Source organism: Pectinophora gossypiella, chromosome 4, assembly GCF_024362695.1.
Source record: "Pectinophora gossypiella chromosome 4, ilPecGoss1.1, whole genome shotgun sequence".
NCBI classification, from domain to species: domain Eukaryota; kingdom Metazoa; phylum Arthropoda; class Insecta; order Lepidoptera; family Gelechiidae; genus Pectinophora; species Pectinophora gossypiella.
This window is the reverse complement of record NC_065407.1, coordinates 17,778,156-17,849,737: the sequence shown is the minus strand read 5'-3', so window position 1 is coordinate 17,849,737 and position 71,582 is coordinate 17,778,156. Positions and strand designations below refer to the sequence as shown.

The window sequence follows — 71,582 nt, the reverse complement described above, 5'->3', positions numbered from 1 at the left end:
GGCAATTATTGGTCAGCAAAAATTTAGCTTCGATCGTCATCGACTCGCAAAGAAGAAGAAGCCCATTAACGTCCCCTGGGGCGTTGCTGGGGCACGGGCCTTCCCTATGGATGGATAGGGAGATCGGGCCTTAAACCATCGCGCGGGCCCCGTGGGGATTGATGGTTATTAACGACTGCTAATGGAGCCGGGACCAACGGCTTAACGTGCCTTCCGGAGCACGGAGGAGCTCGAGATGATTTTTTTTACCTTACTTATCAGTGAATATTTTTAATCTGTAAAACAGCATTTTTCTGTATGTCCTTGATGTATGATGTAGGTAACATTTTTAATTAAATGGGTTTTAACTGTAACATTATGCATAGTGGGTGTATATAAATACATCTCTGCCTATCCCTTCGGGGACAAAGGCGTGACTTAACAAAGTAAACTACAATAAAATTGACATGACTTTGCTGTATTCTGACAGATTTCATTCTAATAAGACATTATATAGCCTAGCTTTGCTATAGTGTGGTCACTGCCAATGGCAAAAGATTGAGAAAGAGTCACTGTGTAATAGGAAATAGGTGTTATCTTATGTTTCTTCTTATCTTATATGTATGTATGAATTGGTTAGGACATGTTCATCGCATGGCCCCCCGTCATTTGCCACGTGAAGTCTTGCTCGGATAAATTGCTAACACCAAGAGGCCAGAGGGAAGCCCCTTGTTGAGATTTACACACTCGTGTAAGCGGTATGTGGAGATTTTTGGCATAGACACTAGCAGTTGGGAGACTCGCGCTGATATGAGACCAGAATGGCGCCACGATTTGTCTACTGGAGTGTCAAGACATGACGAAGCCTGGCTGGACAAGCTGACGCAGAAAAGGCTTCGCCTTCACACCACTGTTACTCATGTTTTATTTGTGGGAAATGCGGCAAAAGATGCCGTGCTGCTATTGGCTTGACAAGAGATCCTGCAGAAAAACGTGACAGCTACACAGACACTGTTACCATCATCTGTCAAGATGTTGTGGCCAATGATGATGTATGAATGTATTGTATCGAAAAGGGGGTGGCCCAAAGAGACCTAGCGAGGCTCGGTTGACCGAGAGTTGAAGTGGCAATCAGTTATTCAAGCCCTACAGGGGATATAAGGATTAGAAGAAGAGTATGAATGTATAATTATTGTATCCTATGATGAATAAAAATAAAATAAATTTAAAGCTCATGTGAAGGTTACTTTATGTAAAAAAGCTTATTATAAGATTAATGATTACCTAAATGATAAAAATGTCTAGCATTAAATGTGTTCTTCTAGTTATTAAATAACTTGTAATGTATAATACCCTCATTGATTTAAAAGATGTGTTGCTGTTGCAGTTTCTTGTTATTTCTTCTCAGCTATGACACCTTGTGAAATGACATAATTTCAAAACTGTTACATTGACCTTCAACAAGTTTAACCATGATGATTACATTGAATAAATGATTCTGATTTCTGATGTTGAGTTGAAAGACAATCCCTTATTTATTTTGTCTACATGCACAGGACACAGAGCAGCTGAACACATTGCTCAGCAGGGTAGGGTTGTTACTACAATACAGGAATCACAAATACCTACCTACTACAAAAGTTTAACATTATTTGCTTAACCTGTTGTATAAGTTGAAAGATTTTCCTTTATATAGCAAAGGATCTAATTATAGACCTATTGTTTGATACTGTTGTTAAACAAAGTGGTTTAATTATTTGTTATTGAGTGGCATTTCTGCAGGAAAATTTTTAAGATAATAATTCTAAACAAGCTAATGAGTAATGAGGTAGTTAGAATTGATCATACTGAGGAATATGGTCTTTATTTATATGATAATTGGAAAAAACAACTAAAGTATCATCAATTGGATCCTTGAGGCATTTTGGTTGACAATCTGTTTTGGTGATGGGCTCCCTACAGGTTGTTATTGGAACAGCTGATGTAGTAAAGTGTAGGCATATATTAACTATGAATAAATATTAACAATGAAAACAAGTTCATATTACACACAGTATAAGGTAATGACTATATTCCAATTGGGGTAGTCAGAGGTACACCATTGCAAGATTGACAGATTCCTGTTAGACCAATACTTTAGTTGGTGAGATGTAACACCATCTATGAAAATGATAATATGTAATGGTCGAGCCAAGTGTGTTAGTGAAAATTGCACTTAAGAGAAACAAATTAACTCATTGATGCAAGTCCAGTACCGGGGATGCCACCGGTGCTTCCCGTTTAAGATGCAAGCGAGTGACACACTGGACCACAGTGACTATATTGAGTGAGTTGATATTACAGTCAGTTATTATATGGCGCCAATTGCTTGTTAGATAGTAATGATTACAATTCCTAACCTATATTAGTGGCCTAATATGTAATAAAACTATTGGAAGAGAATGCAAGATTTATAAAGGTGATACTGTGATGGTAAGGTGGTATTCTACATTTACATTGTAAAGACACTTGTATTATATCTATCTACAATTATATTATATAGTTATATGAATGTAATTATACACAAAGGTATAGTAGAGCAGATTGTCAAACCAGTCTACAATAATGTTATTTAATTAAAACAGCGCACTTACCTCATAAAGGCACCCGTGCACCGTAAAGAACACAATATTCCTCACAATAGGAATTTTATGGATCGAAAAGCTGTTGCTATGCTGACTTTAGATTTTTTTGTAGTGAGATTTTCAAGGGCGTATTCGGTTTTATACACTGCAGTTCTTATAAAACTTATTGTTTGAATAGATTAAATGTAAAGTTAATCAAAATTATCAAATTAAAAATGTGCAAATCAAAAGTATTTTACACAAAAACCCGCAAAAACCTGAAAAATAATTTTGTCTGCCTGCGGAAATGTCACTATCGCGAGTTTTTGTCTTACTTTTTTTTCCACTTTATCCCATATGGAACAGGCAAGGGACTAGAGTCCATACAGCCTTATTGTAGAGTTTTGATACAAGAATTACATGTATATACCAGGTAAATTACGTTTATAAAAAAAATATATATATTCAGGGATTGAACGCTTACTTATAAATTACGTATGTATAATATTCTACTTGTAAATTCTTAAATCAAAAACGTATGCTGCATTCTTTCCCTGCAAAGACCAAATAGTTGGTCCTTGTTTCCCTGCTACTTTTGTTATCAGACTGTTATGAAAGATGAAGCAGTGGGCGCGTATCTAGGTGTATGTGGATTTCTTTATAATGTCGTAACATCCCGACGGCTGGGTGGATATACCTATGGGATATACGCAGTACCTATCGCTTGTTAACTTGTAAGACGGTATGGTTACTTGTGGAGACACAGGATTTGTAATTATTTTCTACATGGTTTAAGTGTAAAACATTTCGGACTCACGATACCCCTGGTGGTATCGTAGGTCTTTTAAAATTAAGCGATACCCCGATTAATATATTTGTGAAATAAATTACGACACTTGTAATAATTTACATAATATTATGTAGTTTTGATGAACACATTCTTGTAACAACTTTTTTTAACGAGAAAATTGATTGTAATATACAGTAAGTTTTGATAAACAGGGCACAGTGCCATTACAAGTGGGTATCAATAGGTTAACGCTTAGGGTTAATATTGCCGCGGCGTAGACTTCCTAAGTTATGGGAAAATAAATAATAACGTCAAGTTAAAATATAATTAAAATTTATTAAGTATTACTTCTCATCTGGTAACGGCGCAGATTTCTGACTTTTGCCAAAATAACTTGACAAAACTTTTTTTACTGCAAGGCCCTTCTTCGGAGAAGATTCTTCTTGATTAGTAGTTTTATTCCAATTTTCAACAAAGTTTTGGCGTCTAAACATTTTCCCTAAAGATTGCCATTTTTGCTCTGGACTAATGTCTTTTTCGACAAAATGTTCGTTGCTGCCCGAGGGTCGGTCTCCCTGAGAAAAGAAATTTATTAAGTAGGTAAGTAAATAATAAAATACTGATGTACCTACCTACTTACCTATATGCTGGACTGGGAGCGAATAAAATTATAGAACACGTTTGTCTTCCCGCGTAACTATGTCGTACAATAATCGACAGAGGGGTTGTGTCCTTTCTAGCATACTTAATGGTTAATTGTTATGGGCTGATCCCCTATCACCATAAAAATCCTCATGTCCATCTTAGGATTTCGTATCAAAAGTGGCTGAAATTGTCTTTGATATGGCTCTGCCCATCCCGTTAGGGATTACGGGCGTAAGTTTGTAGTTAATACTTATTAATGGATTGATAATTTGTTATGCCTACTGCTACTTACATCGTTAGATCTGGTAGAACGTAGTTGATTTCGAAAAAATCTTGATAAAGACTTTTTCCATGTCTTTGGGTTTTTATAGGAATTAAGTTCTAGGCTACCAGAACCATCTGCCGGTACTTTCCTATTTTTCTTCTTGCAGACTTTTTCCTCTTCTTTTTCGTTTGGAATTCCTTCGCCTTGAATGTTTTCAGGACATAACTTTTCGCGAACAGTCTCGCCTTCAATATTCTCAGGACATAACATTTCGATTTATATCAAAATACTATATTTATGAACTTTTCACATACATAAACGTATCAAAATTATTTCAAACAAGTCTCAAACATGTATTTTGACATTTCATAAACAAGTCAATTGTTCTAATTTAGGCGTATTATAATTTAAAATAAGAATTTATTATTTTTAATGGAAATGGAGGTTTTTGCAAAAATAAATGTTATAGCAATTAACTACTTATTTTTTTTAAAGTGTACTTTCCCGCGCATTTTACAAAAGTAGCGGGAAGAGAAGAGTTTTGTTAGGTCTTCGGAAAACAACCTGATTCTCGTAACAATTCGTTCGATTAGATTTAATAAAAGCAAAGGCTTAGAACTTCAGAGTGTTATTTTGTAACGATTAATTCAATGACTACCACACTTACGAGGACGTCACAGGTAAATAAATACCTATTAATTTAGACATAACTGAAATAACCTTAAATACTATTATTGAATTATTAAATACGTGGCCCGCCGCCAGTTGGTAAGCACCTATGTAATGTAACCTCCTTGACGACCCCTGAATAATGTACACGCCTACTTAGATAACTAGGTACATACTAGGTATACGGTCACGAGCATTAATATGTATACACTTTGGTACCATGTCACATTAACTTTTTTGACAAATTGAACTGTAAGTCTCATTAAATGTCAAATATGTTAGTGCGACAGAGTCCTAAAGTGGGTACATTATACTGCTCATGACTGTACATTATTATATGCCAGCTATGTAAATAATTTTTAGTAAGTAGTAGGTACTACTTTACCAGTCTTCAGGCGACTGACCCTATGAGATATTGGGACCCCGCATAGCTTATTATTATTTTTATCTGCAGTTTATAATGAGGAACTTTCCAGGCTACGTTCCCAGATAGAGCATACAGATAGAGCTGTACAGATTTGCTTTCGTATAACCTTCTAATTTCATGCAAGTTTTATTTTTAAATAATATAGGCTCGCGTTTGGCCACTATCTCACCTAATGGTAAGTGACGATGTGGTTTAGGGCGGATCACGCTTACCTACCAAATGCCTATTCACTCTAGCCTTGAAGGCTCTCAGATTATAACGATTTGAAAAAACTGACGAAGGCAGACAGTTCCAGTCCTTTGCTGTTCGCATCAAAGAAGGAAGAGGTAAGACGTTTAGTGCGGTTTGGTGGTATATCCACAACATAAGGATGAAATGCCTGCCGACGTTTAGTTGTCCGTAGATATAATGGAGTGGGTGGAATTAACTCGTGAAGTTCCTGCGCACACTCGCGAAGTGTATCCTATAAAAATGGCCTGTTTCATATTTGGTTTTGGGTATAAGTTTGGGTTTGGTTGGGATGACCCTTGTTATTACACCCAGGCTCAACACATCTTCCAAATTTCCAACCATTACTATTCTGAACAAAATAAAGAGAAACAATATAGGTACGTAGCAACATAATCTGATCCAAATATCAAGAAATACCCAATTAATTTTATATAAGCTTCTACATTATTTTTGAATAATTATGCTGAGTAATGAGAAAATAGGTAATTATCACGTATTTGTACAACGCCATCTGTATGTATATTGTTTTTGGTGAACGTATAGCATGGAAAGACCCTCATTATTAGTTATCTGTCTTCTTTTTTAATAAATAAATAAACTGTCTTCTGCCTGCGACTCTGCTCGCTTCCTTCTACGTTCGTGGGATTTGAGGTTAGGTACTTATTAAAAATGTATATAAGGCCGGAAAATGAAAACTGATATTAAAACTGTGTTTTTTATTAACGTACATTAATTATAAATCTTATTATGTAGGTAGGTAATCTGTTGTAGGTATAGATAACATTCTTATCTAAATTAAAAAGCCCCATTTGTTTGCTGTGCCCTAGCAGGGCGTCACATGTACGCATATTTTCTACAACACCTTGTAAAACTTTGTGACTTGCAATAAACTTCTATTCTAATATACAGGGTGGCCCAGAAGTTAACGTTCAGAATGAAAAAATAGAGGGACTCATTAGCTACCAGAAACACCCCTATGTATGTTCAGCGATTATTTACGGTTTAGGAGATGTGACCCATTTTGTGCCTTTTTCTAGATTTTCTACCTTACTTCAGAAATCATCATTTTGTCGCTATATCTTTCTTAATAATGTTTTTATTTAACTTCAAAACTATGCCTATTTTTTCATTTTGAACGTGAACTTCGGGCCACCCTTTATAAACGGTGAAACTGACTGACTGACATATCAACGCACACTTGAAATTTGGAAGGGACGTAGCTTAGGTTCCGTAGAGATGCACTAAGAAAGGAATTCCCGAAATTCCCACGGGAACGGGAATTAGCGGGAAAATGCTTTTGTATGAAAAATCTAAACCGCGTAAGATAGATGTTTTCAAATTAAGCATTTTTTAACCTTTCTCCCACACACACAAAGATATCTCGTTTATAACACGCCACGCGGACGGAGTCGCGGGCAATAGCGTATTTTATAATCTGACGTGAGCATAGACGATGCGATGGTCGCAGCTAAGTGCTTCACCTAAGTTCATTAGTACCTATTTTTACTTGTTTCTCCCACAGGCGCTGGCGGAGTGGACTAAAGTTTTCCCTCTACAAGTGACTGAAACTTATACGAGTTCTGTCACTTTTATAAAACAACTAACCACCGTCGCCGTGAGTACCATAACGTACTTGAAGAATGCGTTTCCCGAAGAAAACTACACCATCGATCAGTTCGGGGGGCTTAAAATTAGGGTTTTAAAGAACAAATGCGAAGATGAGCTAGCTCAGTTCCTCATCACGGCACTGACGCAAGCCTTCGAGGCGTTCGACAAAAAATATGTAAGTTTTAAAGGGGACAAGTACCTAGGTATGTAAGTAATTATAAAGTAGGTACCCACGTAATAATAAGTTATAATTTCTTTTTTCGATAAATTATACATACATAAAGGGACATGCGACAGCTTTCCGCTCGCTCGTATCGAGTGGGCGGGCCACAAGTCCACAACTCATTCGAAGAGGGTTTGCAGGTACACTTCATATTTCAGTCCGTCAGCTGCGGTCAAAAAGATTTTTTCGCTGTTTTTGTAAAAAAATGCAACGGAAGTAAGAGATTCCTCTTTTTGAGATTATGTATTTACTCCCAATAAATTGCACGTGCTATAAGAAACCACATAATTAGCTTTAGTAGGTAAATCAAAAACATCGGGAAATATTTTTTGGATTATTTTTCAAATCTAATTGGTAACTTTGGTTACCAATTAGATTTGCAATTAGATTTGCAATTAGGCAAAACGGTAAAAGGGTCGGGGAAAATAGTCATTTTGTAAGATGAGAAGGGAGATATCCACCTTGCTACCCAGCTTATTTCTAGGTTATGTGGTAAGTCGCCCTTTTAATATTTTTTGTACTTAGCTCGCCTGAATGGTTTCATGAGACTAGTCCAGTTTACTCCGATTTTTATTAAGAGGTGATTCGGTCCTAAAACGTTGTAAATGATATACTCTGACACCAAATTACCCTTTTTATTCTGCGTTTGGAGTAAACTGGCCCTAACTCATGCATGACAACACCATTCACAGGCGAGTAGACTCGCTCAAAAAATATAAAAAGAGGAAACTCGCCCGCAGCATATAATAAGGAATAATACTACGGGCCAGATATTCAGTAGGCTATTTGCCACCTAAGCTATGTTTTTATGAACTGGATATTTACTTTTTCCATTTTGACTTTTTTCACTTATTTTATCTACTGGACCACTGCGTCGCGTTTGTGGTCTACTCGAAATTATGTAGATCATGAAAATAAATGACATGCTTGCAAAAAATCAATCACCCCACCGCCAGAAAAACTACACATCCTTTATCTAAATGAAGATGTCGTTTTTTACCTCTTAGGTAATTGGTACTGGCTATAACTTTGTTTTTTATCCTAATTTCATAAATTTAACAGAAAAGACTTATCAGTATTTTAGTAATTACGCGTTTTAGGCCCTCTGTTCTTCTTGCCCTCAGCACCTACTCATTTTAGGCCTCCCGTTCGGGCAAAGCGGGTTTTTGGAACACCATTACTATGTAGGTACTCATTATACTTAATCTAAGTTCGCTGTAAAAATATAATTTCAGTACATGTTTATTTTTAAAGAAGTAAAATCATTACTTTTCGTCAAGGTACCCGTGTTAGACTTACTTCCCCTAGGCGTAAAACCGGCTAAGTGTGAGTTGTACACGCACTGTTCCGCATTGGATTCCGAACCGAATGACAAAAACTCACGGTACGGAACCCTCGTTGAGCACGTTCGACGCCCACTTAGACGCCGACACGTTGAAATTTTTTTTTGGCAGCTGCACCAGATCGCGCTGTGCTTCTACGCGGACAGCTGCGCGCTGGAGAACCTGCTGGAGTGCCACGTGTTCGAGTACGAGTACGGCGCGGCCGGCGCGGCGCTGCGCCTGCGCTCCAGCGGCGCCGGCCCCGCCCCCGCCGCCCCCGGCCCCGCCCCCGCCGGCCTCGACGAAGTGCGCGACCGCACGCTGCAGCTCATCAGGTCACCGACACTTGGCGCATAGGATCGCAGAATTACATAGGGTATCTACTGCAGTAAGTAGTAAAACGAGATGTGTCTTCCAGGGCGTGCATGGTGATGTTGTCGCACACGCAACTGCCGGAGACGTACGACGTCAGCCTGCGCCTGTACTACAATGATGGTAACTATAATAAATGAACTTGCGTGTCTAAAACTATTTAGCAAATAAATATTCTCAATTTTTAGACGGTTGTTTCACCTTACGATCACAGAGGACATGGAACCAAATCCTAATAAGTGCTTATACCTAATAATATAGCACAAATAGGTAGGTACTTAGGTAGGTAATCGGTGACGGGAGTCTAGTAGTGGTTTATTTTCTGAATTAACTCGAATTTATGTTTGGACCAAAAGTAAGTAACTGACAACATCATGATGAGGCAACCGACATATCATGAGAAATGTGTTTTCGGACGTTGTATCGCTCCTCCCTTACAGCGGCGCCGGCGGGCTACCAGGCGCCGGGCTTCGTGCCGGCGGGCGGCGCCGACCCCTCGCCGGGCGGCGCCGTGCGGCTGGGCTCGGTGCTCACGCCCTACCACCGGCTCACGCTGCGCGCCTACTGCCGCCAGCCCGACGACGCGCCGGACAGCGGAGCTGACAGCAGGGAGGCCATCGTGAGTACCTCCATCTACTTACGTATTCATTCCGTCAAGTACCTACTTAAACTTCCGACCGAGCAGCATTTCAGCAGCAGCAGTAGCAGCGAGCAGTTTATCTGGCCAATAATAGTTAATGTCATCTGACGCTAATCAACAATAAGGCACGTCAAAAAAAAAACAACATTTTATAGTTAGGTTCTTCCTCAGCCTCAGGTCATATATCATATCATTGGCCACAACATCTTGACAGATGATGGTAACAGTGTCTGTGTAGCTGTCACGTTTTTCTGCAGGATCTCTTGTCAAGCCAATAGCAGCACGGCACCTTTTGCCGCATTTCCCACAAATAAAACATGAGTAACAGTGGTGTGAAGGCGAAGCCTTTTCTGCTTCAGCTTGTCCAGCCAGGCTTCATCATGTCTTGACACTCCAGTAGACAAATCGTGGCGCCATTCTGATCACTTTATAGTTACTACGTACTCTACTCAGGTCTTTACGTCAGGACGTCCGAGTGGGTAGGATCATGAGTCGTAGTAAGTATGACAATTTAACTGGTGCTCGATCCTCAAGATGACACTTAATAAAAGTGTAGTAAAGCAATTAGGTCAAATTCATAGTACAATATATTTACCAATCATTACCATAGTTTGTCGTTGCATCGGAGTAATGGCGATCTTGACTTAAATTTTGACTAATTTTCAGGCCTCACAAAATCCACCGATAATAACACAAGCGCCGGATGATTGTCACGGTGAGCGATGAGTGAATATTTTTTTTAAACTTAAAAAGGTGTTCCTTATCTAGACAACAATACTAATATCTACGTTTATCGTGGCCGCAGAGCGCGCGGAGGAGGCGGGCCGCATCGAGTGCCCGTGCCGCCTGCGGGACGAGGACCCTAGCACGGCGCTGCTCACGTGTCGGTCAGTGCTCCCTGCGGCTAGAACGGAACCTACTTTCGTTCATCTAGTGAAATTGTGATCACAGAATTTTTATGGCGTGATTTTTCATGCTAAGTAGATCGAACATATTAAGACTGTTCCAATTTTAAATAACCTACACGGAACGCACGAGGTACCTAGCTAATGTTTTGTGTCGCGCAGGTTTTGCGGCACCCGCCAGCACGCGGCCTGCTACGGCGTGCTGCGGGCGGCGGGGGCGGGGGCGGCGGGGCTGGGGGCGGGGGCGGGGGCGGCGGGGGCGCACTGCTGCGTGCGCTGCGCGGGCGCGGGGCGCGGGGGCACGGACGCGGCGCTGGCCGCCGCCGACAACCAGGCCGTGCGTACGGGCCGCGGCCGCGGACCCATACATATAATGAACACGTTTATTTCCTTTCGGGTAGACAGGGACCGAGGAATTCCACTTACCCGCTACGATTCTGATTATTCGCTTCTTCCATTCTAATCAAAGTCTTCCTCTTGCAACTCTACCACTTTGTAAACGTTTCACACTTGTATTTTATCAGTCCGAATAGTGACGCTTTATCATGCACACGTGTACCGTTCCGTAAGCGGCGTGTTGTGTTGCAGTGCTACGCGGTGTTCCGTCGCGCGCTGGCGTGGCTGCACGGGCGGCGCCAGCCCGCCTCGGGCCGCGAGCTGGCCGCCCGCCTGCGGCTGGCGCCCGCCAGCGCGCGCAAGCTGCTGGCCGTGCTGCGCTCGCAGCGCGTGCTGCCCGCCGACCCGCCGCACGAGTGAGCGGCCGCTGGGACACATGCGCCCACCACATGCACTCACCACACGCGCCCACCACACGCCCCCACCACATGCACTCACCACACGCCCCCACCACATGCACTCACCACACGCGCCCACCACACGCCCCCACCACATGCACTCACCACACGCCCCCACCACATGCACTCACCACACGCGCCCACCACACGCCCCCACCACATGCACTCACCACACGCGCCCACCACACGCCCCCACCACATGCACTCACCACACGCCCCCACCACATGCACTCACCACACGCGCCCACCACACGCCCCCACCACATGCACTCACCACACGCGCCCACCACACGCCCCCACCACATGCACTCACCACACGCGCCCACCACACGCACTCTACCACACCTATAATTTACATCCGTAACACTTACCAATTATATATGTAATTGGCATTTACTTATTATATAAGCCTATTTTGTTCCCTAATAAAATGGAATAAAACAGTTAATACTTACATACATGCTTACTGTTACTTACACCCATAACGCATGCTATAACTTACATCCATAACACTCACTGTTATTTACATCCATAACATTATAACAGTGTTACGGATGTGAGTAGCATTAAGTGTTATGGGTATAAGCAACAGTAAGTATTATGGATGTAAGTAACAGTAAGTGTTATGTATATCTTTACCAGCCTCGACACACCCATCGAAATCAGCACGGAACACCTGATGTCGGTGATAAAGATATACTTCCGCTGGAGCGAGGAGGACGACATTCTGGAGCGACTGGTGGAGGAGTCTATCGCGTCACAAGAGGCCGTCAGTCAGCACGACCCCATCGGGGACGTGCTCAGTCCGCTAGAGAAAGTATCCTTGCAACACACGTCACAACTCGGTCGGGTTATACCGGCCGAGGTGAACAACAACGTCGTGGACGACGAGACGTTGCAGCAGTACCGCGCCGCCATGGAGCTGGCGGACGCCGCGCAGCGCCCGCCCGCCCGCAGGCGCCGGCCCGGGGACGCCGGCGTCAGGACCAAGAGGGTTAAAACCGCTCGCAAATAATCGACTATATGATTGGCGAACACTGTACAACTAGAAACGACGTATACCTACTTACTGTTAAATATAATTGTATATTGCAATGTCTAAACCTATCTAAGTCACTTATACTTACTACATAAGTGACTGCAATAGATTTTGGTAATTCTGTAAATAGTGGTGCACGTTGTATGTAACCTGAGGCATGAACGGTTTTAGACTCTGCTTTATCGGCAAATTAGTTACATTTATAGTTGTTAGAATATTATACTAGACTACCTGTCCTTCACAGTTCGGCAACACAAGAGTGATACGCCTCGCCCCGTTCGCTAGCATTTGCATAAAATAACATTTAAATTCCATTGTTTTAGTTCCGCTAATTCAGCTGTCGATTGCGTGAATGTTATTTTCGCTTAGTTAGTATAGTGGACTATATAATTCTTCTCGATTAATAAAAGTAATAATTGTAGTTAAGAAGTATTTTTATTTTCCTTCCGCTATGTGTAGTTCTTACATTACTTAATACTACCGCCAGAGGACCCGTAGTCCCCGAAGTTGGTGTAGACGCGGCCCCAGAGGCGCGGGTCCCCGCGCGGGTCGTCGGCCGCGTTGTTGGGCGCCAGCGCCGAGGCCCGCGCGCGCCGCAGCGCCGCCAGCAGCCGGCCCGCCGCCGCCGGCTGCCTGCGGGGGGAGGGGCTTAGTTGGGGCCAGCAACCGGCTGCCTGCGGGGGGAGGGGCTTAGTTGGGGCCAGCAGCCGGCTGCCTGCGGGGGGAGGGGCTTAGTTGGGGCCAGCAGCCGGCTGCCTGCGGGGGGAGGGGCTTAGTTGGGGCCAGCAGCCGGCTGCCTGTGGGGGGAGGGGCTTAGTTGGGGCCAGCAGCTGGCTGCCTGTGGGGGGAGGGGCTTAGTTGGGGCCAGCAGCCGGCTGCCTGCGGGGGGAGGGGCTTAGTTGGGGCCAGCAGCTGGCTGCCTGTGGGGGGAGGGGCTTAGTTGGGGCCAGCAGCCGGCTGCCTGCGGGGGGAGGGGCTTAGTTGGGGCCAGCAGCTGGCTGCCTGCGGGGGGAGGGGCTTAGTTGGGGCCAGCAGCCGGCTGCCTACGGGGGGAGGGGCTTAGTTGGGGCCAGCAGCTGCCTGCGGGGGGAGGGGCTTAGTTAGGGCCAGCAGCCGGCTGCCTGCGGGGGGAGGGGCTTAGTTGGGGCCAGCAGCTGGCTGCCTGTGGGGGGAGGGGCTTAGTTGGGGCCAGCAGCCGGCTGCCTGCGGGGGGAGGGGCTTAGTTAGGGCCAGCAGCCGGCTGCCTGCGGGGGGAGGGGCTTAGTTGGGGCCAGCAGCCTGCTGCCTGCGGGGGGAGGGGCTTAGTTCGGGCCAGCAGCCGGCTGCCTACGGGGGGAGGGGCTTAGTTGGGGCCAGCAGCCGGCTGCCTGCGGGGGGAGGGGCTTAGTTAGGGCCAGCAGCCGGCTGCCTGCGGGGGGAGGGGCTTAGTTGGGGCCAGCAGCTGGCTGCCTGTGGGGGGAGGGGCTTAGTTGGGGCCAGCAGCCGGCTGCCTGCGGGGGGAGGGGCTTAGTTGGGGCCAGCAGCCGGCTGCCTGCGGGGGGAGGGGCTTAGTTAGGGCCAGCAGCCGGCTGCCTGCGGGGGGAGGGGCTTAGTTGGGGCCAGCAGCCGGCCCGCCGCCGCCGCACATTATTATGTGCCATTATTATTACCTACATGGTAAGACGGTAAGAACTTAAACATACAAAATTAGTGTGATCAACTTACTCGTCAGCCAGATTCCTGAGTTCGCACGGATCTTCTTTGATATTGAATAGACATGGCGCACTCGAGGGCTGGCATTTTATTGGGGGTAAATCACTTTTACACGTTAATGTTGCTGCGTCTCTGTAAACATGGGTAACTTGAATGTTGGCGAACAGACTGATCAAGAATCTTTGTACGGAAACTTAAAAATGAGTTATAACTCGCACTACGCTGTTGCGGTCAACTATATAATAACCTTATCTTCGCTTCGTTAGATTGAGTGAGTTGAATGAGTTTTAGAGTACCTACATTTGTAGAGTTACCTATTTCAATAGCGTCCAATAATAAATAGGAACTTAATTTTGACAACAAGTACGTAGAAAATTCATCAGCATTTCGTCTCCATTATTATTGGACTATCGTGGTCTTGATTTTACAATGCCGTCTTCGTTGTAAATAATATTCATCTCACCGCATCTCGAGGTAGTGTTCCTGCGCCGGCATGAGCCCCAGGGCGGCGGCGGCGCGCGCGGCCTCGCTGTCGTACACAAGACTCACGTTGTAGGGCCGCTCGCGGCCCGCGGGCCCGTACCACCCGTCCCACGTGCCATTGTACGTCGTGCCTGTAGTGTGTTCGACACTCAGTTAACTCAGCTGTGGCTCAGTTGTGTTGGGATCAAATCGTCTACTTAGATTATATTTACCGTTGAGTAGTTTCCAATCGTCAACAGTGATTGCTGCGTTGCCGTAGTCATCGTCGATGTTGTGCAGCAGGCTGTGCCGCGCGGCCGGCCCGTCCTGCGCCAGCGCCGCCCACTGGTCCACGCCGTCTATATCTGCCAGCGCACTGAACAAAGGCACATTATCATTTTTTATTGGCTAGGCGAGAGGACAGAACGCCAACAAAAGCCGTCTCAGAATGGTAACCACGGAACGCGATAACGTCCGTGGGCACACCAGCGGCCCGGTGGTAATATGCGGTTGTCGCAACGGACCGGAAAGTTACGGATAAAGTGAAAGGTGAGGACCTGAAAGGATGGTGCAAAAAAGTTATATTTTGTGTAAATTTTAAGTCTGATGTCTTGAGTTGTTATTGTCTGTTCTTTTATAATAATTTGTTTCAAAACAGAAGTGGCCCATACCACACCCTGGACACTTCATACTTAAACAACCTCATTTACACAGACACTACACATTGACATTATCAACGCGCGCGAAGTTGGAGGGCTGCCAATTACAATACTTAATTTAACCGTCATTAGGTACTTACTTAGCTAGGTAGTACTACTCGCGCGCGAAAGATGTTTTTATAATAATCAGTTAATATTCATTTATTTACCACAAAAATCACGAACAAGAAATTTTGAATAATGAAGGTTCACAATATAAATAAACAGATTTTACGTTTGACTTAAAAATTCACTGAACTAATTGATTGCATTCGTAATATTTTTAGCACCAAGCCTAGGTTACATTTTATTGCAAGTTATTAGTTTTGATGTAAGTACAATCACAATGAAAATAAATATTTATAGGCGAGCCAGCGCGGGAATTTTTTGTAAGATTAAATATTCGAATCAGACAAAAGAACATCACATATAAACTAAAAGCAACAGTCCGCGCGCAGCCTTCACGATTCAAGTTTAAACTGTGTTCGAGGGGGGTGGAAAACCTATCTCAGACGCTGGTGGGGAGCGGAGAGTTGCCGTTCTATACGTAATATTATTCCTTATTCTATGCCTTACCCAAAAGCAGGGTGGCGCAGGCTAATTGGATCTTTAGATGGATTCTTATGAGATTATGAGAACAGATGGACAAATAGAATAGAAAATAAATTATTTTAGATATAATTAGGTATAGGTACATAGTTGGAGTGAACATAATAATTAAACCTTATTTCTATAACATGTGCCTACCTAACGTTTCCTCCAGCAAAGCTCAACATGGTCGGCAGCCAGTCCACTATGTGCATCTTCTGCATGGCGAGACGAGACCTGCTCTCTATCAGCGGACTCCAAACGAACGCGGCCCCTCGCACACCTCCTTCCCAGAGTGTGTTTTTAGTCTGAAATTGTAAAACAATAGGACCTGTGCTCAGTAGTGGGAAATGGTAGAATCCTTGGACGAGGTAGACACAGTAGCAATACAATAATAACATTAGACCAACATCACACTTAAATCTTAAACAAAATGCAAATTAAAAATAAAACAAAGTTGGTGACAAAATGGATGTATGATGGTTGTGGACGACCCCAATAAATGGACCTCACTCAGCACAAGCCGCGGCGTGAGTCGCTGAGAGTGGGTATAATGTAAGGTAGCGCACCCCCCTGAGCGGGTAGTTGGAGCCGGCGTTGTCGTTGAAGCCCTGCGGCACGCCGCCGTTGTCGGTGGTGAACACGACGAGCGCCCGGCGCAGCAGCCCCCGCCGCTGCAGCGCCGCCGTCACCCGCCCCACTGACTCGTCCAGCTTCGCCAACACGCCTACACATATATCACATCTATTTGTTACAATCGGTTCTACGGTAACCAAACAACTTTTTACCCACGACGGAACGGAGCAGGTATATGCGTTTAGGGTGAGAGATGTTTGTTTGTGTGTGCGTTTGTGCAAAAGTAATGTTCCCACCTATCTTCTAAACTAATGATCCGATTTTGATGCGGTTTTCAATAACGGGTTTGTGTTTGATGAGTTCATGTTATAGGACAGGTGTCATGGCTGTAACTCACTAGGGGGCGCCACAATATTAGTGCAAAACAATGTTGCAATACCTATAATCAAAACGAAATGTCCGATTACAATTCTGTTTTCAGCAATATGTACGTGGTAGCTTAATGCATGTTCCCAAATAATAAAAATTACGTCTTTAACTCACTAGAGGGCGCTACAATATTAGTGAAAAATAGTATTGCAATAATATTAAAACGAATTGTCCAATTTCAATGCGGTTTTCAGCAATGGGTTCGTAGTTGATTGGTGCATGGTCTAAGATAAGTCTTATGATATTAACTCACTATGGGGAGCTGCTGTATTAGTATGAAATGTTTATATTGCAATATTATTAAAATTAAAACGTATTGTCTGATAGTGTTTTAGGGAGTTTTAGCCAGAATTACTTAGGAACTGTTTCCGCCTTCACCGCATGGAGGTACTCCCAGCTTATATCATCATTGAATTCAGAGTTCAAACACAAATATTATGGTCTCAAGAGTATTGACACCAATTCTGAACAAAAACCAACAGAAAGCAACTGTATAATATTTAATAAGGAACTTAATGTTATGTGGTAAGATGAATCACACTTACTGTTTTGCGAGATCTTACCTACACATTGGCCCCGATTCCTGGAGACACCGTCTAATTTTATTTTAAGTTATATCTGTCATTTTCATATCCGTCGAAAAGGAAAGGGACGGATGATTCACAGCTAGTGTTGGGTTCTTACCCGGAAAATTCCCGCGATTTGGGAATTTTCCCAATTCTGAGGGAAAAAACCCGAAAAATTCCCATTTCAAGGGAAAATATTTTTTATCGCATATATTTGTATTAAAAGTAAGGATTTCCAACAAAGACCATTTAAATATAATGTATGCCTACTTATGCCCAATTTATCTTCTGTCGTAGTGTCGTATGAACTCTTAAAAAACTTAAAAGAGATCATCGGATTTCGGCCCAGAAGTCAAAGTGCCGGCCAAAAAATAATTTTGCTTTATTCCGTTAGATCTTATCCATATGAGCATTTATTACTATGGCACCAAAGCTGTAGGGTCAATATCTTCGGTTTTATTCGATTTTAAAAAACTGTATTTTTCATACATTTTTGGTGAAAATGTAAAGTGCCGGCCATGAAACAATATTTGTATATCCCGTTAAAACTTATCCATTTGGCCATTTATTATTAGGGTACCAAACGTCTATGACCATTATTTTGACTTTTGTTGGACTTTACGTTATAGTTTCTGTGTGAAAAGTGCCGGTCAGCAAAAAACACATGTCAAAGCTATCGAGAAGATACCTGTAAACATTATTCACTATGACAAAAACGTGTATGACCATTAATTAGTTTGGCTTTTGTTGGATTTAAAAAAAACTTGATTTTTGATTCATTTTGTATAAAAATAAAATATAACAGGCGCGTTATTTAAAGGATCGTCAGAATGTTTATTACTATGGCATTAAACGACTATGACCAATATTTTGAACTTAATTCGATTTTTCAAAAATCAAAAAAAAGTTTTATCTAGTGATAATGGAACTATATTGCTAAAGGCGTAATATGGTGGTCGTCTTTTGAAAAATAGGTTTGCGTTTGACCACTACTTTACCTGATGGTGATACACGCTTAAGAAACTACTTTTTTAAAGAAAAGTGTATACAAGGAATAAACAGTGGGGTGATAGAGGTACCTACTATGTTATCGGCCGAGTAGCACCAGGATATTGTGATAGGCATACTTGCAAAGTACAACTACCCGACTCCTGTTTTCCCTAACAGATACTTCAGACGTCATGCCAATATACGAGTTTCGTCACTAGATGGCAAGCTTATCTTTGGAGGGTGGTAACCATTTACGGTCAAGGTGAATCAATACCATAATTCAACCTAAACTTAGGCCGTAACGTTGAGTCGAATGCAAAAACTACAGCCAACGTCATATCTAAAATCAGATAGTATTAATATAGAAGTTCACCTAACAACACACAAAACAAAAACACAAAGTATTTATCTGACTAATAACTAGCCATTGGGAAAGCTCTACTTGTTGTCATTGTTAAAATGTATAAAAAAAAGTTTTTTTAAAAAGTCCAATAAAAGCCAAAGTCGACATTTGGTAGTATAGTAAAAATACGTCGTTCAAGTCGTTTACCAAAAGATTTGACTTATTTTGTTTCGCTGGCTGACATTTTCCCATTTGAACCAAAACGGAAAGAGAGACGAATAAAAAGTCAAGATAACGGTCAAAAATGTTTTGCGCCAGATTATTAAATGTTCTAAAGGTCCTTTGTAATCCGCCGTACCGCATTTTTTACCCAAAGCACTTTATTTTCATACAAAATAAATAAGAAACAAAATTTTTAAAATACACTAAAAGCCAAACTAATGGTCATACAAGTTTGGCGCTATAGAAAAAAATGTTAACAGACATCTACTCGATACTCTCAACATGATATTTTTGCTGGTCGGCATTTTTCATATTTAAACTAAAACGTAAATTCCAAAAATAATGTCAAAATAATGGTCATAGATGTTTGGTGTTATTAAAAAATATTGAGAAGCAACTATTAGACAGATTCGACGTATTTTTTTCGATGGCCGGCATTTTAACATATTAACCAAAACTGAAAGTCCAAATAATGGTCATAGAAGTTTGGCGCCATACTAATAAATGTTCTAATGGTCCTTTGTAATACGCCTGTATACCTTTTTTTCCCAACGGACATAATATTATTTTTTACAAAATGTATGAAAAGTCGAGATTTTTAAAAACCAATTAAAGCCAAACTAATGGTCATACACGTCTGGTGTTATAGTAAAAAATGTTCAGAACAATCTACTCGAAAGGTTTGACACATTTTTTTTCTCTGACCGGCACTTTCAAATTTGGGCCGGCCAAAGTATGGAAAGCCGATGATCTCCTTTGTAATATATTTTGAATGAAATGTTCGATTTTAATAATTCCATGCAAAGATATCTACATATTATAGGATATATAGAATGCTTTTGGCACGAGAGAATGTCATCATTGAGGAGCAACATGGTTTTGTGCAAGAAATTGGGAGGCACGAATACCTACAGATATTATTTACTTGGACTATGAAAAAGCTTTTAATCGAGTTCCTGTCACACGATTGATTGCTAAATTAGAGCCCTTTGGAATCAGAGGCAATGTCGTGAAGTGGATTGAAGACTTCCTGTCAAATCGCACATTCTCTGTGCGCATCGGAGAATCATACTCTGTTCCCAGAAAAGTCCTCAGCGGTGTGCCGCAGGGATCGGTGTTAGGACCTATTTTATTCAGTATCTACCTTACATATCTTAAACATGGTATCATGTCTGATATATCACTCTTTGCAGATGACACGAAAATAACGGGGAATCCACTTATTAGCCATAATATAATCCAAGATGATCTTGATAGAGTAATTGCTTGGACCCGAGATTGGCTAATCACATTAAACGTAGACAAATGCACTGTGTTGCATGTTGGCAGTAACCACCCCACGTTGAATTACACCATTGACTCAAAACCTCTCGAGTGTGTTAAAAAACAAAAGGACCTTGGCATAACGATAACACATAATCTAAAGTGGGACGAACACATTATTGGAATCACTAAGAAGGATAACTCGCTTTTATACATAATTAGAAAAGCTTTTTATCATATAGATACGGAATTGTTTCTTAGGCTTTACAAAACTTACTTACGTCAGACCGCTGTTAGAACATGGGTTTCAAATATGGAGACTTTACTATCGGAAGGACATTGCACTACTAGAGAGAGTCCAAAGAAGAGCAACAAAGATGGTGACAGTACTGGCTGGCCGGAGTGGACCTTAGCGGGGGCCGCAGGACTCTCACCTCTGGCTTGCCTTCATTGGCCAGCCAGAGTGGGGCGTTAGAGCTATACGCTCGCAGGGTGGAAGTGAAAGATGCATAAGTCGCGAGTTGGTAAGGCGGATAAACCGCCTCGCAGAAAGCGGTGTACACCTCTTGACACCCTGAGATGCTCACAACCATGTTGCTGTCTTGCCGTCCAGTCGCGTCGGCTAGATAGGTGGCCCAACCAGTGAGTGACGAGTCACCGCCTGCCCAATGTATCTCTGTTATTAACATTGGTCGAGCAGGCGCAGTAGCCCCAGTATATAGGTTCACTAACCCCCAACCCAATAGCCCAATTCCTTTTGTTCCCATAATCTGCAATAGTCCTACACGAACCAGGGATTGTCTTTGGGTGCACTCCCAAAGTGCATACAGGGATAATCGCCGGTTGGTGTCACAACACATTTAGAGTAAATTGTCTTAAGGGGCCTCTACGTGTTGGCTTCGGCCCCACGCACGCCTTCCAAAAGTCCAGGACTCCATGACAGACCCGACCCGAGACATGGAAACGACATACAAATAATAATAAGATTAAAAATAATTAAATAAAAAATATTTTCCCATGATTCGGGAATTTTTCAGGTGTTTATTTTATTTTCCCATATTTTCCCGATATTTTTTCTTTCCCACCCAATTTTTTCTTTCCCTGCCCATCACTATTCACAGCTCTTAATTTTAGGAAGAATGAGTAAATGAACGTGTCGGGTTATTGACTGATGTAAAATTTTTAGACGGTTGGTTTAGATTTGTGCTTAAAATTGACGTGTGTTCCATAAATTTTATGCTTGTCGATTACCCGTCCCTTTCCTTTTCGGCGGATAAGAAAATGACAGATATAACTTAAAATAAAATTAGATGGTATTTACAGGAATTAGCACCATTATATGTATAGATTATTATAATTCGTATATGATCTCTAAAAAGTCTGAAATAAAATTAAGCAAAATTAAACATTTTGAAAAAAACCCACGACGGTAAAAATCTCATCGAAAAAGAATAAAATAACTCAAAACCCCCGACTTAACCCAATTATTATGTAACGAAATATTATAATAGACTTAAAATACTTTCTAAAAAAGATTTGATATCTCGAGAAATCAGTAATAGATATAATTTTACCATAATACATAACCGAGGAATATCCGTCGGGGGCTGCCATTAACCCAGCTAAAGTTTTTCTAGTGACGTGAATACAACTATTGAAGTAAGTATTGTATTGTAGATGTTTAACGACGACATAAAATACCTACACTTATGAGTATGATTAAATTTTTGTTGAAATTTCATATAGAAAAGGCAGCCCCCGATGGATATTCCTCGGTTATGTATTATGGTAAAATTATATCTATTACTGATTTCTCGAGATATCAAATCTTTTTAGAAAGTATTTTTAAGTCTATTATAATATTTCTTTACATAATAATTGGGTTAAGTCGGGGGTTTTGAGTTATTTTATTCTTTTTCGATGAGATTTTTACCGTCGTGGGTTTTTTCAAAATTTTTAATTTTGCTTAATTTTTTTTCTGTATTTAATGATAAACACTCTGACCGCAGCAATAGTTAGCGTCTCTTTATTTAAGAGAATACCAGTTGACCCCGCTATTTCGAAAGTTTCGCAGAGTAAACGCAATTTTGAAGAGTGTGTCGCTGATAAGTAGAACCGTAAGTAAAATGTAACAGTTAATTACTTGTAACTTTCGAAAGGACGACACCTGCAAAGATGATTTGGAACGTGGCCAAAATCGGAACTAACGCAATGGTTTCATAGTCGGTCGAAGGGAACACGATGTTTTCCTAGGAAACGTCATTTTATGGCTATTTTTGAGGTTGAGCACCCCAGCGCCCTGCGGTCCAATTTATCCAAATGCCACAAGACCCTTGTCTTTTTATAGGTAAGATTGACAATGAGCAAAGAGGCTGTGTACCGGCAAACCGCTGCCGTCGAGGGTCGCTGATGTTCCGGAAGGAGTCTACGGTGTCGTCGGGCGCGCGGATGGGCTGGTTGGGGTTGCCCGAGTGCACGGCCGAGTGTGCCACCATCAGGAACAGCGGGCAGCTCGCGTTGTGAGCCTCGATCACCTGCCAATACCACGCCACTCACAGTTTACGTAACGAATCCTCGGTACAAATTGAAAGATCGATTTGAATTTTCAGCCTTCGCATAGGTAACTAGTTACGTTATAAAATATTAGGTAAGTACTTACCAAGTAGCTACTTACAAAAAACACTCGTAGTGTATCTACCTACCTAAAAGTATAATACATAGATACTAGGTATATCGGGTCATACCTTAATGGCTTCATCGGTGTAGACATCGGTAACGTATCTTCCAAATAAATCGTAGGCATTAGAGAATCCTGCCAAGATAATACAGTACAAGTATAGTTAGGTACTCACAAATAAGCTTCAAAAACCAAAGCAACAAAGATAATTTAGAAAAAAGATTTTACATGTTGCAATAAATTAAAACATAATCGCATAGGTAACATAATATACTTAAAATATGATATAATCTTGTACCCAGTGGATATATAAACTAGTGTGCACCTCGCCTGAAGTCGTGCCCCCACGTGTCGTGCTCCATGTTGGTGTGGTCGTACATGTCGATCTTGCCCGTCCAGAACCCTAGGTGCGAGTCGAACCTACAACAAGGACGCAACTACACTTGTTGCATTTCTGTCAGCTGGTTAAAATCCAGAACCTAAACAAATTCCGGAAAACTAGTGCTTGCAAAAACTTACCCTCTGTTCAAGGGTAAATATTCCCTCTTGAAATGTCCGAGATGCCACTTGCCGACTAGGTGCGTCTTGTAGCCCAGCTCCTTCAGATATTGCGGCAGGATTTTCTCAGACAGCGGCAGACCGCGGGGTTCCATACCGTATATTACACTATGCTGCATACCTGACAGACAAGATTAGAAGTAGGTAGGTACCTACCGGTAATTAGAAGTATTTTTGTGTGACACGTGTGTATGGGAGTATAGTTACCGGTGTGTATGGGGTATTTGCCGGTCATGAGCGCGGCCCGCGAGGGCGTGCACACGGGGGCCACGTAGTAGCGCTGCAGCGGCCGGCCCGACGCCGCCAGGGCGTCCAAGTTGGGGGTCGGGATGTGGCTCATGCCGTGGAAGCCCACGTCGTTCCATCCCTGTACATTTACAACATTACGTTTTCTGATTAGACACGTAGACAGTTTGTGAGCTGTCAGCAAAATGTTTGCCAAGCTACTTTAGTGAAAGAGTGGAGACGTGTACCCAACTGTGGGTATGAGTTGATAGACCTACTTTACTTAGAAATTCAAATGGCTTGTTGTGGCAAAAATGTAGATATCAACATTCGGAAATATACAGGGTGGCCCAGAAGTTCACGTTCAAAATGAAAAATTGGATAGAGGGACTCATTAGCTACCAGAAACACCCCCATGTATGTTCAGCGATTATTTATGGTTTAGGAGATATGTCCCATTTTGTATTTTTTTCTAGATTTTCTACTTTACTTAAAAAATAATATTTTTGTCGCTATCCCTTTCTTAATAATTATTTTATTTTACTTTATAACTATGCCTAAGGATGTGTACCGCTAGGTGAAAAAAGAAAAACAGTTAAATCAAATATAAAAAAAAGTTATTGGAAGTCAAACTGAGAATTCGACCAAAATTATTACACTTGTTAAAATTTCGTCGAAGAATAATAAACACATGAGATTGTCATGGACCCTGAAAGTATTTCTAAAAACTGCTCCATTTAATAGGCTTTTAGAAACATCCAAAAAACGTACCCTTAATACGGGCAAAAAACTAAGTAATTAGCTCTCTAAGATTGCAAGACAGACAGATTTTATATTAGCACCAACAGTGTTTGGGGATAACTTTTTCCTTGAAATCATCCATCACCTTCATTAAAATACGTATACCAAAAGTGACTGCAAGTTTGTCTTCGGATTGTTGCTATGTGTACCATGTTAGCTTTTCTTAGTTTTTCTTTTTTCACCTAGCGGTACATATCTTTAGCCATAGTTATGAAGTAAAATAAAAGAATTATTAAATATTTCTGTATTTTGTTAATTTATTACACGGGCATCAATATATATTTAGGTATCGTGATGAGAGTAAAGTATACAGACATACATAAGTAAACAAAATGTAAGTCCGGCTCGAGTCACGAATACAATTAGTTATTCCAAATACTTTTTTATACCAATTGTATAGATACCTACTTTTGTGTTAATTTATTACCTACTTACTTATGTTATTAATGGGCGGTCCAACATTGATTACCCTGCCTTGTGATTTTTCAAGATTATGTTAGTTACTTTTTCAATATGTACACTTCGATCAATCTAGTATCTTTATAGAATTGTAGATTCAAATAATTAATCTATGTTTTAATTCCATATTAATTTACTTTCCATATAAGTATCCTACCTACTAACTTACAAAATGTAACGACAGGTCGATCAGGACATGAAGCAATGCATGCAACCTGTGTGTGAAACAGTTTATTACTCGTCTGGTTTATGATTTGCTTGTTTTGTTGACATATATTGACTCATGATTTTATTTAATTTATACCTACTTTGTTGTGAGACCAGATAACGAAAATAACAGCAGTGGTGATAGTGCCAACTACCTACCTACTCATTACTAGGTACTTGTGCATTTAAATATATTGTTATTCATCAATCAGCCCGCAGCATCCCACTGCTGTGTATACGCCTCTTCCATTATGTTTAATCAATCATTTCCAATCGTGCGCTAACCTCATCCACAATTTTCCGGTCTTCTGTAACGATGGTAAACAAGGAGTTACGTCAACAGGTACCAAAAGTCACTGTGTGTTATTGGTGTTAGCGGTTGTCTATCATAGAAAATATTACACAGGTGTTTAAGAATACATCAAGCTGCAGCTTATATTATGTAGGTAGGTACCTACTTAGTATGAAATAAATCTTAGTCACATAACTCACGTAGATGGTTCAATGAGTTTATATATCAAGTATATTCGCAAACAACGATGTCATTTGTATAGGTAAATACTTAAGTACCTAATTTTTTTTAATCAATTTATTATTGACTCGTTTTCAAATGAGTTACTGCACTTCTGACTATCCCAGTTTGGGATACAGTCGAGAGCTTATAGGTATTATTATCCACATCCATATCTCGGCACTATTATTAATAGTAACATAATTATAAAAGTATATTAAATAAAATAACAAGGAAAATAAAACTTTTCACTCTCACTGGTACCTACAACTTTTACGTACTTATAATTAGTTACTCCATGGTACTTAGGTACTACGAATTCCATTTACGGGAATTCATAATGGTGTTCCAGAGGTATGATTTAGTATATTAGATTGGATGTTGCTAGTCCTACATGATTGACTCACCAGGTCGTCGGCCACGATGAGCACGATGTGCGGCCGGGTCACCGCCACCGCCACCTCCACCACCATCACCACCACCGCCGCGCGCCACATCTCACGTAGTAGTGCGCCTCACGCGGCGGTCACACACGGGCGCGGGTCACCATTGGAACCACTACAATTACACTTGCCTACTATAATAAAAATACTCAACGCTGCGCACGCAATATATTAACACAGAAACGCGGGTTATCGCCCGCAAGCGGTCGCACGCGTCAACCGGTTGGATCTCTAACAGTATGCAGATAAGATTCATATTGGAGGCGTTAGACAAACCACCGTCAGCAGTTAGTGTTTATCGTGTGTGTGTCACACAATTTGCTCCGGGCCGATCGGCGCGTTCGGGATATGGCAACAACAATCAGTCAGACAACCACTAGATGTTCTGATAACGTGTTTATTATGAATCGTACTGAAACAAAAGATTTTTCCTTCCTATAGGAAGGTAGGTGAAACGGAAAGGTGTTATGTTTCAGAAATTTATAAAGTGGTGATTACCTGAAGAGCACAGCTAGATATTATAGACCGGTGAGCATGAGACAAAGAAAACTCCCTTGGAATTTGTACAATGTATATTTACATATATAAATTTAATTGACATGTACAACCATAGGTAGGTGAACACCCTATGGAGGGAGACAGGTCGCGCTTTGGTCCGTCAGGTTAATTGTCACTCCGTAACATCCATGAGATATCACTATGTTTAAAACTGTCCGTACACCTGTAGGCACCTCACTTACTCGAGGACCTCCGACTATCAGGCCTACCCGAGGCGTTCCGGAATACCGTACAGGTGATGCGTTGAGGCCGGCTCAGGCCAGGGCGTGCTGAACGATGGCGGCGCAGCGGGCCAACTGTTACGCAGCTGGCGGGCTGCACGTCCACCGGTCAACCTCGCAGACCTTCACTGGGCCTTATACGGGGTGTTGGCAAAAGCAGAGGCGCGGCACATCCACATGCGCGCCGCACAAAGAAAAGCTTCGACGTGCAACAACCAAGGCAAGCTCCGCCGTAATGAAGCTTGAAATAACTTGCAAACGCAGAAGAAAACAGTAGCAATCTTCATTCACAAAACATTGTTGAAATCATCTGATCAAATCATAAACTTCTTCTTTTAAACATTGACTTTAAAACCTTGATATTAATCGTAATTATTTTTTTAATTTATTGCGACTTTGGTTACAAGACTATTGGCCGAAAAGTGGAACTTAAATAATATGAAAATAACAAAATTGAGTATCCTAAACTTAAAAAAGTTACAGATCAACTTAAAAGCTATATAAAAAACAACAAATAAGACATTCATCTTAATAAAAAACAACCCATCTGCAACAAGGAATGGCACGGATTAGCATGTGGTTCAGCCGACAGCGTGGCAAGGCAACTCACGAGAGCAATACAAAGAAAATACAGGTTCATCCGGGATAGCTGGGCATCGCTCGGATGAAACCTAAACCCACCCACTGGACCTTCGGCAATGGGATTTCAGTGATGTTGCTGAAAACAAAGGACCTCGAGGTTATCACCAAGTTGGTGCAAAAATAGGTATGCACGAAGAATTGCGAGGACTTACCATCTCGGTTAAGTTATTTATATTTTTAGAGACATCGGCTCGTGATGCCGCCGATAAATTGTGGCTTTAATTTTTCCCACATTCGGGTTTCGGCAGTGGAGTCTCCGGCGCTCTCGCGACGTCCCCACTTTCCACAACCTGTCTCAGCTGTCAGTCTGACACACGAACCACGAACAAAGTTGCCAAAATAGAAATCTATCAAATCATAGATTAGCCGAATCAAAGATCGAACTGTTTGATCCAAAACTAAACCAAATTTAAAATTCTATTTTAAATGAATGTTGCAGATAAATAAAAATACTTAATTTTGAAGAAAATAAAATTATTAAAAATATTCGGGCCCATCGATAACCCTGCAGCGCCATCTGTGATGTCCTGCGGTTAAAATATAAAAACAACGTTATAATATCGTCAGAAACCACTAGATGTGAAAACAACTTAAGTCAATACAATCCTTCCTCTTTTAATACTACCGCGTGAAAGACGTTCATTGCATAAATAACATTAGTCAGTGACTTAAGAGGTTTTTGCATGCATCACTAGATGGCAGGAGTAGTTTATGACTGAGTTTGACGTTTTAAATTTGCTTTGTTTTGATTGGTTCAACAATAGTAAAATTTTTGTAAACCATCGCCATTAATGTCATTTGAACTTCACTTGTCTTTTACTATTTTAAGTGAAAAGTAATTTGAGCTTTAAAAAATGTCTTCAAGTGAAACTGAGAGTGATGGTGAGCCAAAAAAGAAGAGAACGTGTAATCCTGCAACATATAAAAGGAATGTTATAAAAAATGCTAAAGTTAAAGGTCAGGCACATACTAATTATCGAGGAAAACAAATAGCTCCAAGATCTACTGGTGAAAATTGCAGGCAAGTTTACCATAAACCTTTATTCAGTTTACGTTTTTTTACGGGGTCTATATAAATCTAATATATCGCTTGTGTATTGCAGATGTAAGAAGGAATGTTTTGCGAATTTCAACCAAGATGACATGGACTTTTGCATTTCAAAAATTAACTTTTTTTCAACAAAAAATGAGCAGGATATATTTCTTCAAACACTTATTGATAAGTTAGATATAAAACAGAGGCGTCCTCGAAAAGAAAATGCTACACAGAGGCAAAATGCTTTTCAATTCTATGTTTTAAAACAAACTCATAAAGTTAAAGTCTGCAAGAAAGCATTTATCAGCCTATACGGAATTACTGAAGCCAGAGTTCGCAGACTTTGTGATTTACTTAATGAAGGGAAGAGTCCAATAGATAAGAGAGGATGCCACCCGAAAGCAAATACAGTGCCTTCTGAAATATGCCAAAAAATACACGAACACATCCTCTGTTTTCCTAGGAAAAAGACACATTATGCAGGAAAAGACATAGATAATCTTGATGCACGATTGGATGTCAAAAAAATGCATTCAATGTTTAATGAAAAATATCCAGATCTCGATGTAAAGTACAAATTTTACTTACAATACTTTAATGAAAACTTTTCCCTCAGATTTGGTCGACCACAAGTCGACACATGTATAACTTGCGAAGAACTATCAACAAAAACAAAACAATCAAATTTTATAACAAAATTTCATCAGTTCAAGATTTTTCTTTGTAAGGAACGAGATGATGTTGCAGTTGCAGCGATAACATTCGATTTTATGCAAAATCTACCATTGCCACACATACCTATACAAAACATTATTTATTTACGGTGTGCACTAGACCACGAAGCTTTAAATTTTCTTTGACCGCAATTGCTATGATAGCTCGAATCGTGCTAAGGCGAGCTACGGGACTAAATGTTTTATCATAGTCAACGCCTTGTTGTTGGGAGTAGCCTATAACCACTATCCTTGCTTTGTATTTATCTATGGATCCATCTGGATTAGTTTTCAATTTAAAGACCCATTTGCAAGGCAGTGCTTTTCTTCCTTTAGGTAGATCTACTAAATCCCAAGTCTGATTTTTATGTAATGAGTTTATCTCACTCAACATGGCCTTCAGCCATTCGTCTTTGTAAGGGGATTCCATTGCTTGTTTATAAGTTATTGGATCCTTCGGAAAGTTTTCAACTTCAGCTACGGCTTCCAGTACAAAGTCATCAAACCTTTGTGGTCGCCCTATTGTTGATCTGTCTCTCAAATTATAATGTCCCAGCTCAGGTTCAGGTGAAATTTCGTCTTCAGTATCATGTTCGTTCGATTCGGATTCAGTATCGTGAACAACGGGTTCAGAATCGTGAAATTCTAGTTGATCATCATCAGTGTATTGATCAACATCACCTATTTCTTGAGTGGAATCTGGAGCGACTGGCATTTGAATTGAAGTTGGTTTATCAGGAATGTCTTCAACGTTCAGTTGAATTTTTGACATAGTCGAAACGGAGTGAGTAAGATTGTCGAAATTATCCGCGATTGTATTTGAGTAGAAGTTTGTCTGGACAATTCTTACATCTTTAGAAATCAAAGTCATGCGTTTATTAGGAATAAATACCCTGTAGGCTTTGCTGGTGTCTGAATATCCAACGAATACTCCTGTAATTGCTTTAGCGGCAAACTTAGAACCTTTATTTGGACCTTTTAGAAGCACAAATGCCTTAGCTCCAAAAGTATGAAGATGGTTGACGCAGGGTTTTCTTAGAACCCATTTCTCAAATGGCGTTCCGTTTTCTATAGCACTGTTTATGCTTCTGTTTGATAAGTAATTTGCCGTATTGATGGCTTCTCCCCATAGAAACATAGGTGCTTTGGCGTCAATTAGCATTGCTCTAGTAGAGTGCGATTTTTGCGTTCCGCGATTCCATTTTGGTGTGGAGTGTAGGGCGCGGATAAGCGTCTTGCTATCCCACTCTCTTGTAGATAGGCTTGAAATTTACTGTTAATGTATTCAGTCCCGTTATCAGTTTGTAAGTGCTTGATTTTATTTCCAGTAAATGTTTCCATTTCGTGTTTATAAGATTTGAAGTGTTTTAGGACTTCGGATTTGTTTTTCATTAAGTATACGCGCCCATATCTGCTGTAATCGTCTATAAAAGTGACGAAGTAGCGGTTCTTTCCGTTGGAAGGAGTAATAGGGCCACACACGTCGCTATGAACGATCTCCAAACGTTCAGTTGTTCGAGGAGTTGTTCTTTGTGGAGGGCTTGGAATGCGCGTCATTTTTGCTTGAATACATGCATCGCAGTCAGACAGTGACTCTTTTTTTTTCAAAGTTTAATTCTACCAATGTCTCGTTGTTGAGCGCTAGACGGAGGTCTTTGTCGTTCATATGTCCAAGCTTTTTGTGCCATTCCAGTAAGGAGTTTTTCTTCCCATTGTTTGCAGTTGTTTCAGACGTAGCTGCGTAATTTCGTTCAATGCTTTGCGACTTGACATAGTTTTGACATTTGTCTGCAGTCATAACAAGATCTCCAGTCTTATTGCGTACGAACGCTTTCTCTTTTTCAAAGGTTACAGAAGCTCCATGTTTTGTCATCTTGGTCACTGAGAGTAGATTTTTGCTAAGTGACGGTACATATAGAGTGTTTTCAAGATTGATCGTACTGTGTTTGGTTTTCAGTGTTACTCTGCCCTGACCTTTAATTTCAGTAGAGTGCTCATCTGAGGCAAAGTTAAGTTTTCTTGAAACTGTAGTTAAGTTTTCGAAGTACCCGTGTTGAAATGTCATGTGAGAGGTACAGCCACTGTCAAGTACCCAGTCGTTCTGGTCGCTATTGTTTGAAGTGAGGAAGCACTCTTCGGCGTAGTAGGAGCTTTTAGATTTAGGGTCTGTTTCTTTATTTATCTTCCAGCAGTTAGAGCAGATCTTGTGCGTCTTTTTCTGGAAGATGTGGCGTCCCTTTTTCTTACAGATTTTGCAAGACGCATAGAGTGAGTCTTCTTCATGTAGTGAGGACTCAGGTGCATTGGTCGTTTGGCAACGGCGGGCTTCGCCTTCTTCAATTATTTTGATTTTAAGCAATTCGGGCTTAGGGAGATCGTCGCGTGACTCAATAGCAATCCTAAAGTTCTCATAGTCTGGAGAGAGGCTGTAAAACAACATTATCGACAATAGGTCTTCGTGTATGTTGATGTCCATGTCGGCAAGTTTACCAACAATGTCCATAAATTTGTTGACATGAGATCGCACATCCTGATCTTCGAGTTTTGTCAAAATCAACTGTTTAAGCAAGGATGCTTTTCTTGCGGGTCCCTCGCTTGCGTATATATACTTTTTAGTTTATCCCAGAGTTCTTTCACAGTTTTACAATTTTTAATTTGCTTTAGTTCAGAGGGAGCGATCATTAGGATAAGTTCGGATTTAGCCTGTTTGTCTCCCGTCTGATCTGCAGCGGCGGAACTCTCAGTTAAGGACGTTTCAACATATTTCCACGATTTGTTGCGAACCAGTACTGCTTCAGCTTGAATAACCCAGGTGTCGTAGTTGTCCTTGTTCAAAGGCTTAATTTTTATGACCGACATTTTGGTAGGTATACTTTTTGCTTTTAGCACTGTTCACTGTTCAAGTGGATTTTTAGAACCACGCTCTGCTACCATATTAAATTTTTATAATGTGAATAAGTAATATGCAAGCATTATAAAATAGGACAATTTTAATAGAAGCACATGTCAAAGTACAAACAACACCATAGCAACCACAGTAATAAACTAAACTAGAGAAGCGAGATGGTATACGATCTCTTCACAGAAAGCATGATCGTATTTACGTCCCAGGAGAATACATTGATTTGGTTTCGAACTCCAGCTCAACATTTACAGTCATAGAACTTATTATATCTAAGAACCCATTAAGTTGAAGAAGACAAATTCAAGATAATTAGTCAGCTAATTATGGGTGGAATAAGGGCAACGTCTACGTCTACGTCTGAACGTATTGCGGGAAATGCTCTGAAGAATTGTTTGCCCTTATTCCACCCTTCCTCTTCCGTCACTGGACCACACGAGCCGGCCAACGATGCCACTGCTTTACCGTGGAAGAATTCTATCACGCACAAAAAAAATCGGCAACTCCTATCTCTGCCGCACCATTAAAAATTGGAACGGGTTGCCGGCCTCAGGTGTTCTCTCCTTCTTACAACATGGGATCCTTTAAGCGAAGCGTGAAGAAGCACCTAGTACAACCTAGTAGTAAGCAATTAGGGCTTCTCTATGTTTACCATCAGGCATAGTTGAGCCAACATATTTCGCCAATATAAAAGAATAAAATATCTATAAAATTTATGAAGAATAAGATTATGGAATATGTAGTGTGTCGCGCGACAGTGACCACAACGCAGAGAAAGTGTCCTTTATATCTCGCCGTCGCCTCTAGAGATGCGCCGAATAGTGAAAAGTCGTCATTGGCACCGCATACCGCCCAAAATGGGTGACAGTAGAGTTGATTGTGGGGGTGCTGTTCGAGTCTGTGTCTACATTTTCGTGGAGTGGGACTTCAATATCGTTACTATGCTGTACGTTGCTGATCGAGACGGCTCTATCAAGAAGTTAAACACTTTCCTAACCTGTCAAGATTTAAATCAACTTGTTACCGAGTCAACACTCTTCGGCCGAACTATTCGGTTTCGCGCTACGTCTAACTATACTACCTGAGGAAGGTTACTTCCTTTTTAGGTTACTTTATTTTGGTTACAAAATAACAGGTTCTATCTATTGATTTATACGGGTCTATATTAGAATCTATAATTTAAAATACCGAAATTGATTAAACCTCATCACTAAAATCCATAAGCATTGAAATCTATGATATTAAAATGTATATTGAATAAGTATAGTTATCTTTAATACAAATAATTTAAATCCGCATAAAGATTGAAAAGCATAATCTAATCACATCATACACACACTTACCTTTAAATGAGTCACCTGTTTGTCATAGTGGTTTTTCATAACAATTTCATTATCACTAACAATCAATTCATCTAATTTTTATATCGTCCGATCCCACGCCAGACAGCCTTTGTAACCGTGCTGGGGTGCCACGGAGTTCTGTGCTCGCTTCGGTCGCACTCGCACCTGTTACCGCCACGCGCCATCGTTAGCTTTATGGAACTTGTGACACGGTGTCTGTGTCGGTAGAGTTCGGGATTCGGTGCGTGAACTTCCTCACGGTCTCTCCTCTCCAGGGTGGCAGAATGAAACAGTCCAGGTGGTGGTACGAAAGGTCCGCGTTTATTAGGTATCAAACGAGAGGCACACTTTACAATATCACAGTAAACACAAGTGATTCTAAGGTAGGAGCAACAAACAATATTATTTAACAGTCTCTCACATAAAATTAGGAAAAATACGCGTGAACCATCTCAAGCACGCTCAAACACGGAATCTAGCGGGAGCCGAATCTCGCGCCGTCCAATCAGCGTGCCGGACGCGGGCCGCGCGGCCGGCGCGCGTGCGCGTTGCGGTTAGTGCTGCCGATCGATAGGCCACTATCGATTAATAATCGATAATATCGATAGCTCAGAATTGACAATACTATCGATTGAGAGCAATACTATCGATAGTATTGTTGTTCGAAAACAACAAACTATCGATACTATTGATGTTCTAAGCAACAATATTATCGATACTATCAATTGTTTCAGCCTATCGATAGTTTACCAATTAGGCAATTAGCAATAGTATTGTTTACAATTTTGAGTTAGAATCAAGTCACTAGTACACTACATACATTAAGGTTATTAAATAAGGTGTATGTTGGCGTCAGATCTGGCAACCCCCGTTGCCTAGGTATTGTTGGATGTATGTCGCTTAGCAACCGGGGGGTAAGTTAGGTTTTTTACATTATTATAATTTTGTGATCTTTTACTCTTTATTATACGTTAATACTGAGTTGATCATCTTTCATTTCGCTCGCTAATAGTGTACGTGCGGGCACATGCAGCTTTGTCCATTAAAATTTTAATTACTGCTACAATCATACCCAATATTATTGCAAAATTGCATACTATCGATAGTATCGATACTATTGTTGCTAAGAACATCAACAGTATCGATTCTATTCATAGTATTGTTGCTAAGAACATCGATAGTATCGATACTATTGACCTTCATCGATATTATTGTTACGTTCAGTCGATAGTATCGATAGACATACTATTATGGCTGTTTTCAGATCGATAGTTCGGCAACACTAGTTGCGGTAGAGTCGGTTTAGACGCGACGCGATTGGAGGGTGCGACCTCAGGGGGTGAAGTGTGTGGCGGAGGGGAATTTAAAGATCGGCGCGCTACAAACAATATTCAAATTATTGGCTTTTCTTGTTATGGTCTTTAAATTAATGGATTTTCATAATTATGACAAGTAATGGTATACGATTTCATATTATACTTACTTTCTAATCATTAGGTGAATTGACGTTATGGCAAGTTTGTTATGAATTTTCAAAAAAGGGGTTTTAGTTGTATGGAATGTAAGGAATTCCCATTCATACACTTCTAAAGTGATTTTTTTATTAAAAAGAATATGTTTGTATTTGACCAAAAATATATCTTACTCAAATGAAGAAATGATATCGTATATTTGTTTAGATGGTCAATTATTGGTCGCCAAAGGTACAATTCTATAAAAACAAGTAGTGCAGCACATTTATTCAATGTTACCTTCTGCGTCAGTTCCGGTCGTTACTCTTTTCCCCTCTCTAACTTGCGATCGATTTTCCAACCATTAGCAAATTTTTGCTAAGCAGTATATTGGCGTGTAAGGCATGCCGCCCATTGTTGGGAAGCCTGCATGTACTGTAGATTGCTACGGGTTATCCCAAATGGGGGTCAACTCAGGGTCTCTTCAGACGTCTTGTTTGTAGTGGCTCACTTAAGACTTGGGCAAGTCGGTTTTGGTGAGGTTCGATCCTGTCCCTGTTAGTTGCAGTCATCGCTTATCTCCTCTGGTACTGTAGGAATGTTTAAGTACTGGTGGATTTCATCCATCTTTGTGAACCAAGGGGCATTTAATATGGCTTTTAGTACACAATTCTGATATCTTTGTAATATCTCTGTGTTGGAGGTTTTTGCGGTTCCCTATAACTGGATACTATAGGTCCAGACTGGCTTTAGTATTATTTTATAAATCAATAGCTTGTTATTGACGGATAGTCGAGATCTTCTTCCCATGAGCCATTCTAGTGATCTGTAGCGGTGATTTAGTTCATCTCGCTTATTTTGGATATGTGTCTTCCATGTTTGTTTGCGATCTAAGCTTAGTGGAACCCAAGATACTTAACACATGTATTTTGGGATAGTTCTTCATGTCCTAGCTTCACAGTTGGACAGTTTTCATTTCGCAAGGTGAAGGTTACTTGATGGGATTTGGTTGCACTGGCCTTTATCCTCCATTTCTTCATCCAGTTATGTATCTATCAAGATGTTTCTGGATTATGTTCGGAGCTGTGGCTGGGCTGGAGTTAGATGCCAGTATTGCCGTATCGTCAGCGAATGTTGCGGTCGTGACGTCTTTCGAGTCAGGCACATCGCTTGTGTACATTAAGTACAACGAAGGGCCCAAGAACTGATCCCCGAGGGACTCCAGCCTTGATGTCGTAGTAGTTTGACATCGCATCGTTAATTTTGATAAAGACGCGGTCTTTGATGTAGGACTTCAGAGGCATGGACATGTTATGCGGGAGACATCTTTTTAGTTTGAATAGTAGTCCTTCGTGTCAGACTTTGTCAAACGCTTGTTATACATCTAGAAAGACACCACAGCAGTATTCTTTTGTTTCCAAAGTGTTTCTTACGTCATTGCAAACTCTATGAACTTGTTCCACTGTTGAATGTTTACTTCGAAATCCAAGTTGATGTTCGGGTATGACGATGCTTTCATTTAGGTATTTAAGCGAGTGGATATAATTTTTTCTAGAATTTTGGATACTACCGGTAGCAAACTTATAGGTCTAATTATGATGAAGTGAAAATGTTGTGGTTTTCCTGGTTTGGGGACCATTTTTATTTGTGACACCTTCCAGACGCTGGGGTAGTAACCGGATCTTAGGATAGCATTAAATAACTGTGTGATAAAGACTTGGAAGTTCTCGCAATACTTCAATCGTAATAAGGTCAAATCCCAGTTTTTTCAGTTCTGATTTTTGGATAGTGCGGCATACTTCTCCAGGAGTAGGTGGCATCGAATAGGTGGGCTTAGATGAAGGTCGCTATCAAGGAACGATTGTACATCGGCGCAAGTTTCCATCATGCCCACATCGTCGTTCGGTGTGGACTTAGAAACTTTGCATAAGCTTCCGCGCGGTCCTCATCTCGGTTGTTACTTAGATGGATATTATTAAGTTTTCAATGAAGATTTATCGTCGAGAAAAATCGCCGGCCCTCACCTTTGCTCTGTGCTCCAGCTCCTTTTGTAACTTCCATGGTACCATAAGGTTTATCAGCGAGTTTATCCTCCACTATTATGTAATATACAGGGTGTTAGTGACATCGTAACGAATACTCAGGGGGATGATTCAGACCATGATTCTGAGTTAATATCAGGTGGAATTTTTCGTCGCAAAAATCATGATTTTTTTTTTGTTTTTTAAAATTATTTTCAATTCTATACTTTTGCGATGGAAAATTCCACTTGATATTAACTCGGAATAATCAGCTGAATCATCCCTCTCAGTATTCGTTACGATGTCACTTACACCCCGCACAAGTACATACGGTAGCCATACAAGTAGGTATAGGTGTTAGTGACACCGTAACGAATACTGAGGGGGATGGGTCAGACCATGATTCTGAGTTGATATCAAGTGGAATTTTCAGTCTGAATATTCATGAAAATTTTTGTGTTTTTTTAAATTATTTTCAGTTCCATACTTTTGCGACGGAAAATTCCACTTGATATCATTTCAGAATCATGGCCTCAATCACCCCTCAAAGTTTTTGTTACGATGTCACTAACACCCTGTATTTAAATAACATAATAAAACACAATGATACAAATTATTACTTTATTACAGTCCATGAATTCGTACCTATCACACACAAGTCGCGCTTACGAAGAAACAAAATGCATGTAGTGACGTGAAAGCTGCGAGCGTGCTCCCGGAGTGCTTCGCGGCACAGCGGCCGGGTGTAGCCGGCCCGCAAGGAATTGCTGTACTGCGCGCTACCAACAACGGTGCGCAACGATTGCCAAGGGTGAAGTCTTAATTAGTACAAACGATTTACACTTCTTGACATTCAATTACATATGTTTTCATATAATTATCGTTAATTTGCTATATTTTTGTACTCATCGCAACACGACTCTACTCGATAAAATAACTTCCTAAATACTTTCGTAAAGGAGCACGCTCGATATGAAAAGCATTAAAATTATGACCACACATTATCTATCTACATACTATTAAAATATAATATTGTAAGTTTAATACATCGTTAGCAGTAACAAATGAAAATAAAAGTTTACATCTGTGGGGTGTTCAACAACATAAATTTACATCGGACGAAAAGAAACATATCTTACAACCGCTCGACAATACAATACATATCGTACATCTTAAAAGTAAAAAACAAAACAACGCTCGGGAGACATTTGTTCAAATGCGACAGAACTAAAACGTGCAGGTTCTTTGGCAGAAAATAGAAATGCAAGAAAGAGACGGCACAGAGATAGAGCTGCACAGAAACGACACAACCGGCATACACTGTATACCAGACTATACGGTACTACTGGTACTGCACCGCGGAGCGGGGCCCACTTATCTCTCGGCTGCTTCATAAAACGCTCCTAATATTTTAACTAGATCGTGAAAGATCCGGGAGATCGACAGACAGGATGAAGGCAGAAAGATGAACGTCTATCGAAGCAACGGAGGGCGCGGGGGGCGCGGGGCGCGGGGCGGGGCGGGGCGCTACTCGCGGCGCGGCTTCCGCTTGCGGTGGCCGTCGCCGCCGCCGTCCGCGTCCAGCAGCGGCCGCGCCTGCGCGGGCTGGCGGCACAAATGTATTTGTTTACAGACAGCTCGCTCACCTTTGACTACCCCAATTCCGTATGTAAGGGAAAAAGTTACGCCACTTCTAAAACCATTTCGGGATTTCGTCTTAATGAAATAACTTCAATAATAATGAGTATTACTGACCATACGCAGTATAAACTATACAAACTTAATTAAAGAAAAAATACCGAAATGTTATTTGTATCTATCATATTAAGTGTACTGTAGTACGGTTACGGTTTGGGCGCATTACCCCAACAAAATATTGACAAATATTAGGTAATCGAAAAAAATTGTAAAAAAAATAAAACTGCATGAAAAGCAAAAATATTCAAATTAGATTTTTATAATAGCATAACGTTTCATTTAAAAATATAAAAAAATACCTTACATACCCAATTGGGATATAGTTGCGAGCTTATGTTGTGTAATGTTATATATTTTAAAATTCCCGATAGGGACATTGTTGAAATCACATTGTGTGTGTGTCCTTTATTTGGTAAGGACGTTGCAACCTTCAATCAGCTGATTGTCCAAATAAGTAAGATGATTCCGTGCTTTCCTTGAGGGCACGTGAAGCCGGCGGTCCCGGCTATGACCCGGTGAAACACCTTCACCAACCCGCGCGGGAGCAGTGTGGTGGAATACACTGGATGGGACGGATACAAGTTGTTTATGTTACGTTTGCATGTGCACTCACGTGGGTGGAGTCGGGCTCGGCGCCGTCGTCGGCGTCGTCGCCCGCGGGCGGGGCGTCGTCGTCTGCGGGGCCGGGGGCGGGGGCGGCGGGGGCGGAGGCGGGGGGCTCCAGGTCGTGCTTGGTGGCGCGGCGCGGCGGCTCGTCCTCGTTAGGCTCGTCGTCGTCCACGAACGCGTCTGTCTTCTTTGTCTCCGCGTCCGGGTCCTGCACGTGGCGCTTTGGTATATCATCATATTACAGAACGTTATAATAATACGTACATCACATTGATTGCAAAAGTTACTAATCGGTCTGAAAATAAGCAACACTAACATGTTCATTAAGGGAATTTTGCATAAATATAAGCCAGTAGTGACGGGGCCAACATTCCCGAGATAGACTATTATCATCACGTCGGTGTTACGGAAAGCTCGGTGAAGCGCGGGTCCTCAGTCGATCTCGTAATGCATCCATTATTCTAATTACGCCAATCGAAATCGTAGCCGGGAGCTTATGTTCCGTCATGTTTTCTAAAATACACTCGGTTCGATGAGCAACCGAACGTTCGACATCTCGGACGATCGAGGGAGGGGAGGTCGTACCTTGTCCTTGCCGAGGCAGCAGCAGTACACGAGCAGCGCCAGCAGCGCGCCCAGCCCCAGCAGCAGCGGCGCCAGCACCCACGGCCGCTCCGACACCAGGGACACGGCTCGCTCCACTACAGACTCCTGCGGACACCCCACACGCTCTAGCTCACGACGGTCTAGCGCAACTACTCTACACTACGGGAATCGGAAAACCTCACCGTTTCAGCCTCGGAGGGAACCGACGTCACAAAACATACTACCTCCGCCGCTTCCGCCTGCCCGAGCGCGATAAACTCAAAACTACTCAACGGTATTTCGTACGGTTATCACCGATGGAGGGATTCGATTCATGAAGGTCATAGCGTGTAGGTTCAAAGGCTACTCGTAATGCTCGTGGCTCTGTGCCGGCAAAGCTCGGGCTACCTCGGTGGCCCGCCGCGCCAGCCAGGCGGCGTAGGCGGCCGCGGGCGCCGCCACGTACAAGGCGTACAGCGCCCGCGCCAGCCCCACGCCGCGCCACCAGCCGCGCTGCCGCACACACCACGCGCTTATTCACACGCCGCACGTCACTTTCACTTCTTTCTACTTCTTCTATCGTGTGGGTTGTGACATGGATTACCGACCCCATCAGCCCTGGTGTCAGGGTTATGATTGAGCCGCCGTAGGCCCCTGACATGACTCACGTGACGACTACGTCCTTACGTCACTAAGTAGTAACCGGGACCAATGGCTTAACGTGCCTTCCGAAGCACGGATCATCTCACTTTCGGACAATCGGGTGATCAGCCTGTAACGTCCTAACCAAACTAGGGATCACAAAATAATGTGATTCGTCCCCACCGGGATTCGAACCCGGGACCTCGGATCGTGAGCACAACGCTCAATCACTGGACCACGGAGGCCGTTACCGTTCTTTCTACTTATCTATATTAACAGATTTTGGTCATTCGCCCCTATGTTCTATATAAAATAGAAATAAGATGATGTTTTCAACGCGTTGTTTTTTTTTAAAATTATATAGATCAGGAAATTAAATCCTTTTATGTTCCATCGCAGCATGCAAGAGAACTGTCGCGGTACACTCGCTTTCCTCTCGTGGGGGAATCGAGCGACTCCCCCACGAGTCTCGACTGAGCCTCTGTACCGTGTAGGTTTAACGCCCGTCCCCTGTGTCCGTTACTAATGTAGTGTAAATGTACGTACAGAGTCCTTGGCGAGCTTGTTCCTCTTGAGCGTGAAGGATTGGTGCGCCCAGGCGGCCGCGACGGCGGGGTCGTCCGTGATGATCAAATTGTCGAACAGAAGCCGCGGGGACATCGACCACAGCTCGAAGCCTACCGCGTCCTGGAAATATTTACTACTTATTAGCATTCATTGAAAACATGATGAGTTCTCAAAAGAAGTGAGCGCTGCTCGGCCAACTGTACAGTACCTCGCCTAAATGCTGCTCACTCCTCCATAAAACTAGAGTGAATAGACAATAGGCATTTGCTATGTAAGCGTGTACGCTTACGAAGTGGTACACCGCTTTAAACCACATCTTTACTTACCATCTGGTGAAGTGGTTTTCTTATTCTCCTTATATGTATTATATAGTATAGGCTATTTGTATGTATGTTTATGTATGCGTGTATATATGTGTGTATGTTTATATATTGTTTATATGTAGTTTATATGGTGCAATAAACATATAATGATACCAACATAACAAAAAAAAAGAATAATAAATAATATATACTTATCTAAAGAAATAATATAAAAAATATAAAATATATTATATATATATATATATTATTTATTATTCTTTTTTTTTGTTATGTTGGTATCATTATATGTTTATTGCACCAGCCCGTGCTCCAATGAATGATCTTCTTTCACCCTAAGGTTGCCTGGCAGAAATTGCTGTTTAGCAATAAGGCCGCCTATTGTGCTTATGTTTTATTCGTATGTTTATGTCCTTTGTATATGTTGTTGTGCAATAAAGTATTATTGATTGATTGAAATTCTGGTTAAAAAACTTAAACTCGAATTCACACATTGCGTGACTATACATATGTCATATTTGTGACGAGTCACTGTATTTGCGTTCGCCACGCCATGAATTGCACACTGTGAAGTAGGTTTCTATGACCATCTATTGAATTTACTTGAAAATATGCGATATTCTTCAGAAAGGCCAATTAACAACCAAATCGCCGCAACCAAAAATATCGATAAGCAATTTAGTAAGCTCCAACCAGTGCAACGATGATATAGAATAAGCCATGTACTCACAATGGGGGTCATCCTGAAGGGCGCGTCGTCCCGGAAGTAGTCCGGGTTGGGGATGCGCCGCGGCGCCCACTTGCCCGCGTAGTTGGGGTTGGGCACCAGCGGCGCCCGCCACGGGCCCTGCGGGGCGCAGCGCGTGTACGGCGTAAACAACGTGCAGGCATTTGCAGACCACGCCAATTGGGAATTATAGTGTGGCGGCAATGGTGCTGCTGCCCAACTTTTGTAAGAGCTATATAGTCATCATCATCATCAGCCGTACGACGCCCACTGCTGGGCATAGGCCTCCCCCAAGGATCTCCACGACGATCGGTCCTGCGCTGCCCGCATCCAGCGGCTTCCCGCGACCTTCACCAGATCGTCGGTCCACCTTGTAGCGGGCCTACCCACTGAGCGTCGTCCGACACGTAGCTATATAGTGCTTTATACTAAATCTTTGAGGAGAATAATTGTATTTTAACTTCTAGAATGTAAACGAGTCGCTTGTACAAATTACATCGCAGGGTTACTCTATTTTTCACAGAGGCCACTGACCTAACCTGAAGATTTGACAGGTCCAGTTTTTTACAGAAGTGACTGCCTGTCTGACCTTCCAACCCGAAAAGGAAAATTAGCTCAATGCACACAATCACAGCTCTCGGCTCCGCGAATCAACCAGCTCGGATAAGATGGGGGATTCCAGCCGACGTTTTCCTTCGTCGCTGAGCACATGATGGCCCCTACTCAAGCTCCCTGGTACCTTGTAGTCCGGGTTGGGCACCCGCGGCGGCTGCCAGCGGCCGCAGCCGGGCGCGGCGCGACACGCGGGGTTGTCGAGCAGCGGCGCCTCCCACACGCCGTCCATGTCGTCGTCCCAGTCCGACGGCCGCACGCCCGCCGGGTCTGCGGGCACAGCGGCTCACTCAGTAACCGATTTGGTCTCACAAAGTGAAAATTTCATTAAGAAATCGGCCTCGGCCGGGAGTTGAACCGGCAGCTCTTGTCAAGCCGGGACGAGCGTGTTAATCGTTCCACCACCTAAACACGGGTGAGTATTATAAAAACAAAAACCCTCGAAATGTAATCTATCCTGCTGAACACAACTCTCCTCAGCCTCACGTGCTCCGGCCAGGCCCTCCGGTGGACGTCAACGTCGTCACGAAGCAAAGTATATGTGTATCGTGTGTACCGGGTATCATCTCGGGCTCGTCGTCGAGCCAGCCGTCGGGCTTCACAGCGTTGGGGTCCACGATCTGCGCCGGCGCATCCTCGTCCCAGTCGTCGGGCTTGCGCGCCGTCGGGTCCACTATCTACAACGTCACACGTTTGGTAAAGTTGTACTGTGATAAATACATTGACAAATAATTGGTTACTATTCTAATAAATATGTATAAAAATATTGTAGTATTTGAAACTCCGTGGTCTCTGCCTACCCCAAAGGGAAATAGGCGTGATCTTATCTTACGTATATAACGGAAGCACTAAACTACGCAACCACAAGTTCTGCTTTTTCTATAAACAGACTGAAATTATGGCTTCTGAATGATTATGACCTACTTCACTTAACTTACATAATATTCTCTTTAAAATAACAATGTTGTTCCATTACGTACAGCACTTCTACGATGTATAAAACACGTCATGCAACTTTGAGCAATACACATAGTGACCTTCTCCCTGTCATCCCAGTCGGCGGGCCTGGTGTCGCTGGGGTCGTCGACCTCCTCGGGCGGGTTGACGGGCGGCGTGAAGTCCTCCAGCAGCGAGCCGGCGTTCACCTCCTTGTTGTCCACGAGCACGCTGAACGTGTTGTCGGGCCGCACTATCAGCGTGTACAGGTGGGGCTCCTTGTCCTTGTAGATGTCGTCCAGGCGTTGGCTACGAAACAATACTTCAACTTCAATGAGGACTTAAATAAGGCGCGTTGGTTAGTTGGTTGAATTAACACCCATAAATATTTAAATGAACTGTATTACTTTTTAGGATTGATTAATTACAAGATGCAAATATTGAGATGCTCGTTTACCCGCGTTAGTTAAATAATGAGGTTCGAAGTTTAAAAGGCATCCGAGCTTTACGACCTTAAATGAGCCACACTGTGTGGTGGTTCAATAGTAAACCTAACACCATGCTTGACGGGGCAAGTCATTGTCACAATATCACAATGTACTTACCTACAACCGCTAATCAAAACCTATACGGGACAAAATTTTGTTGCGTCTTGGCAGAGCTACTTGCAACCAATTTCGATTTTCGGTTTCAGCGTCGAAAACAAGACGGTTCGAAGGTGAGTGCTACTGCTAAGAAACTATTGCAGCACAGCACAGATCATCTATTATTTCATATACTTGCAATAGACCCATCACTTTAGACATCTTAGGGAAATGATCCCTTAATGACTTATACGACTTACAACAGCACGTATGACAAGTAACGTGGATAATTCAGTTTTAGTAAGTCGACCCTAGTAATAAATATAACAGTTATAATACGTGATAGGTTACCTGGGCTTCTTGCAATGCTTCTCCTCGATGGTTCCGTTGCGGGGGTTCTTGTGCCGGAAGATGAAGTGCAGCTTGTTGTCGTTGCCGCACTTGTCGGGCCCGAACATGATGGTGTAGGGCGTGTGGTCGTGGAAGGCGGCCAGGGCCGCGCGGGACCCGGGCTGCGGCCCGCGGGACAGCAGCTTCAGGTACGCGCCGCCGCAGTTCTGGCCCTCCTGGGGGACAATGACACGCCTACGTCACCTCCACAGACTCATATCCGGCGACTCCTGAATTTTCATAATCTCTAATGGGGTTAGCAGAGCCGTATGCAATCAGAAGACAAGTTTTGACGTGATGAACCATTATAACGGCCTAACGGCCTTACCAGAATAACAATAACTTCAGGTCAGGTATGACAGATCTCTGAAAAACAGGTTTGTCCTCCTTAAGAAACGACTCTCCACTCCAACTAGTTAAAATTTTATTTCCTTATATATTTTTTTCTCCTCTCAATATTCAATTAATGTGAGAAAAAAATATGTAAATTGAATGAAAGAAATATAAATAAAAGTAAACTAAAAAACGTTTGCTAGCTGCTTCTCGGTCTAAACTAAATGGGGACACGAGCTTGTGTATTTTATTTTCATATCATGACTTGACAACTCATTCTGTGTAAACACACATAAATTTTAAGGTGTTAAAGATTTCGTTTCGTTTAACAATGTAATCCTGACAATATAAAATAAATATACTTTAGTGAAGATTTCCGCATGTCACTGTATATTGTAGTATATTGTACGACTTGAACTCCTCAGGGTGTGTGCCCTAAAGGTGACGGCGACAAAGGAAGCGACCTATGAGCTGGTTGGCCGGCGTCCAGCACTGGATCGGAAGTGGCGCGTCATGCCGCTATAAATACTATCTGCGTATCAAACACGCCTCGCTTCTTGTTTACAAAGACGATGATGTTCTGCGCGTTACTATGACGATGGTAGTGCTCTCCAGTAGGAACACATGCATACACGTGCAAGTAGGCTTTGTTATTGCTCGCTTTGAGATGGACATTGTTAAGACGAACAATGTAGTGGTACTGGAATGAAATCTATTCAGATCCCCTTTATAATTATAAGCTGATGTCTTCATCAGCGAAAAAAAAAAATACCTTTTTGTATATGACATGTAAATACGTTATGTTGCTGGTTACACTACTACTTAAGTTAATTGATGAGTCAGGCATCAATAGTGAAGTGGCCAGTACAAAGACATGGTAATCCAATAAGATGACGCAAAACTGCGTCTAGTTTCAGCACGCGGTCGGCACAGGAGACCCGCGGCCCGGCGGCGCGGCGATAAGCCAATTAGCGTCGGTTCCGACCGCCGACGATTCTTTACAACTACACTTTACTAATTATTATGAAACAATCATGATTGCTTTTCTTAAATTGCCAATCAAACACCTGAAATCAATGTTGAAATAATCTGAAAATTTTACCCAAAGAAAATCTAAGATTTACAGACCATGCTCTACCTGAAACAAGAAACCTATTACACTCCTTTGGATGAATCATTCTATATTTTAGCTTTTAAAGATGAGCTTATTATTTTATTAGCTTTTTACCTTCATCAAAACACTGTTAATGACTATTTCATGTTCTACACATAAAGTATTACATGAGTTTCACCTTAGATATCCTGTTCTACAAATAATGCTTATTTCCTTGGGTAAAAACCAGTTTTTATATATCTTACAAGTCTCATAACACAGTAACAACGAACCTGCATGGTGACTTCATACTGCACAACCAGCGGCTTGTCTGTGAACTCGAAGGGCCGGTCGAGCAGCGTGGCGATGGCGGCGTGTTTCGCCTCCGTCGTCAGTACCAAACCCAGATCGTTCTTTAGGATCCTCCGCGTCGGCTCTTGGATCTACAGATAAAATCATAGTTATATGTATATCCCTTGCAAATTACACAGACACCTCACTGGTATGTAATCCTCTTGACTGCTGTTTAGTGAATTTGCTCAGGGTTTACTATCACAGATGTGAGTCCAAGGCTGCAACTGTAACCACTACTACTGGTCTACTGATTATTGTTTATGAGGAACTCTTAGAAGTACAATTAGTTTTGTATATGAACTGCCTAATTATAAGGATTTAGTTTGATGATCTTAATAACATTTACAATATTTCTTTAAGGTCTAATTACTATTAACATGAGAAACTGAACTTGTAAATACTTCAGTGATTTATAAATCAGAATATTTTGAGATCCAAAGAATACACAGGTCAAGAACAAAAAAATAACAAACACATGTGGTGTTACCTCCCACACTCCGTCATATTTGGCGAGGTCCTCATCCACTCCCTGCTTCTTGGCCTCGGACTTGACCCATCTCTTCTTGAATGCCTTCTCATCATCAAAGTGTTCCGCTAAGTACACGAGTTTGGGGTGTACACTTGGGCTTTGGTATTGGTCCTCTTCTTCGGTCTGTTGGCATCAACATATATTTTTTTTAATATTTTGGTTCAAGTCCAAAATAAAATTAGACTTGTAAAATCAGAATATAAAAAAAAAAATATTTCATCAATGATCAGCTAAATTAATTTTCTTTCGAGCATTATCTTATTTATCACGGGATCAGGTAACCTAACCTGAAAATTTGACATGTCCTATTTGATCAGCAATATTCTGAGTCATGCTCCATCCTGCTGAAGGGCTTAGCATGAAATTGTATGGAACATGGTATATTTCTGAGATAACAGCAACTTTAATTATGAGATTTGTCAGGGTGAACTTAGACTATATTGAACACCTGTGTAGGCTACTTTCTCTGATTCCAGTTATTTTACAAGTGTTATCATAATGTTATGTTAAAATTAGTCACACTATTCATAGAACTTCGTCATGCTGAGCATAGAACCTCAGGCTCAGACTGGGTTCTGATGATGTTGATAAGGCCTGAGTCTATTTAGATAAGAATTTATTAGAATGTTAGGTATGTCTTATCAGATTGCTATAGATATCAAATCAGGTCAACTTATAGTTTTTAACTTATGACTAGCAAATAACATAACCATACAACATAAATCATGTATCAGCATATTAATTATTCCATGTGAGGAAGTGGGACACTTAAAGTGTTTCTTATAGGTTGTATTATGAAAACTGACCTCCACCTCTACGGACACGCCGTCGTCGTCGGTGTCGGCGCGCGCCCCGCCCGCCGTGGCCACCAGCACCAGTAAGGCACTCAGTATCCACACTCTACTACTGAACAGAGCCATCTGAAACAACCACACAATTCTTAATGCCAGTCACGCCGACACTATCCCCTTAACTGAAGATTCGCCGTAAATGTCCTACCACGGCGGCCCGCAACTTAATTAAATTAAAAAACACTGAAAGTTCACAAGCGAAAGCCCCAAATACGATCACCGGAAAGCGGACATCCTTAATATGAAAAAAGGGGACCGAGTCGATAATTGGAATATGAAATATGTACTCGGCAGTTCTGATTCTTACCTTGCTCTTTATTATACCAGTTATTGCTCAGTAAATATCATAAATTACATTGAAACTAAATCTGAAAATACGAAATGAATCTCGATGATTTGGTTTTTTTTTTCATAAAAATTTCAGCCAATCAAAAATAAACAGTTGTCAGGAAGAATTAGCTGCGATCAAGATATGATTTTTTAAGAAAAAATTGTTGTCAATTTTTCTTTGTAAAAAAACTTTTTCTTCGCCTTCCCTTTCATCCGAAAATAATGTAAAGAAAAAATGGAAAATCATTATTAACTCGCAGAAAGAGCTGTTAGGACCTTTATAAGCATAACTAGATGTCGCGTGGTTCGCTCGCAGCAAGCTGCTCGCGTGTCTTGTTTTCCCGCCATTTTTTTACCGCGATAGAATTTGACCAAGATTTTAATAGGTTTGGTGAAAAAAGAATCGTTCCAGGAGCGATAGTTTTCCCATTCCGTAGGGTGCCGCCCTGATGCGGAGCAGTATTTGAAGGTCGGGAAGTATTTCCATACTCAATATGACATTTTGATCTCATTCCTCTTACATCATATTCACCCCGAGGCATTTTCGAGAAAAACGAAAATTTTGTATGTCGGCCATCTTGTTTTTCCGCCATTTTGTTTTTTTTTCACTGGCGATAAAATTTGACCAAGACTTTAATAGGTTTCGTGAAAACAAAAAAGTTCCAGGTGCGATAGTTTCGCCAGGCCGTAGGGTGTCTCCCTGATGCGGAGCAGATTTCAAAGATCGAGAAGTATTTCCATACTCAACATAACATTCCGATTATACCCCCATACATTGTTTTTACCTCTAAGACATTTTTCTGAAAAAACAAAATTTTGTATGGCGGCCATCTTGTTTTTCCGCCATTTTGGTTTTTTTTTCACCGGCGATTGGATTTGACCAAGATTTAAATACGTTGTGCGTAAAAATTATTCTTCCAAGTGCGATAGGTTAGCCAGGCCGTAGGGTGTCTCCCTGATGCGGAGCAGTTTTTCAAGATCGAGCAGTTTTTCCATACTCAACTTGACGTTTCGATCACACCTCCCATACATCATTTTTACACCCGAGGCATTTTTTAAAAAAACAAAATTTTGTATGGCGGCCATCTTGTTTTTCGGCCATTTTGTTTTTTTTTCACCCCCAATAAAATTTGACCAAGATTTAAATAGGTTTTGTGAAAAAAGAATCGTTCTAGGTGCGATAGTTGCGCCAGGCCGTAGGGTCTCTCCCTGATGCGGAGCAGTTTTCCAAGATCTGGAAGTTTTCCCATACTCACCGGAAGATCTTGATCACACCCCCCATACATCATTTTTACCCCCCGACGCTCCTTCTGGGAGAACAACTATGTCAGTCAGTGAGTCAGTCAGTCAGTCAGTCAATGGGTTTGTAGCTATATATATTATAATATTCTTGATGATATTATACTGTCGCTTCATTCATTCCGTCAAACAAAATAAACAAGTCTGACTGACATTCGTTTGACATTTCGCTCCAGCTGATTCGAACGAATTTATATCGAAATTCGCAATTTTATTTAGTTTTTATATAAAGTGGAAATAAATACAAATATACAGGTCCACGGTTCAACAATTTATAATGTTTAGGAATAATCTGAGATTGAGTTTGGTAGCGAGAAGTAATGACGTAAGTTTTTGTTGTTTTCATGTTAGTCGTAATTTTTATTAAGTATTTTTTTATCTTATTGCCTAAAGTTACAAGAAAACAGTGGTTTAGCTGCTTAATAATACGCTAATAGAATACAGTACTCGAAACATCAAGAATAGCATATTAGATCGCTGTGTTTTAGGTTATTTTGCGTCACATTCTGATAACACTTGTTTTCGGACCTTATCAAGTTGTCAATCCTAATTACTTAAATGTTCCGTATGTAATAAAACTTGTGTAATAAGTAGGTTATATTTGTTTAAGATAGTTAAAATTGACTTTAATTTGGGCAACAAGATGTTATTATTTTATATTTTATTGTACTTATCTTTTTACATATACAGTTACAGCTTCAAAGATGCAAACACACAAGCAAGCTGGACGCCATCAGGGAGAAGCTGCGCGAGGGCCCCGGGCTTGCGGAGTTCGTGTCGGAGGACCGGCCCAAGGACTGGGCAGAGTATGAGGGCAAGCTGAAACGGGAGAAGGGTGAGCGTGAGCGGCTCCGACTGCCACCCTGGCTGAAAACCAAGATACCCACTGGTGAGTATACAGGGTGTTAGTAACATCATAACAAAAACTTTGAGGGATGATTCAGGTCATGATCCTGTGTTGATATGAAGAGGAATACAAATACATTTATTATGAAAAATTCCAATTGATATTAAATCAGACTCATAGTCTGAATCGTTTCCCTTAGTATTTGTTACAATGTCACTGACACCCTGTATAGTTTATTTATAAATGCATTGCTGTCTTCATTTATAGCCATACTTGTTAAATGTTAAAAATGTTCTATGAATAGAAGTTGTGGTGGAGGTAGAGGTAGCTATAGAGGACCTGTTCTTGAATCACAAGCTGTATAATTTAAAACAAGGACAGGGAAAGCAAAACATTTTTGTTATAACATAACATATGTTCACAACTATTACACCCATCACAGGATGAACCAAGTACCCAAGCTTCATCAAGCTTTCTGTTAGACCAATGTAAAAAGTTGGTGAGCCGTAATAAATCTCCTTTTATATATTATGGTAAATGTTTGCTGTTCTCCATTAAGGTTGATGTGTGTGTTGTTTGCTTCCAGGTTCAAAGTTCAATGAGCTGAAGCAACAGCTGCGCAGCCTGAAGCTGAGCACAGTGTGTGAGGAGGCGCGCTGCCCCAACATCGGCGAGTGCTGGAGCGGCGGCAAGAACGGCACCTCCACTGCCACTATTATGGTAATATCTTAAACACACAATGAGAAAATGGATTCAACCAAGATTGTCCACTGGTTGTGTTCATACCTGCTGCCATAATGCCATGTGATGTTTGAAATGTTACATTTTTCCGCCGTTTTATTCGACAATAATGTACCTATTGTATATAAATATACGCCTGTGTCTCACCGGGGTAAGCAGACACTATGGAATTCTATATGCTTCATATCTTGCTTTCTCCACATTCTTCAATCGTTTCATACACACACCTATAGAATAGTTTCTTATATTTGTGAATCATTAATGAGGCATAATATGAAATGTATATTATGATGCCAGAACTAAGAGTGCAAACTGTCTGAAGACAAGTTGCAGGCACGCTGAGTGAGTGTATTGCTACTGCCAAGTAGGGTGTGGACATAGCCAATAATGTGTATGATGCCAACGTTGCGCATGCGGCAGCTGATGGGCGACACGTGCACCCGCGGCTGCATGTTCTGCTCCGTGAAGACGTCCCGCGCCCCGCCGCCGCTGGACGCGCTGGAGCCGCGCCGCACGGCGCAGGCCGTGGGCCGCTGGGGGCTCGGCTACATCGTGCTCACCTCCGTCGACAGGGACGGTGCGTACCTAAGTTATTCGTGACTTCATTCTTAGCTTCTACTGCCCAAAATTAGTCAATCAATGAGAACTTTACTGCCCAAAATGATCACAATTACTAACGATAATGATACGCTCGTTGCTATTGTACCAACTTGATTTTAAATTAAATCAAATATTTACAGATTTGGAAGACGGAGGGTCAGCACATTTTGCAGAAACCGTCAAAGAAATAAAGAAGCAGTAAGTAGAAGTATATTTTCATCTGCTGCAACTACCGGATAAATGATAATCTTTTTGTTTAGACTAATATTATTAGGATGCCCCATACTTCAACCTGTTAATCGAGGGGATGCTTGTCCCCCAGCAGACGTTTATGTAATATTATGCTATAAAAAATAAACTCTGGAAGACATTTCGTAAAAAATATCCTTTGTTTAAAACACTTTTGTTAAAACAAGATATTTTCATTAAATTTGTACGAAAATACAAACGCATATCAAAATCAAAATATCTAATTTTTATTCCGAATAATTGGTTAGGTTTATTTATTATTATCATGTAAATATTAATTCCATTTAATAATTTAACAATAAAATTATTAAAGAAAACTTAGACCAATTTTATTAAAAAAAAAAAACAATATAAAGTTACTACAAAAAACGGGATTGTTTTTGAATCATTTTAGACTGGCTTCTGAATGTGTATTTTACTTTGAGCCATGTACCCATTTGCAGAAACAAGGACATCCTAGTGGAGTGCCTGGTGCCCGACTTCCGCGGCTCGCGACCCTGCATCGAGCGCGTGGCGTGCAGCGGGCTGGACGTGTTTGCGCACAACGTGGAGACCGTGGAGCGCTTCACGCCCTTCGTGCGCGACCCCCGCGCCTCGTACGTACACGGGCGTGCACATACGACCCCCGCGCCTCGTACGTACACGGGCGTGCACATACGACCCCCGCGCCTCGTACGTACACGGGCGTGCACATACGACCCCCGCGCCTCGTACGTACACGGGCGTGCACATACGACCCCCGCGCCTCGTACGTACACGGGCGTGCACATACGACCCCCGCGCCTCGTACGTACACGGGCGTGCACATACGACCCCCGCGCCTCGTACGTACACGTGTGCTGGACGTGGCACCGCTAGGCCGACCACGCCAGAGACACGCAATGCGCTGAGTTGATCACCTATCAGTATGCACTACTGTCGCCGCTAGTTGGACTATCGATTGTTGACCTTGAAAATTATCCATACTATCGATATTACTATCCATGGACACTAACGACAGCTCAATTAGATCGATACTATCGTTACTACTACTATTGATAGTATTGCTGCTGACTATTGCAAGGACTGTTGATAGTACTCTCAATACTGTCAATGCTGTTGGGTTTTATAAAGCTATTGTTAGACTATCAACTCCACTCTTCCCTGAAGATCTTTTCGCGGTCGTGTTATAAAATTTGTACTCCTTCTTCTATCATAACTCACACGTAGTGAGGTGGATTACCAACCCCGTCAACCCTGGTATCAGGGTTCTTATTGAGCCATCAAAGGCCCCTGACATGCCTCATGTAACAACTACGTACTTACATCAGTAACTAATAACCGGGACCAACGGCTTATCGTGCCTTTCGGAGCACGGATCGTTTTACTTTTGTACAATCAGGTGATCAGCCTGTAATATCCTAACCAAACTAGGGATCACAAAGTAATTTTTGTGATTTGTCCCCACGGGGATTCAAACCCGGTACCTCCGGATCGTGAGTACAACGCTCAACCACTGGACCACGGAGGCCGTTACTAATTTTGAGATCAGATTTGTACTAATAATCAAACTGAACATGACTACCAAGCCGTCGACGGGTTATACTACTAAAATGTGTTCCAGTGATCAATGTTGTTCCGCAGGTACCGTCAGTCGCTGCGCGTGTTGGCGACTGCGAAGGAAGTGAACCCCGAGCTGGTGACCAAGTCCTCCATCATGCTGGGGCTCGGCGAGACCGACGAGCAGGTCGAGCAGACCTTGAAAGGTATTGTCGCTGATGATAATAAATGAGATCCAAAACTGAACACATTAACTGTCACTTATATGTTACGAATCAGTTGTAGATCAAACACAAAAAAAATTCTCATCCGGGAATTTCGAGATTTTACATTGACAATCTTAAAATAGGTTCACTTTTTTAAGATAGATAGGTCGCTTATCATCTTTAAAAGTCATCATCATCATCATCAGCACATTAACGTCCCCACTGCTGGGGCACAGGCCTTCCCTATGGATGGATAGGGAGATCGGGCCTTATACCATCACGCGGGCCCAGTGCGGATTGATGGTTATTAACGACTGCTAATGCAGCCGGGACCAACGGCTTAACGTGCCTTCCGAAGCACGGAGGAGCTCGAGATGATTTTTTTTGTGGTCACCCATCCTATGACCGGCCTTTGCGAAAGTTGCTTAACTTCAACAATCGCAGACCGAGCGCGCTTACCGCTGCGCCACCGAGCTCCTTGACATGCACGTCGGGTATTTGCAGACCTGCGGGCGGCGGGCGTGGACTGCGTGACGCTGGGCCAGTACATGCAGCCCACCCGGCGGCACCTGCAGGTGTTCCAGTACGTGACCCCGCGCAGCTTCGAGCGCTGGCAGCGGCGCGGCGCCGAGCTGGGCTTCCTGTACACGGCCAGCGGGCCGCTCGTGCGCTCCTCCTACCGCGCCGGCGAGTTCTTCATCGCCAGCCTGCTCCGAGCCAGGCGGGCCGACACCGCGTGACCGCAGGACCGATACTTGCTTCACACGTAGGTATACCATATCCGACGCTACCACGCAGGCGGGACTAACTTGTGTGATCTTCTCTAGGTTTATTAGTTCATAATTAGAGAGCGTAGAGCAGCAGACGAAGAGCGCTCGTGTGTGATGACAGCAGGTCTAACAATTGTATCACATTTGTTTGACATAACGTATACAGTCTCACAGACGCATTCTATAATAAATATGTACGGTACTTTTCTTTTTATTAAGAAATCTATGCCCGTCACGCCCATCTCATCTGATGTTAGTACACGTTTGGTGGCGAGGTGGTACACGTTCACTAAATAAATGCCTGTTCACATTCATTTTGAGGAGGAGTGAGTAGGCAGGGAACAGAAGTGGGGCGAGGTATGCAATCGGCCCAGCAGCGCGCACACGGCACGTTTTCTATGGAAGCCGTTAAATGGCGTACTGACGATATGAAGATGATATTACAAATCACGACCACAAAATATAGTGATACACCAAATCCTTTTTGGCCGCCCTGCTTTTTTGATATCGTTGCACAAGTTCTATTCATTGTAATACCACTTCAGTGATAGCGTTCAATATACATACCTGTTGAGTTAACCATATTTTCTTGTTTCTTATTCGTTTCCTTGCTTCTGAGACTGTCGATTATGTCACATAAATGTTTATCCAAAATATGATAAATACTATCACCATCAGTTAAACCGAAAACTCAACGTCATCTGTCTAGTCCGATGTATATTGATGTAAAAATTTATAAAACAAATATGTATAATTATTGTAAATAAGCACCTACCTAAAGTTGTGATTAAGTCAAAAATAACTAATATTTTACTTCGAGACAGCAATGAATATAAAGGCGAATCTCTAAAAATATTCAAAATAAGTCATACATAATTATGTAGATAATAGTTTTTGTATAATGGACCTCAATGTAGATTATGTAGTTACCTATTTGTTTTACCCCCTCCGATTGATTGAGGGGAGGCCTGTGCCCAGCAGTGAGACGTAATAGACTATTTTATGTATGTTACTCGTATATTTAGTATTGTTAACTTAGATATTGTAGAATCTGTATAAATACTCAAAGAAATGTCCCTACCTGCAGATGTACATTAAACCAATTGTTAAAGTTTTGTTAATATTTATTTGTTATTTGTCGCTTTAGGAAAGTGTAAATAAAGGCTAATAAGGAATAAATTATATTCTCGTATGAAGTTTTTTATTTATTTATAAAAATACGTATAAGGATGACGGATGGTAATTCGCGATAGACCTTCCCTTTACGTAGTGGTGCATTAGGGCGCACACTTACTAATTTCAGTTTGACAGCTCATAAATTAGAGCCGTCCTTCACTAACAATAGGTACAAAAAGAGATAGAGCTAGTCTTGTCAAAGTTGGCGAAAAGTCAAAAGTTGGTAGTTGCTGGATCGGCATCACTGTATTTTTTTTCTGAAGGGTGAGATACCTACATACGCTGTTGAATATAAATAATTATGTGAGTAAGTATAATTAATTGTAAAATGAATGAATTATTGCTTTTAAAATTATGATGAACTTATGATTTTCGGCGATGGTTATCTGACACATCATACGGTGAATATCCAGCTCAGGACTTCGTATCGAAAGAGGCTGCAAGTTACCTTCAGATAACCAGCGGCGCTGTCCCTGTCCACCCTTTTAGGGAACACGAGCGTGAGTGTTGCCTACACGTTGAAGCCGTAAGAAGTATTTATATTGTTCATAGATTCACCTGCCGCAGTATTAGGTGCGCACGAGTGTACAAAAAGCCCTCGCCCCCTCCCCGCCCCCGCGCCCCGCGTAAACATGGCGTTTGCTGACCATACGTGCAGCAACCACAAGGAACTAGGAAGGAAGGTACACACAGCTACGAGGATACGGCACTTACACTGCTCATTTTAAATATTACAAGGTCCCGAAGTAATATGACTAAATAATGAAAAAGCAATAAATATGATCGGTTAGTGTGCTCTACTTACAAATCAGCTTAAGAAAATACTCGTCATCTTTATAAAAATGCCTTCTGATTTACAAACATTACGGACTCGGAAAAGTGGCGTGCGGCGTGCGAGAAAAAAAACGGTCTATGTACATTTACAGTAAGAGATAAGTGGAATAACACACAGATACCACATCCACTGCCCACCCGGCATTACCAGTCCGCAGTAAATTAGCGGGCACGTTCAGTATTCAGTGCGCGCGTGTTGGTTTTTTCGGTCCCGCGGCGTCAGGCCGTGCGTTGCGGCCGATAAATAAATACAGGCTAGTTACATATTCCGCATACAATGCTACCACACCTCGCCGCCACCGCCGGTGTAGCAAGTATTTACTGTCGGGATCACGTGCCGCTAATGTAATGGACACTATTGTAGGCGATGGGGCTTGTAACCCACATACATGTACATAAGTACATAAACTTACGAATATTACCTACCAGGGTAAGCAGACTATGGAGTTTTTACTTCGATCCTGACATATTCCTCGTCCTCCACATTCATCAATCGTTACATACACACACGATGGTTCAGAGTAAGTAGATCGTACTACCCTTGCAACCCAGCCTCCGCGACACAGCGCGACAAAGGATGCAAAATAAAATGTTAAAGCATATTTTTTAGCGACTGGGAAAAACGCGTTCGGCACAAGTTCACGTAGATATAGTTATGGGTAGGTAGGTACGCGAGTGGGCTGTCGGTGCGGCGCGCTCTATATTCAGCGCGCATAACTGATGAAGGCCGTGGGAACGCGCACTGTGGGACATCTGAAAACTGTAACAGAACATTTAACTGAAAATGAAGCAGATACAAAACTTTAAGTCACGTTGCTTATCATTTACGAAGTGAACATGTTAGACCGCCGAACGTCACAAATACAGTTCCCGTCCTCTGCGGCGCGGGCGGCGTGCCGCTCAAAGCGGCTCCGTATTCATGAATCTCAAATGCTTACAAAATCACACAAAATTCGTACGCGTTGGAATTCTATTGAAATCGCATGAATTTTTGCGGCAAAAGGTCGTTACGTCTGTTTTTCTGAAACAATAAAAATGACTTTCTGCTACGCCGTAGCGGCTACGGGATACAGTGCTACAGTGCTCTTTCATCGAACGAAAAGTGTTAGTATGATAATGTGCAGGTTTTATACAAAGTCGTGCTACTAATCTTTTACAAAATTAATAATCATCAAGAGGCTACACTATAGACATTGTCGGCGAGACCACGTGCGCAGGTGGAGGTTACTAAGTCATGGCATTCATTTACTTTTCAGATTGTCTTTTCCGTGAAAATGCTGTTCGGATATCTGGAACCCCTAGACACTACTTTACGAATACTCGTTGTAAAGAAAATTAAATAACCAAAACAGTTTTAAAACTTGAAAATTTCTCCCAGGTCGTAAGACCCCGTACTTCCCGGTGAACGATACTGAAATCTATTTTAAAATTTAATACGCTTTTATTTTTGTGAAATTCCGCGACTGGCTCTGGGGAGAGAAAGCTAATTTCAATTTCATTTAGTTCTGGCGAGATTCCATGCACCGCGCACAGAGTATGCCGCCGTGCAGATGCGACATACCTTAACGTGCCGGTTCGGGGAAACACCTACTTTATTTTTAATACAACAGTACAATGATTAGGTTAACTAACTTTGAACAACTCTTAACAGACGTACTTAAAATTTTAATCTTGGGATTTGATTATGCAAATTCTAAGTTTGATTCTCAATTTCAAGTGGCATTAATAATTATTGTCATTGAACTGTATATATGTGAGTAGGTATATTAATAATTAATAAAGGTAGATAGTACTAATACTATCTTGCCACGTTGGTCTGCTGCGGGAGAGCGCTGCCTACCTCCGTGTCTGCGCGTGGCGTGGTGTCGGTGCTCTGTGTGTGGTAAGTGCGGCGCGGCACTCGGGGCTCCTAGGCAGGCAGATTACACCCTGTCTGAGCCCCAATACGCAATTCCATTCGCTGCAAGAGGATTTCGCATTTTTATCGGTGCCTGAAGCCTTTACTATAAAATTGGTCGAGCTCTCCAATTGTCCAAGGATTTATATGGATATTATTGACTTCTTCGTTTAGTAGTGCAGACAGAGTTTTATATCCGCGTTGTGGTTCATATATCTTGATCTCCGCTTATGTACGCATAACACGCGTGTCCTTGTTATCCACATTACATTGATATTGATGGCAATTGAGGCAACGGATCGGATTGGGGTGTTTTGTCATTTCTTGTCGACAATTCCGATGCTTAAATTTAGCAATACAAATTACATTATTATTCCATACAAATACACAGGTAGGTACATAAACTCACGACTATTTCCCACCACCGGGGTAAGCAGAGACTCGCTTCCCATGCTTCCTCCACATTCATCAGCCGTACCTACACACACTATCTTAATATTTTATTCATCTTTATTTTTATTTTTTTTTTATTTTTTTATTTAAGGGAAACATACAGCTTAAAATAACACATGTATCAGTATAACACACTTAAGGTAGTACAGAAGCCAATCAACCTTTATGTCATTTCTTAATACCTGTTATGTGAGTCATAATCATAATCTCTATTTTCCATTAAAAATCCGCGAATCTGACCTATATTGGATTATTATTAGCTTATTGTCTGGTTAATGTAGAGTTTACACCAGAGTCGGTAGCAGCAGTTAGCTGGCGTGTCAGCCTTGAACCGCCACAAGGTACTTTAAATCACAGCGCAGTGCATTTGTCGCAATACAGCAAAGCTTCGATATACATAAAAGTACCTGTAATTTCTACTAATAACGGCAGTAGTCTAAAATACTTAATGTTTGATAATTTCAATAAATATAAAACTTTCAACACTCTAAGGCGATTTTAGGACTAAAACTTTTCTGTTCTTTATACTTTATGGTAAGTACATAAGTAGCCTTCATATATGTATAATATTTCTCAAAACGTTCGCAAGTGTGCAACATTACTGTAATAAGTATTTATTCATGTACATTATTGTTTGTTAAGTGTGCCCTTTGTTTGGAAGATGATTACGAAGTTGGATAATTCAGCGTCGGCGCGGCGGGCTGACGGCGGGCGCGGCGCGGTACTGCCATCTCGTTAGAACTTGATTAGAGGCGGCACAATGCGATCACAGCGGCCAAACTTCTGATTATCTTGTTACGCCAACTTTTTACCGAATGTCCTCTAAATGGGCTATATCAGGAGTTACGAGCGAGCACAGCGCACCCCGCTAGTAATCGACTATAAAGTTTACACAAGAAAAAACAAAGTTTAATTTTGTCCAATTTGGCTTTTTGATTACTTGCGCCTGCTATTTTGTTGCGATAGGTAATTTGTTATTATTTAAGTAATGTTTTTGTTCAATACAAAAGTTTACAGCCAAGGCGAGGAGCCCGGAGCCATGGCGCTTGTTGACTGGTTCGTTGAACAACTTGCAACAAAGTTGAGCAGCCAGGGCGCCGTCCCTCACTCCATGGGTCACTTGGGAGTATAGCTGCTTGAGTACCTGTTTACTATTTCAGTGTCAGTGAGCCTCAACTCATTATATCTGCAGCTCTGTTCTGCGCGCGCTCGGGTGTCTGCCTCCCCCCTAGTGATACAGCGTGGTGGCCTAATACGAATCGCATCGGTCCAGTAGCTTTTATAACGACTATGAGATGTGTAGAAGAAACATAATGTAGTATGTAGGTATACTAGTCTCTTAGAATGTAAAGAAAATCATTTTCTATGAACATTAGCCACGTGTAGTAGTGCACACCCGCGGTGGAGTGGCTATGCAATCACGAATGCATTAGTGTCCACTCCGGCCGGGCCGAGTGGTGACCAATACGCAAACTTGCGCGGCCGGGGTCGAACCTGCACCGTCTCGAGTGCCCATCCTAATGCCAGAATATTTGACTAACGCCGAATAAGTGCCGGTTTAAAGTTGGACACTTGGAGTTGGTTCAATCGCCGCTGAAAGTGCACGAATCTATTTGACAATGGCTACGTGATCTGCATATCTAGCTACTTAGATCGTCAGTGACGTGTGAACAGGAGGAGAGAATAGGAAAGTAAGGCGGGGAATTGGAATTATAAAGGGAATTAATTGACTACGTAATATTTAGTCTAACAGTAATTAAAAACAATACAAACGTATGACTTATAAATAAAACAAGTTCTACTGTATACTGGACTGAAATTTTTCAGTCCATAATATAATAAACATTTTTTTTAGTTGTTAATTGATAAAATAAAATAAAAATAACATACCATAAACAGCCTATATACGCCCCACTGCTGGGCACAGCCCCCCCCCCCCCTCCTCAATCAACCGGAGGGGGTATGGAGCATACTTCACCACGCTGCTCCAATGCGGGTTGGTGGAGGTGAAAAAAAAATATAAAAGATTAAATTTATTTGTTAATTGATCATATTCTGGACTGATTTTTTTAGGCAACTCTCTTGCAATTAATTTATTGACATATTTAATTGAATATAAAATACTTTTCATCCATTAACCAGCTCGGTGAAGTCGTTCTATGGCGGGATCTTAGACTATTAATAAATAGCGATTTCATTACCATCACATCCCACGGGACATGGTGTGACCCTGTAGCCAACTGGTACGATGTTATGGTCGATAGCACCTGAGAACATTGTATTTGTACTCGTCCCTGAATATTCATGATAGAACTTTGTCCTGCAAATCTTAGATCAATGGCATTATTTAGCGAGGTCGATGCCCAGCAGTCAGTATTTAATTAAGTCTCGCTTCTATGATAGCAATCTGAAATCACCTCCATATTGGAATACATGCATACATGTTAAAGAAGTACTTGACGACGTGAGAGCACCGAGCGAACATATTAACTCCTATTTAGACAAAATGGGTTTGAACAAAAGTTAATTTGATACTGCTGAATTTGTAATGTGCTTTTATAAGGTTCGACGAGGAAAGGTAACATCTTGTTCAGACGTCACCTGTAGTTTAAATACTAATTTACAACTGCGATTAGGTATATTTTAGAAACTATGAAATTTGAATCATCGTGGCTACATTTGTATGTCGTCAAGATGACTAAGTGACACACCATAAACTTACCTGACTCTGAATTTCCTACTTGGATGGCAAAGCTACAAATAATTGGAAGACAACTCACAGCCCCCCTGGAATAGAAGCCTTGTCAACATGTAACATAGGTGTCAATTTTCTCCAGGGTATCCAGGGTCTCGAGTAGGCCTTCAACTTGCGTACGACCGACCCCGCCCCGCGTCGCTCCCTGTAAAGCGCCTCGGCAGGAATTAAAAGACAAATGGCCGCCGTTTCGGCAGCGAGTACGTAATCAAGACTAATACTCGCGTGCTCATCTCAAGGGGGTGAGCAGAGCTGCTTACACTTTGATGAACATCCCTCGTTGGTGCAGATTAGAGCCTCGCTCTCGGCAGTCTCGGCTGATAAATAACATCTAACGGGAGCTTTGTTTCTACTGATTACAGTTTCTTTTAGATTTATCGAGGTGAGGTCGGTGGTGCTCTTAGTTCGATTTCCTGTTTATGTTGCGGTGTGCTATAAACCTCAATATTTATTTATCTTTCAGTTGAAAGCAGTTGCCTTATTAGGAATACACTCCGATGCATGTTTGATGAATATATTTACATAAAACTGATTGAGACAACTTCGATATGAAGTTTTACGGGTCATCTAAGGCGATCTAGAGGTTTCGTCCAGAGTCCAGAGAGTTTAAACTCACTCTTGCATGAAGGTTGTAATTAATAACTTTACATAGACAAGTCTTCAGTAGACACTCTTGATAGTGTCCAATAGTGTCAGGCATGTTAAGAAGTCGATCATTGTATCACGACTTTGTCGTAGATTTTCCCGTCAACGGGCTGATGCCGTCCCCAGCAAAGCTCGTCACGTCATCTCCGGCCGAAGCTTGTAATTATTCAAATAAGTATTGTTGATTAATAACAATAAGCCGCAGCTTCCGGCCGTCAGCGGACATTCCTCAACTCGCGATACAATTAAGAAGTAATAAAAATGCAAACGAGCCCTCCGCTCCGCACCGCCCGCTTCGCAAGACGCCGTAAAATCCCCGCTTAACTTCGATGACAACCCTTTTTTACTGAGCCCTTACTAAACTTTCTACTTTTAATCGCTTATTTTAGGTGAGTTACTTTTAGTTCTGCGGAACTTTTTAGAGGTAAATGGAAATTGGTGGTTAAATGTGTTTTACTCCAAGAATTAACGAGATTATTCCGTCGATCGCACTTTGTAACATGGACTTTAAATAGAGATCTCTTGCAAGTCTTTGACGGTAGATTCGTATTAGAGCATACGTAATAATAAATGTTTATTTTTGAGTTGGTACGTTTTTGTGACTTAAGATTTTCCGAAAATTCTTGGTCAAGTCTCAATAGGGTTGCAGGAATATTAGCATATTTGCTGGGCTATGTGAGGCGTGTCGGGCGTGTCGGGTGGCGCGTCTGGCGGCGTGTCGGCGTCGGGGCGATAGATCATTCGCTGTCCGTTATACTTTATGAGCGCGGCTGACGGCGGCGCGGGCGGCCCGACTGACCAATTTCACGGACCACCGCCGCCGCTAGGGGTGCTCACTGGCTGGGGCCATCACACGCAATCGCTATACTTGATTTTCGAATATACAATACATAAATTCACGTCTTAAAATGAACTATGCAAGGGTTTGCAGAACCATTACGAGTTAGGATGACATCTTGCAGCGCCTTTTAATGTAGGATGTGAAAAAGAATGAACTCTATACCAATAATGCAGTGTTACCAGCTTATTGCATCGTTGAATATAATTTTAATTTCTTTTTTGCTAAATAAGTACGTAGTCATAAAGCAACATGTGGTGAACGTTAATCAAATTGAAATAGTTATTACTAGCCGTCATCATCATCTCATCTCTCCCATGTACTCATCTATAAGTCGTTGGTCCCGGTTACTACTTACTGATGTAAGCAAGTAGTCGTTACATGAGCCATGTCAGGGGCCTTTGGCGGCTCAATAGTAACCCTGACACCAGGGTTGATGAGGTTGGTATTCCACCTCACAATCCACATGATAGAAGAAGAAGATGTAAAAAAGCATTTAAGATAAATAAGTTTGGCTCGCCAACCCTAGTGTAGATTAACCCGAGCGGTTTAAAACCAAAAGATGCTCCAGATACTACATCAGACTTTATCAGATAGTTGAGATTTGCTATTAACTGGGTGATATGATACTGTGTGTGGTAGGACGCGCTTGCTTTCTAAGATAGTCATTTCGCGAAGTGTACTTATTCTATAGTTACTTTTTCGAGTAAGGTGAGAAGGTTGTCTAGAAGCTTTCAGCTGTAAGTAATGCCTTTCTGTAACATTGCGTTGTACTTACTATTGTTAATTAAAAATATTAACCGAATTTAAATGTATATCAATCTTAGACAAGCATCTGTTTAAAAGTGGCCACTACCGTGTTACAAACTAATCATATAATTTGAATGCCAACAACTATACTTTCGCCATAAAGTTATGACGCCAATCTGAACTCAAACGCGACACGAGCGAGCCCGCGACAACCGCTTTATGACCTTTACAACAAGTAGAAGGCCACTACAATTTTAATAAACAAAAAGTTTCCCGGCAAGTGATCCCTGGGCGGCAGTAGCGGCGGTACCGGACCCGACTCGCGCGCATCCCGTCCCGGCTGCCCCGGCCAGGCGGCCCGCCCCGGGTACCCGGGTACCCGGCCGACACGTTTTACTGCGGCACGCAGACATCTCACTCCGATTTACATATTATTCCTTTATTACTCCCAGAATTCATATGCTAATGTTAACTGCGATATTTTCGGCCCTGCGGGACCCTCAGCCGCGGCCCTCTCAAGTTCGTGTAATGTGTTCCGATGTTTTCATTCGGTTTGCTTTATTGAGTTGTCTGTCTAGTTGTATTGAAATGAGTATTATAACGTTAGGATGTTTAATTTATAATTACCAGCGTTATCGCCAGTGACACATACCCACTACAGACCTGTTACCTATGTATCTACTCACTTATTTTACTATTAAACAACCGGCTAAATACTCACATAACTAATTTTTCCAACAAAATAGCATGTGTAATATAATAATAAAGCCCTGTAACATCTATATTAAGCACGCATAGACTGAGTCTCAAATCTAAGAGTAAGTCATATTTCGTCAGGTAAAAAGACTAAATTAGTATCGGGGTCGCACGCTGTGAACCTTCTATTGAGCGCAGCAGGAGTCAGAGCCGTTGGAGCCTTCATAATAAGTTGTCGGTCTTCAGCTGCTGACAATTAGCGGCTTATAATTTAAATTACGGCTGCACCGCCGGCGTTAAGCTCTTATTTTCAGCAGTGATAAAAGTTCCGAGGTGACCCTTTGAGACATTTAGATACCTTTGAAAGAAATAAGGAATATATTTTCCCAGGTAGTAAATTCATAGAATGTAATGACTAATAACCAGATAATTTTGCAGCTGTGGTTGAATTTTGCCTTTGACCCGCAATGTTTGTAAGTGATAGTCATGCATGAAAGTACGGAGATATATGTCTATGACGTATTAACATATCAGGTCACACTCACCAACGCGTGTAGACATAGCAGCGAGTCTTCACCATTATGACACCATGACGTCACAATGACAGTTTCACGGGTGGAGGAGCAGCGACGTCACGGGGCCGACGTCAACATCGTGAGACACATTGATGCGTAATGGCCCCGATTCCTGCGGACACCACCAAATTTAATTTTAATAATAATAAAAAAGTTAGTTATTTTGAGTTATACCTATCATTTTCTTATCCGCCAAAAAGGAAAAGGACGGATGAGTGACAGCTGTTAATTTTAAAAAGTATGAGTGAATGAATGAATTACCCGGGCGAATCAAATAGGTATCTCGCTGGTACGCAAACCGTTTGACGTGTGCTGTGTCGACTTAATTCTATCGGGTTATGTAAAATTTTTAGAGGGTAGTTTTAGATTTGTGCCTAATATTAATGTGTGTTCTATAAATTTTATGGCTGTCAATTACATGGCTCTTTCCTATTCGGCGGATAAGAGAATGACAGGTATAACTTAAACTTAGATGGTGCCTATTGGAATCAGCACCAATATGTTATAGCAACGTGAGAAATGTAATGTTAACTAAATCAATATAAACAATTTGCAACAAAGAATAATCATTTAACAGACTGGACCTGGATTCTTCAACTAGATCTAAATCTCTTTTAATAGGTATGCCAAATGAATGTGTAGGTAATATAAGTATGAGGCGATAATGAACGAAACTCCCAAAGGGGACACGTGACAGACATTAGAATATATTTTAATAGCATCAATTGGCGTGCATTAAATCAGTAGTTGGGGTAGTTTAACACCTGGATATGAATTTTGCGAATTTGTGCGATAATGAGATTACGGCGGCGAACAGCCGGCAGGACGCACTGTATAACTGTAATCCAATATGGAGATTAAATGCCGGTAAACACTAGGGAAAGGCTTATGTGGATTTCAAAAAATACGATACTTTATCCAATAACTTTGCATTTATTAATGACACCATGGGTAATCTAGAAAATCATATCAGAAATAGCGTATACGCCCACTGCTGGGCTCAGGCGTCCCCTCAATCAGCCAGTGGGGGATCATATTCGCTGTTCCAATGCGAGGTCTTTGTATAGCATGTCCATACCTGTAACATTTTGATGGTTAAGAGTTGGGTATTTCTTTTTGGTGTATGCCAATTATTGCATATCACGTTCTTTACATTTTCACTTGTCAGCGTGGTGGAGCAATGCAGGCCAGTGCCTGCATTGGTACACCTGCCTTGGTACCACTGGGTACCACTGGGTACCAAGGCAGGTGTACCACGGGCCACACAGCGGCAGATAGGCTGCTACTTAATGTAGATTTGCCACTTGGCCGGACAAATGACGAGCCCTAACAGCTCTCACACATTTTTTATATTCAGCGTATACCCGCACGTGACGTCACATCCCTCGTCGCAGTAAATACGGCGCGGATTAAAAGCTGACGGTTCATTTAACCGGGTGTACTCGAAAAACGTTATTTTAATTTAGCGAGCGATTGGTGCGAGTGTTGCTAGTACGCGCAAAATTCATTATACAGCTTCACTTTTAATTATATGCGCGAGCTAATGTACTGGTGCATGTTTTGCCTGTACGCTGTAGTACCTACCTCATTTTATTTTAGGGTGTAAAATTCGCAGGAATCAATTTCAGGTTTAACATAACCGGTACCGGAATAACCATAAAGGTGGTTGTGCTAAAAGCGATTGTGACTTTTATCGTCTGACAACTTGAATTTGGTCTCATATGTAAACTTGATGTTTAAGTATTTGTAGATGTAGCCCACACGTACTGGTGGTGGAGTGTTACCATGTACTTACGTAATACGAAGTTGGTTGAAGTATCGCAGCGCAGGTCGGCGGGTAATTGGGCGTCTGCTTGCTCCCGTGCGCCCGGCTACCTCACTCGGCGCACCCGCACCGGCTCACCAGGATAATATAAACATACCACTCGCAACCGCCGCCACCACTTCACCACCACTCATATTTTCAAGCCAAATTATGTAGGAAACCAGCCAAAAATGTTTACATTTTGAAAATGTTAAAGTAGCGAAAATAGCAGAACAGCAGTAACGAGTATCATGTTGCCGGTTTTTTCGCATTTTGTAACTTGAATAGATAGGTACAAAAAAGCTACAAAAACTTAGAAAATGGAAACTAAAACAGTTCTCCAAACTAGGCGAAAATGTTTTTCCCCCATGAAAAAGCGTTTATATGTTAGGTTTTATATTTTCTCGTAATATCCATTTTATGATTAACAGTGTATTTTATTGCAGCTATACAGGGTGTTAGTGACATCGTAACGACAACTTTGAGGGATGATATACGCCAAGATTCTACGTTGACATCGTGTGGAATTTTCCGTCGCAAAAGTATAGAACGGAAAATAATTAAAAAAAAAACACTAAAATTTTCATGAATTTTCCGACAGGAAAATCCACTTGATATAAATTCAGAATTAAGTGTAAGTGACATCATAACAAACACTGAGGGGGATGATTCAGCTCATTATTCTGAGTTAATATCAAGTAGAAGAGTAGTATGTGTGTCGTAGGTTTTACCTAAATAAACTTTATTATTATTAATTTTTTAATTTTTTATCGCAAAAGTATAGAATTGAAAATTATTTTTTTCATTATTACATGAATTTTGCGACGGAAAATTCCACTTGATATTAACTCCGAATCATGGTCTGAATCATCCCCCTCAGTATTCGTTACGATATCACTGACACCCTGTATACAAGCACCACACTTTCGTACACAACTATAGTCGAGGCAAATACAAGACGGCATGTCAATCAGAGGCTAAACCAACTCGTCTCCTCATACAGTCGCACCTACTCCTCGCAAGGAGTATGTTTGACAAATTGCACAATTTGCCACATCAAACAGCGGCGGAGGCTGATTACACTCTTCGCTCGTCTTGATTGAGGCACAGGAACAACGACACTCAGCCTTTGAACTTGCTCGCCTGGTGTAACTTGTGTAACACTATTGTTGTACAGACTTAAGCATTGATCAAAGACGCTATAAAATAGTTACAGTTTCAACTGTCGAAAAGTGTCTTAGGATTACGATACTCTGAAATAATTTATGTTTTTGGAGGTTAGTAGGTACCTAGGTATGTATCTAATGGTATATCACATAATATTTATTTAAATGTTTTTAACTTCACTCTTGTAACCAGCCTATACTGATACGTATATGGATGTCTTATAGATCGATTTCTACGGGGTAGATGCTACTAGCTCAACTATATTGTTTGGATTACAAATTAGTATACTTTTAAGGAAACGCTTAATCAGGTTAGTGCGAAGAGATAACACAAGCGAAGTCTAAGTAAAACCGTTCAACCTCCGCACCGGTCGGTTCCAAGTAAAAATGTCCAAGCGTAAAACTAAATTAGGATCTCGATTTAAATCCCGATAGGTATTTAGTTGGAGGATAACCCCTGGGGACCAGGGGTGGACTAAGAAACTAGTTATAAAGGAAATAATGCTTATGATTGGCTCGTGGCGGATGGTACCTATGAAACGTATTAGTTTGAGTTCATCGTCTCAAGTCTACATCTTTGTCAGATAATTTAAGCAACGTCCTTGTATCAGCTTTTAAAATGGCCAAATGACTGAGTTTGAATTATAATAGTTCTAATTGTTGTTGTCGCAACTAATCATTCAACTTCAACTTTTGAAGTGATCAGTTTTGTTTTTATTCTACGGTTACGTTTACACCCTCTCACGGTATCGAGATGTCCCCGAGTCGGTCCCTGTGCTATCTATAAGTGAAGGAGGTACGTTCATTTGCATGGGGAACTTTTTTCACGGTTGCTTGGACTTTAATTAAAAACAGAATTACCTAGAATCAAGCGCACACGTCCGAGACATTCTACACTACCTGCTCAACTCAATCTGCTATATAAACACTTACTTACAGGAAAACTTGATAAAGATTTATGATAATCACAGTTGTATATAACGTTTTGGTCTTCTATGATAGTCTATCGAATAGAACTAGAGAACTAGAAGGAGACATTTCGGGTTGAGGGAGGAAAAATTGGTGCTACAAAAAAAGAGTTTAAGTATAACGGAATACTTACACTAAAAAGACGGCGTGTCTTCTACATCTGTAGCGTAACATCTGTTAAAAAATAATGTTTAAGTAGATAAAAAATTCTAAACAAACAAGAGTGCCTCGCAAGCTAAAGAGGATCACTACAAATCTCTTTTTTAGACGCAGCAAGATGCCTAGTACAGCTCAAATAAAAACTATCGTTCTAAGTGTATGATTAAGTTTCCCGGCAGTGTAGTCAATCGCAAACTCCTTCGTTTATCATCCGGCGGCTCGCTGTGCTCACTTCGTCTCCTGGGACCTCCAGAGGCACCTACTCTATTTACTTAATTCATAATTATAGGTTCTTTTGAATCTTTTTTCAGAGTGTCTTTTGAGTTAACTATTTGTGCTAAATAATTAAGTTATTATTTTGTTTAAATCCTATTAATTAATGTTTTATTTATTTTTGTAGGTAACTAACTAATCCACTTAATTTGTTTGCAAAGCTTGTGTGCATTTAAATTTGCACACGATATTACCAAGGACCATTTATGACCTCTTTAACGAAAATAAAAAAAAAAGCTTTGTGTATCTAGCCAAACATACAAGTTACGAGTATGTAACAAATATTAACATTTACCAGAACGAAATTCCCTTTTACAGAAGCAATTGCTATTCGCTCGTATTTCTAAAACTCATTCGTTTTTTCCCCAAAATGGAAGGTACGAATGGCGCACGAAATTACCCGCCAAGTTCTCACTTAAGTAGTTCTCATAACATTTTCACCAATTTAGATTCAGTGTTGGCGTAAAGTCGTTGTAACAAACGTCGCTGTATAATAGGTCGGTAAAGCGTGTGTTTTACTAGACAAGCATCCCCCCACCACACCCCCTGCAGCCCTGCACCCCTGGATGTTGTCTCTATGATGATTTCGAAGTTTAGCCCTGTCGCACCAAGTTCTTACTTTAACAGCAAATACGAATTTGAAGGCACTTTCTAGAGTATTATTTACATAAATTCTATTTATTTAAAAGCATAACTGATCTGTATAGTCACATTTTAAACAATCACATTTTTACTTTTAGAGACCAAGAGAACCGAATTGACAGTTACGTTTAATAGACTTTCAATTTGCACTAAAAGTAGCTAGCCGTAGGTACAATGTCTTCTGAATATTTGTAGCTCTACCTTCTCCAATGCTGAAATTAATGTAAGTATATTTTAAATACCAAGCACAGTTTGTGGTATTTTTATTAAGGAAGAACTTGTCTGAGTTTTGTTCGAGCGCGCGTCGCTGCAGGTGTGTTTGTCTCGGGTTGACGGTCGCACGCGGGCGGCGCGGGCGCGGCGGGATTGCATCGCGGCGTGTGTAGGTACACGGAATTGTTGCATTTGGATAATTTTTTGCTCCTCCCATGTCTCGCCGAGTAAAAAACAATGCAAGTGGATTTAGCCTGACTCGCTGTAATGCTTTCAGTAAAAAATATGGAATTGTAACTTTCCTATTTTAGGTGGTTTGACACGTTTCTTTGTTTATTACGTAGCTTTCATACAGTAAGTAGGTGTATACTTACATACTAACGCGCTCTGATAGTGAGGCGTCATACTATTCCAATAATGTCAAGTGTAAGTTGTACGTATCTCCACCTCACCCCAACCGCCGGGTCTTCCTCCATCAAGCACAGTCCACGGTCCGCCGGCCATCAGCCATCGCATTCATCACTGAAATCTTCGTCGTCGTTTCCGAAACAATTGCCGCACATACCAAATTACATTTCCAATTCATGAAGGCAGTTATCCTCGGCCCTTTCCCTTCGCGCCTCGGCTTCACCTCGCGATCTTTTTCTATGAATAATTTTTCGTGGAACTTGTTGACTTAATTTTATATCGGTTTCCTTCAGGTTCCCTATTCAATGGCCACATTTGAAATTCTTAACTTGTATGCCTTCCTCGCATTCAGTTGTTTTTAATTTAGATAAATGTTCACCATTTGTCTCGTGTGTGTAACGTGTAGGTGATAACTATATATTAGGGGTACTTAATAGAATTTAAACCGTATTTTGTACTCAGTAAAATTTATGTTAGAAGAACGTAATATTTATTTATCATAAGTAGGTATTTATCCGAAGGGATACGTAAAGATAGAGAGAGTGTTAGGATTACCAGCATAATCCGGTGGTTCGATTCAACTTTGCATGCGAGTTTCAATGTAAATTGTTTTCATACAAGTGTGCCCCTCGACGGGGAGTCATACCATACCTTGTACTTAACACATTTTAATACATATAAATGTATGATAATTTTACAATGGGAAGATCATACTTTCATTTTTGTGTACTTATCACAAGAGAATAAATATTACCTAACTCATATTAGTGAAATATTATAAGTTGCACCACAACTACTTATACAGTTAT

The 71,582-nt window shown here is 41.5% G+C and overlaps 5 protein-coding genes and 1 long non-coding RNA gene across 19 annotated transcripts in view; 2 read left to right on the top strand and 4 right to left on the bottom strand.

Moving 5' to 3' along the window:
* Window positions 1–2,911, bottom strand: part of LOC126382359 (tyrosine-protein phosphatase corkscrew) — a 6,935-nt gene extending 4,024 nt beyond the window's left edge. The window contains exon 1 of the mRNA XM_050032171.1: window positions 2,613–2,911. The gene's annotated coding sequence lies outside the window, so the exon portion shown is untranslated. The remainder of the gene's footprint in view (window positions 1–2,612) is intronic.
* Window positions 2,912–3,856: 945 nt separating this feature from the next.
* Window positions 3,857–26,457, bottom strand: LOC126382370 (arylsulfatase I). Of its 13 annotated transcripts, XM_050032191.1 has the most exons (13): window positions 26,187–26,457; window positions 25,554–25,576; window positions 23,784–23,943; window positions 23,538–23,697; window positions 23,344–23,438; window positions 23,086–23,153; window positions 22,722–22,875; window positions 16,522–16,679; window positions 16,112–16,260; window positions 14,900–15,042; window positions 14,668–14,818; window positions 14,217–14,336; window positions 12,929–13,145 (listed from the first exon to the last, which is right to left on the bottom strand). In XM_050032191.1, exons 3-13 carry the CDS (start codon window positions 23,914–23,916, stop codon window positions 12,980–12,982), a joined length of 1,497 nt encoding a protein of 498 aa, XP_049888148.1. In that variant the 5' UTR covers window positions 23,917–23,943; window positions 25,554–25,576; window positions 26,187–26,457; the 3' UTR covers window positions 12,929–12,979. The 13 variants fall into 13 exon arrangements, with proteins under 13 accessions (XP_049888147.1, XP_049888148.1, XP_049888146.1 ...); XM_050032190.1 differs by lacking the exons at window positions 12,929–13,145; window positions 25,554–25,576 and adding an exon at window positions 3,857–3,947 and having other exon boundaries at window positions 26,187–26,455; XM_050032189.1 differs by lacking the exon at window positions 25,554–25,576.
* Window positions 6,975–12,866, top strand: LOC126366162 (uncharacterized). Its single transcript, XM_050009113.1, has 9 exons — window positions 6,975–7,392; window positions 8,895–9,097; window positions 9,181–9,257; window positions 9,575–9,753; window positions 10,441–10,489; window positions 10,580–10,661; window positions 10,842–10,905; window positions 11,268–11,431; window positions 12,116–12,866. Exons 1-9 carry the CDS (start codon window positions 7,063–7,065, stop codon window positions 12,486–12,488), a joined length of 1,521 nt encoding a protein of 506 aa, XP_049865070.1. The 5' UTR covers window positions 6,975–7,062; the 3' UTR covers window positions 12,489–12,866.
* LOC126382437 (uncharacterized) lies at window positions 20,036–20,418 on the bottom strand. The gene is made up of 2 exons (XR_007569061.1): window positions 20,203–20,418; window positions 20,036–20,127 (listed from the first exon to the last, which is right to left on the bottom strand). It is a non-coding gene; the product is annotated as an uncharacterized LOC126382437 (long non-coding RNA).
* Window positions 26,458–37,716: 11,259 nt separating the features above from the next.
* LOC126382365 (calnexin) lies at window positions 37,717–48,382 on the bottom strand. Its single transcript, XM_050032181.1, has 13 exons — window positions 48,247–48,382; window positions 47,895–48,008; window positions 47,047–47,211; window positions 46,499–46,648; window positions 44,741–44,955; window positions 43,907–44,114; window positions 43,426–43,546; window positions 42,997–43,139; window positions 42,261–42,377; window positions 41,190–41,330; window positions 40,002–40,127; window positions 39,421–39,624; window positions 37,717–38,714 (listed from the first exon to the last, which is right to left on the bottom strand). The coding sequence occupies exons 2-13, from the start codon at window positions 48,006–48,008 to the stop codon at window positions 38,637–38,639; spliced, it is 1,782 nt and encodes a 593-aa protein (XP_049888138.1). The 5' UTR covers window positions 48,247–48,382; the 3' UTR covers window positions 37,717–38,636.
* Window positions 48,383–49,710: 1,328 nt separating this feature from the next.
* LOC126382383 (lipoyl synthase, mitochondrial) lies at window positions 49,711–55,712 on the top strand. Of its 2 annotated transcripts, none has more exons than XM_050032221.1 (8): window positions 49,711–49,893; window positions 50,259–50,457; window positions 51,002–51,135; window positions 51,577–51,733; window positions 51,897–51,954; window positions 52,449–52,601; window positions 53,629–53,750; window positions 54,255–55,712. In XM_050032221.1, the coding sequence occupies exons 1-8, from the start codon at window positions 49,846–49,848 to the stop codon at window positions 54,488–54,490; spliced, it is 1,107 nt and encodes a 368-aa protein (XP_049888178.1). In that variant the 5' UTR covers window positions 49,711–49,845; the 3' UTR covers window positions 54,491–55,712. The 2 variants fall into 2 exon arrangements, with proteins under 2 accessions (XP_049888178.1, XP_049888177.1); XM_050032220.1 differs by having other exon boundaries at window positions 52,449–52,677.
* Window positions 55,713–71,582: the final 15,870 nt, after the last annotated feature.

Coding starts and splice junctions, on each gene's coding strand:
- LOC126382365 (XM_050032181.1), bottom strand. CDS start 48,008: ATGGCTCTGTTCAGTAGTAGAGTGTGGATACTGAGTGCCTTACTGGTG. Junction 42,378..42,996: donor TGCCCAACCCGGACTACAAG/GTACCAGGGAGC, acceptor TGCGCCCCGCAG/GGCCCGTGGCGGGCGCCGCT. Junction 41,331..42,260: donor CCTTCAGGATGACCCCCATT/GTGAGTACATGG, acceptor AAATATTTCCAG/GACGCGGTAGGCTTCGAGCT.
- LOC126382370 (XM_050032189.1), bottom strand. CDS start 26,276: ATGTGGCGCGCGGCGGTGGTGGTGATGGTGGTGGAGGTGGCGGTGGCG. Junction 22,876..23,085: donor ACACCGATGAAGCCATTAAG/GTATGACCCGAT, acceptor TGGTATTGGCAG/GTGATCGAGGCTCACAACGC. Junction 16,261..16,521: donor CCAACTACCCGCTCAGGGGG/GTGCGCTACCTT, acceptor TTACAATTTCAG/ACTAAAAACACACTCTGGGA.
- LOC126366162 (XM_050009113.1), top strand. CDS start 7,063: ATGCGATGGTCGCAGCTAAGTGCTTCACCTAAGTTCATTAGTACCTAT. Junction 9,754..10,440: donor CTGACAGCAGGGAGGCCATC/GTGAGTACCTCC, acceptor ACTAATTTTCAG/GCCTCACAAAATCCACCGAT. Junction 10,662..10,841: donor ACGGCGCTGCTCACGTGTCG/GTCAGTGCTCCC, acceptor TGTGTCGCGCAG/GTTTTGCGGCACCCGCCAGC.
- LOC126382383 (XM_050032220.1), top strand. CDS start 49,846: ATGTTTAGGAATAATCTGAGATTGAGTTTGGTAGCGAGAAGTAATGAC. Junction 50,458..51,001: donor GAAAACCAAGATACCCACTG/GTGAGTATACAG, acceptor GTTTGCTTCCAG/GTTCAAAGTTCAATGAGCTG. Junction 53,751..54,254: donor GGTCGAGCAGACCTTGAAAG/GTATTGTCGCTG, acceptor GGGTATTTGCAG/ACCTGCGGGCGGCGGGCGTG.